The 66,554-nt window shown below is 42.0% G+C and overlaps 1 protein-coding gene across 1 annotated transcript; it reads right to left on the reverse strand.

The window, feature by feature from the left end:
• Nucleotides 1-551: 551 nt before the first annotated feature.
• Nucleotides 552-57,407, reverse strand: WASHC1 (WASH complex subunit 1). The gene is made up of 11 exons (XM_026719608.2): nucleotides 57,002-57,407; nucleotides 41,374-41,528; nucleotides 19,540-19,651; nucleotides 17,987-18,133; nucleotides 13,477-13,613; nucleotides 11,050-11,185; nucleotides 9,253-9,457; nucleotides 6,477-6,632; nucleotides 4,974-5,132; nucleotides 3,136-3,204; nucleotides 552-1,311 (listed from the first exon to the last, which is right to left on the reverse strand). Exons 2-11 carry the CDS (start codon nucleotides 41,520-41,522, stop codon nucleotides 1,160-1,162), a joined length of 1,422 nt encoding a protein of 473 aa, XP_026575393.2. The 5' UTR covers nucleotides 41,523-41,528; nucleotides 57,002-57,407; the 3' UTR covers nucleotides 552-1,159.
• Nucleotides 57,408-66,554: the final 9,147 nt, after the last annotated feature.

Raw genomic sequence — 66,554 nt, forward strand, 5'->3', positions numbered from 1 at the left:
CCTCTGAAACATTTCCACCGACGGGCAAAGATAGCCCAGAACAACTGAACTGCTTAGTCCAAGTAGTCCTTGACTTACAACAGTTCATTTAGTGACTGTTTGGTTACAACGGCACTGCAAAAAGAGACTTGGGACCGTTTTTCACACTTTCGCACCATTGCAACTTCCCCAAGATCACGTGATCAAAATTAAGACGCTTGGCAACTGACTCATATTTAGGACGGTTGCAGTTTTCCCGGGGTCACGTGACCTTCTTTGCGGCCTTCTGACAAGCAAAATCATCGGGGAAGGCAGATTCGTTTTACAACCGTGTTACTAACTTAACAACTGCAGGGATTCACTTAACGGTGGCCAGAAAGGTCATAACGTGGAGCAAAATTCACTTAGGAAATGTTACACTTAGCAACATCAATTTTAGGCTCAATTGTGGTCGTTAATTAAGCTGAGGACGACTTGTATTGTCTTAACACACTGAGTTTCCATCCTGATGCTGCAAACAAATACCGCCTCCCACAACAAGAATTTGAAAGTAAGACAACTGGACAAGGAAGGTAAAGCAAAGTGCGCCTTTTTGTGAAAGAGGTTAATATATTTTCCTATATGCAAGCTAATAATGCACCACCCTCCATTCCAGTTTTGTCCCTTGAAAAGGGTTCTTATTGCACACGGATGTGAAAATGGGCTTCTTTCAGGTTTCCGTTTAGGGCATTCAAAGCAAATAGTAGAGTAAAATGCTACTTTGTATATAATAATTGCACCAAACAGCCAAATGCCCTTCTTTACAGAGCTGAAAGGGGGTATGAGTGTTGAAAGAAAACAGAAGCCGTTCTCAGCAGTGGCTGGGTACCCTCTGAAACCTTCCAGTTCCCAGCAACTGAGTCTTGCTACAGATGCCAAATGGCCAAACGTTTTCACGTTCCACCACGGAGGCTCTTTCTAAGATGGAAATTCGCTCTCATCCTTGAAGACAAATGGCCCGGTGCAGATTCTTCTGTGTGCGTAATTATATTCTTGTTGCTGTTCTGGATTGAATGGCAAGATGGCACCATCCACTGTAGTAAGTACTCCAAAAAAAAAAAAAAAAAAAGATGGACATGTCAAATAACAAGATGCGCCTCTGTCAAAGCCTCCATATATTGCCTTCCTTCTGAAGTGCCATCTAGGAAGCCCAGTCGTCTTCATCCTCTTCCCCAGGTGGCTGTTGTGGGGGTGGCAGGGGTGGAATGGTGTCTGAGATGCGGCCAAAGGCACCAGCTGGAACATTGGGCGCATTGCTGTCTCCACCAGCGGCTGGCCCTTTGCCTGAAATGCCTGCGGGAGAGGGAAGAAAAAGTAGAATGTGGCACCAAGAGATCCGGCACTTCCTCAAATGTCCAGCCCGGCCATCTAAGTGACAAAGATGGGGAAGTGCTGGCCCGGCAAGGAGAACCGAGACAAAGAGAAGCAAGTTTCTTAATTTACTCAGAATTTTTCGCAAAGAATTGCAAAGAAAACTCAAAGTAAGATGTAAAAGCTGCTAAGGAGGAGACTCCTACCTAGAGCACACATGGAAGCTTAAGTGCAGTGCTTTAAATCTAAAACTCACAAAGTCAGTTCCAGAGTCGGTTTGAGTATACACACCACATCTATCAATGCTTCCTTAAAGAAACTGCATTTCTCCCCCTTGGGTTACTATGATAGGTATATGGAAAATTAGTTGGAATTTAAAAAGTGCCAACAATGTACCATACCCACTACAAAGTACCTTGTAGTTTGTCACTGCCTGCTTAACTAATGTCTACTTTCCTGGGATTGTGGGGCACAGAAGGAGGGCATTAGCACAGTGGTCCCCAACCTTTTTTGTGCCACGGTCCGGTACCAGCATCACAAAATGATCCGCGGCCCAGTATCGGCATCAGCATGCATGACAAGGCAAGGTGAGCCGAGCGACTGGCCAGCCAGGCGTCCCCCGCTTCTCCCCGCCACCTTCAACTCCTCCTTTGTACCTTTGTCGATGGGCTTCGCTTTGGGACAGCTTCCGGACGGTCACTTGGCTCGCCTTGCCTTGGGTGCTGAAAGAATCCTAGTGCCTTAGTTTCGTTCGAAGCCCCCCAACCCCCTCGATGAAACTAAGGCGCGAGGATTCCTTCAGGACCCAAACAGCGCTTTCCAACCGGAAAAGCTCACCCGGAAGCACTTTCTTGTCAAACAAGATGGCGGTGCCCAACAAACCGGCGGCCCGGTAGGAAATGTTCCACGGCCCGGTACTGGTCCGCGGCCCGGTGGTTGGGGACCCCTGCATTAGCAGGTACAGGCCTGTGTTTATTCTGAAATACCTTTCTGACTTTGGATTCAAAGTGGTGGATGTTCCTAGAAAAATCACAAGCCTATTGCAAATCCTGTGAAATAACAGTTCACCAAATCTGGATAGCCACGGGGGGCTCTGCATTAGATTATCTCATACTTAGGCTAAAACCTGGATCAGATTTGCTTCGCCTGATGGCTTCATCTTAGCCAAAATGAAAGTGATGGGCTTGATGCTCTCTGCCAGGGGTGCCAAACTGGTGGCCTGTGGGATGGATGCGTGATGCACAGGCCGCACAGCACCCCAGCATGGCGAGTTTGACACCCGTGCTCTATGCAAACCAAACCTTTCAGCCTTCCCTGCGCAGAATTGATCTGTCGCTGCTATTTCTTCTTGATAGCATTGTTCCCCTAACTAGGAGAAGCAGATCAAGTAAATAGCTAGATACACAACCACACAATATGATAAACTTTTAAAATGTTAGTGGTTTGATTTGTGTTTGGTTATATATGTTACAGTTTGTTAATTCAGCCCACTTATTTAATTAAGGACTTAAATGGCAAACCTAGAAAATGGGTTGATTCAGTAAGAAGTATGTTCCCTGAATGGGATTTATTAACCTTTTTTTCTGAGTGGAGCTCAGAATGGTTTTGATTGTTCTATCTTGTTCCTATTCTTGCCTCTCTGTCTCAAACACTGGTGGTTTTTAATTTTAGAAACAATCATAAGAAATTCATAACTTAGCTTTTAATCCTAGTTACAGTGAAAAGAAAACTTTTGTTTTCTGCTGATAGGAAATCTTAGCTTTGTTCGCTGCACCACTGGGGAGAAACCGCAACAAGCTTCTTTACCTTTGCGCCGGAGGACCAGTTTGTTAAAAAGATCTGACATCAGATCTCCGCCTTGCCCAGTAGCTCCCACTGGAGGAAACACAAAAGGAGAAATCAAACACTGAAGATAGCAAACAGGAGAAAATCAGGAATATGCTGGCAAATAGGATGGATGAATAGTTTTGGATGAAGTCTTCACATAGGATTGTTATCCCAATCTATTCAGCTACACTGGGGAAAAAATATCATAGGCATTCTCATAAAATACAGTACTTTCTTGGCGGATGCTCTCCATCATCTCTAGACCAATGATCATTACATTGATTTAATCATTTTACCCAAGGTTGCAGAAACAAACTGCAAAGGAGAATGTACGTGCTGGGATGGATGTGATGCTTTTTGCTATTGGTTTCATCATTACATTCGAGTTTTAAAAAGCTTAATACCCAATATGAGAGCCATCATTACCCTCATGCGGTGAGATTATTCTCTAGTGGTTTGGTAGAAGTGCAGAGAAAACTGGAGACTGCCATACAGAAGGGTTATCCGACTGGATCCAACCTTGGCAGCTTTAAGACTTGTGGACTTCAACTCCCAGAATTCTGGGAGTTGAGGTCCACAAGTCATAAAGTTGCCAAGGTTGGAGACCCCTGGTCCATGAATCCAGAGAAGGCATCTTACATCTTTTCAGTGGATGCAGGGCACCTGGCTGCAAATAGTGCTGCAAACAGTGGTGTGCTACCTATCACAATAGAGACCCAGGGTACAAAGGGTACCAATTGGGCATACATTTCACAATTATACTAACTAGACTTGAACCTTTGGCATAATAGTTTCTCCCTGTCTGATTTGGTCTTGAAGGATGAGCATGCCAGAGTCCCATTGACTTAAGTCTACGGACTAACTGCCTTTTCTGCCACAGGGCCTGCCTTAGGAACAATCTCCCTCTGGAGAGTAGGATTGCCCCGATCCTGCTGACTTTTTAGTAAGGCTCTAAAAACCCGAGCCTAAGGCTCCTGAGTATGTGAAGGGACCAGTCTTCTTTCTCAGTTTGTTGACGTGTTATTTCCTATGCATTTCAAATGTGCATTTATGGTTGTAATTGTTTTTATTTTTATTGAGAAGGTTTGTTACCCAGAGTCATTTGTCACTTACTGAAATGGGTGGCTAAACAAATGTGTTAAACATTTTATTAAATAAATAAAATTCATTAAGTGGATAAAAATAAATAAAAAAGTAAACAGATGTTCAGGTGGAGCCAAGGAAATCGAAGACTATGCTATTAAAAAACGAAAAAGCCAACTTGCATTTTCAAGAAGCAGCTCTTTTCATACAGCTTTCCTGCTTCTCGATATTACCACATTTGCTAAATTTATTTTTCCTAAGAAAAGTGGGTTTGGGACAGAAACTAGTAAATATCACTATTTAGATAGGAGTCTTATGCAAATAAATAACTAAAATCCCCTTGAACTTGGCATTTGGACATCCATCTTTATTTTATGTTAGTTTGGTCTAGATTGACCGAAAATATTTGTTGTTGTCTCTCAGAATGAACCATGTTTGGTGTAGCGATCAAGGGGTGTAGAAGCATGGCGCTCAAGGTATTGTCCAGACTCTGGCATCCATCATCTCTGATTGAGGAAGGAACTGAAGGGAATTAAGGGTCCAATAACCCCCTTGAAGGCAACACATTTCTCTGCCATATAGTAATGTATTCTAATAGTCAAAAATACATAATGCATAATATTAACTACCATTCAGATATCTGATAGATGCTTCAAAGTTTGATTCACCCTGATGGCGTAAAGCATGCAGTCAGATTGAAGTACAGGAAGGTGCCTAGGGTAGAAGGAGTGTACCTTGCTCCTTCTCTTTCTGCTTTTTCTTTTCTAGTTTCCTCTCTTTGACACTACGGAGCTTGGCCTTCCCAATGCCACCAGCTTGGCGGATGGATTCCAGAAGAGTGGCCCGGCCACTTGATGGATTCACAACTTCTTTTGGTGCTCCTTGAACAGCAGCTGCAGAAAAGTAAATTCATTGCAATGCTGTTAGGCTACTGACAGAAGATGCCTCCCCTCCCCCCAAAAATCTGCTGTTTTGCATTAAGAACTTTATAGTTTGATTCTGTGAGACTCAGCTTTTATCAAACCATTGTCTATTTTCTCAAGATTGTTTTTTCTTGAGTATTTTAGTTGGTTTCTAATGTATGCTCTGGGAAAATGGGATTTTCCACACAAAATATAACATTCACTAATACTAATGTCGGAAGCTCTTCCAAAGTGAAAGGATTTGCTGGTGACATCACGGCTGCCCGGGGGACACCTGGTTGAGGGCTCCTGTCATGTCCACATGAGATTGCCCACTGACGTGATACCCATTTCTCTACTTGAGTTGCCCTTTCAAACTGCTGGGTTGGCAGGAGCTGGAAACATGTGATGAGAACTCACCCTGTCCTGCAGCAGCAATAGGTCTCGAACACGAGCTGCTGATTGTCAGCCCAGCGTTCTAACCTTGTGAGCCACCCCACCCCACCATAATGTTCACTTCTGAGACAGAAGAATTCTCAGGAATTCAATCCTGTATCTGCAGCGACGTTCTCCATGTTAGTATCCTCTATATCTGTGGGACCTTTAGCTTTCATAATTAACAGCCAACATAATTATTAGCAATTGTTCCTGGGGATGTCGGATCAACATTTGGAAGGCGTAAAAGTTTTGGGAAGGCTACACTAGTGCTTATTAGTTCTGATAGCAGAATGGAACCTGCATATTCTGATGCCTTAAATGTCTCTAGTCCATCAAGTATCAGATAGAAAGACAAGGAGATGCGTATACACCTTGTGATTTTTTTTTAGCTAGCCGCAGCTGTCTATACAAGAAAGAGAAGCTACTTTAGAGGGAACCTGATCTATTGCAAAAATTTCCACCTTTTTAGCGCTGTTTCCAGGAAAGGGAGGCTACCTGGCTTTCACTGCAGCTAACAAAACCTGATATAATGTGCTAATTAGGGGTTAGCCAGGAATCAAAAAGCTATTGGTTTGAATCTCAGTCTTTCACACTGCTCCAACTTTTCCACCACTCACAATATAATAGGAAATCAATATCAGTGATTTCTCTTATAGAATGATTGTAAGTTTAGTCAACTAGATCAATCCTGTATCTGCAGCATTTTGAACATTTGCAAGGTAGTAACTGTTCTACAGTTACTGATCAAAACTATTGAACAAAATCACACAGCCAGTTCTTCTATTTTCCAGGGCATGTAGGCTTCACTGAGATAAATATGCTGCATATGATAGCTGGCTGCTATCTCAATAATAGCATTAAGTGAGTGGCTTCCCAACTTTAATCCTCCAGTCTTACCAGATGGCATGGCATTGCTTCTGTCTTCCCTCGTTTGAGATTCAGAAGGAGGTGGCGCTTGTGGAAGAGGAGGGGGAGGTGGGATATGAACAGGAATTTCAGGGGGAGGGGGTGGAGGGGGAGGGGGAGGAGGGGGAGGTCCCCCCTCTTGAAGATCTAAAACAATAGAAGAAGGGACACAAATTAGTATTCACGTATACCGTGGAAATGCTCTGCCGATCTCTAGCGATCTGCTCGACTGTTTTAGAGTTTCGTTCCTCGAGTTTCAAAACTGCATTATTTCCAATTTGTACCTTCATGCTTTCGAAGGGGACGTACCCTTTTGAACATCAAAAAGTGAAGAGAGTAGCCCTGGGTGGTTAATCACCACGGGGCTTATTGGCACACTCCTCTGGAAGTTTACCTGTTGCGCTAAACCACCACAAATTTGATTTACCTTAACATGAAGTGTAACTCTAGGCAACCTGGTCTGTAAATCAGTTTATTGCCTAAGTGAATTTGTAGGCCAGAAGTACTGCAGTACACCGACATCCTTGAAAGAGCAGAAAATCAACTAACTAAGAAGCGACACAACACAGCCGGGGGGGCCTTTTAGGCTGTTGAGTTCAACCCCATGCTCAGTACAGAAATCCAGATTAAAGCATTTGTACTAGTTGGCTGACCAGCTTCTGGTTCAACACGTTCAGTTAACCATCTCCCTCAATAACTTGTTCTGCTGTCAGACTTACTTCTTATGATTAGGTAGCTTTTCCAAGCATTCAGCTAAAATTGTCTTCCTGTCATTTACAGATTATTATTTTCTGTCTTGTAGGATGATAGATAGTGACTGTTTTTCTCTGCAACACTCCCTTCTGATATTCAGTTGTCTTGATTTGGAGCTAAACAATCAATCTCAATCTTTTTGGGTGCGGCTTGGTTTTCAGTGTTAAAACCTGTTGCTTTATCATCTTGGGGGGAAAAGTTTGAATCCTGAAAGACTGGAGCTCTGAACTTGAGGCAGCATTCATAGATGACCGAAGCATACCGGAATAGAACTATTACTTTCTTTGATTTGGAGAGTGAACCACTATTAATACAATACAAGAGCACACAATAGATACAAACTCAAGGTAAACCGCACCAAACTCGACTGCAGGAAATATGACTTCAGCAACAGAGTGATCAATGTCTGGAATACTCTACCTGACTCTGTGGTTTCTTCTCCAAACCCCCAAAACTTTTAACCTTAGGCTATCTACTATTGACCTCACCCCTCTCCTAAGAGGTCTGTAGGGGGCGTGCATAAGTGCACCAACGTGCCTACCGTCCCTGTCCTATTGTTTATTTTTATTTTTCTTATATGTATCCATTTCATGTATTCATAACTATGTTTTTATACTTATACCTGTTATCTTATAATTGCTTGACAAAATAAATAAATAAAATAAATAAATACAACCAAAAACTGTGTTTTCTTTTCTTTTTTGGTAGCAACATCAAACTACAGATACACTCATACAAATCAAGGAAATGACTTGGTTCTTCCATAAGCAAATAGTTTTATAGTTTCATAAACCAATAATAGTGGTTTATTGTCTGCCAGCTAGATGAATCTCACTGCTTCCTAAGCTACAATAAAAACAAGAAGGATTACTGTCTTCTCCGTGCTATTATTTGCAGATGTTCGCACGGAGCATAAAGGAAAGTAAGCGATACCTAGGGTCTTATTATTTAAGCTAGTGTCAAGAAAGCCAAGAAACATAGACTTAAAACGGATTAATAGTTTGCCAATATGCTAGATCAGGGGTGGGGAAACTATGACCCCTTTATGACTTGTAGACGTCAACTCCCAGAATTCCCGAGCCAGCTGGGAGTTGAAGTCCACAAGTCATAAGGGGGGCATAGTTCCCCACCTCTGTGCTAGATGATGAAAAGCACAAGGATTCTTAAGCCAAAAAGGGAATAAAAAGATCAAAACATCTCCCCACCAGCAATCAGTACCCAACTGAACATACAGTAACTCCAAGATAGACATCAGGCCAACAATCAAGTAAATAATACCCCAATCAAGGAACTGTCAAACAAGTCAACAGTAAATCAAAGAAGCTCTAAGACCACCTTAGGCCAAGCCACTAGAACAGAGCTCTTCAAACTTGGCAACTTTAAGACTTGTGGACTTCAACTCCCAGAATTCCCCAGCCAGCTGTGCCAAAGTTGCCAAGCCACTAGAACAGAGCTCTTCAAACTTGGCAACTTTAAGACTTGTGGACTTCAACTCCCAGAATTCCCCAGCCAGCTGTGCCAAAGTTGCCAAGCCACTAGAACAGAGCTCTTCAAACTTGGCAACTTTAAGACTTGTGGACTTCAACTCCCAGAATTCTCCAGCCAGCACAGCTGGCTGGAGAATTCTGGGAGTTGAAGTCCCAAGTCTTAAAGTTGCCAAGTTTGGGACCCATGCACTAGAATATAAACTGAGAGCAAATCTCACTCCTTATTAGCATTGATGATGTCACCTAGTTTGGATAATGAAACATCTTCAAGAAAACAAAGAGCCCCGAGGATTTCTTGATTCTTACTGATTACGTGAAGGTTGTTTTTCAGGTGCAAATGCAGGTAACAAGGGCTTGTTTCCCCAAGACTTACAGAGTCTCCTTGAGTAGAGCATCCAGATGGGATGAAGGCAGGAGTCAGGGCAGGGTGTAACATCTGGGCCACTGGGAAGAACTGCCTCATGTGACCATTTGCTTCCACCCGGCTCTGCTTTCTTTCTATTGGGCCCTTAAGGAGGAATTAGTACCTGGTCGGAAGACCTCTGTGGGTTCGGTGCTGAAGGTGGGCAGCTCGGGTATAGCAACCCCAGGAGCAGACGGTGCAATGCCAGGGCCAAGGTCAGCGCTATACATGAGGTCTGCAGCAATGCCAGGCAAGTCGGGCAGATAGGATGGCACGTCTATCTCGGGTACTTGCCCTAGGTCTGGTACATAGAAGTAATTTTCAGCCACCTGAAAAACAGGCACAAAATGAGAAACCTCCAGAAAACCCTTTCTGAACTCTTCTGCTTCCACAATTAGTGGGTTTTTATATATATATATAAAAAAACAGTATAACAAACATTATCAATGGAGACCCAGTAGAGCAAGTGGCCAGTTTTAAGTTTCCGGGTGTTACCCTAAAAGAGGACCTGACCTGGGGTGCCCACATTACAGCCCTAGTCAAAAGGGCCCAGCAGAGATTATACTACCTGAGGCTTCTCAGAAAACAACAACTGAATGAGAAACTGCTGGTGACCTACTACCGCTGCACCACAGAGAGCATTTTAACGTACTGCACCTCTGCATGGTTTGTCAATTGCACAGTGGCAAATAGGACAGCACTCCAGAGGGTAAACCTCATTGCCCAGAGGATCATGGGTTGCCCTCTCCCCTCTTTGGAAGAGCTTTATAGCTCCTTCTGCCTTAAGAAAGTTCAAAACATTCTCCAAGATCCATCTCATCCTAGGCACCCTTTTTTTGAACTATTACCATCTGGCAGACGGTACAGAATAATAAAAACAAGGACAAATAGGCTGAAAAACAGCTTCTATCCCAGGGCAGTAGCTCTTCTGAATTCTGCTGTATAGTGCAGTGTTGATACAGTGTCAGGGGTTTTCGTTCAATGTGTGGAGAGTGAAGGATGTGTGTTTGTGTTTATTTTCATGGTCGTGGTCATGATGTGCACTGAAGATGGTGTTTGATTTTGTTGTACAAGGTGCAATGACAATAAAGTAAACTAAATTAAACTCTGCAAAAATTTTAAATGTGTATGCTAGCTAGAATCCTTATTGTACAGGTAGTCCTCAATTTACCACCATTCAAAACTACAACAGCATTGAAAAAAGTGACTTACAACCAATCCTTGCACTTATGACTATTGCAGCATCCCCGTGGTCAGCTGATTAAAATTTGGGAGCTTGGTAACCAGCATGCATGTAGGATGATTGCAGCATCCTGGGTTCATGTGATCATCATTTGCAACCTTCCTAGCTAGCTTCTGGCAAGCAAAGTCAACGGGGGAAGCCAAATTTGCTTAACTTCCACGTGATTCACTTAACAACTGCAATGATTAACTTAAGCACCATAGCAAAAAGGTTGTAAAATCAGGCATGAATCACTTAAGAACCATCTTGCTTACCAATGGAAATTTTGCTCCCAGTTGTGCTAGTAAGCTGAAGACTACCGTGCCTATAAATTTGTAACTCAGGGTTGATATGAAAGGTCCTTGGTGCCCTCCAAGTTTGGTTGCTTTCTTGAAGTCATTTCACTACCCTCAACACTGATGACGTTACCTAGTTTGTTTAATGAAACGTCTGCAAGAAAACAACCAAGCTCTGAAAGCACCAAGGACGCTTCACTACTGTACCTGTATTCCCAGTGTGCTCAGAGGATCCTCCTACTTCGAAATCAAAAGTAGGCTTATTGCAAATCATGTGGGCTATTGAAAAAAAAAAAAATGCGAGTGTTTTGCCAAGGTATGTTCGCCATCAATCGCTGTGGATTTTAGCAAGTGAGAAGCACGGGAATTTTTCTTCTCCTCCCATCCTGATTAAGTAGCTCACCAGCTGATCAATTTGCCCCCTCTTGGTGATAGACAGAGGGGCGTCAAAAAGCTTTTCTTCCCCCTCTGACTCCAGAGCCACATGGGTCTTGGTTACTGCGCCAGCCAAAGGATCGAGAAAGACGTATTTCTTATACCTGGGGAAGAACAGAGGAAGAAAAGGAAAAGTCAGTCTCGTCTGTTTATTACAAAGAGAACAAAGCAAAGACGCTCAGGCAGGGAAAATGTATTTTCCTACATTATCAGGGTCTTTTTTGTACAGTCACTCCAGTGAAATACAGTGCTGGAATAACTTTCTGCCCACGGAGATTTCCAGGCACCAAACAGAGGTCGATCCCAGCCCAAGTCTGCCCTGATAGATCATGGGTTGTTGTTTTTTTAACCATAAAAACATGGGAGGAATCCAAAGGATTTTAAAAATCCTGCAGAAGCAGACTTCTCAGTGCTCGGTGCTTGTTCTGCAAAGCTTTTTTTTTTTTTTTTAACATTTACTTTGCTCGTGTGTTTTGAGACTGTCATACGCATTTTAATAAAGAAAAACTGAAGTTGACAGTTTATCCAAGGGACCAAGGCAGAGGCACAAGCCTAAAATCTAGTTCACATTTAATTAGTTATATCACCGGGGTTTGTAGAGAAGGGGGCAAAAGCAATATTTTGAGAACGCTACAAAATTAAAGAGGGATTTGCAAGAGTGGGGATAAACTTATCAACCTGTCAGTTTCTCCTCCACTTAATGTAATCAGTCCTGCATCAGCTCTGACTTGCCTCCTTTTCTGCCACCTAAGATTGGATGGCTTCCTCGTGTGCATCTATTATTTCATAAACATGATTTTGTTTAATACTAGCCAAAATAGTCACAGGAAAGTGCAATAAAAAAAAGGAGAAATGGGGCTGGAGAAAAAAGAGGGACAAAGCAGAGAGGCATCAACAGGATTTAAGGCTTATGCTGAGAAATAAGGATGAGGACTGGAAACTTGACTGGAAACTTGGCTTCAAACTGTTAAAGCCGAGGAAGACTGGGAAATGCTTTAAATTAACATGGGTGTCATACTCCCGTCGTCATGGCGGTGTCACATGACATATTGGGACTTTTTTCCCTTTGCTAAACCGGGCATGGGCGCGGCCAGCGCGTGACGCATCCAGCATGCAGGCTGGGTGTTTGACAGCCCTGCTTTAAAACAATATCACACCACCTATTTGGTCACTCAGGGCTAACGCAGAAATAAGCATCGGCATCAAAAATGGGTTGAGGACCACAGTCCTGGGACCGTCTTACCCTTTTATCAGTTGAGGGGTGTTCTTGAGGCTATTTCTTATTTTAGGCCCGCTAATCTTATCTGAAGGCTTAAGGCACTTTACAGGTAGTCCTCATCTTACGACCACAGTTGAGCCGAACATTTCTGTTGCTAAGGGAGACTGTTGTTAAGTGGGATTTGCCCCATTTTACGACCTTCCTTGCCACAGTTGTTAAGTGGATTTCTGCGGTTGTTAATTTAGTAACCCAGGTTGTTAAGTGAACCTGGCTTTGTTCTTCAGAAGGTCGCAAAAGGGGATCACAGGACCCCGGAATACTGCAACGGTCATCAATAGGAACCAGATGCCAAGGGTCCAAAGGTTGATTCATGTGTGTCAACTGTGCCTCCATTCAGAGTCCAAGAAAGAAAACCTTAGACTCCATTAAAATAGAGAAAAGTACTTTTGCTGGATTTGAAGTGAGAGCAACGAAAGGACAGCAAGACCTGAGGCAAATAGGTGCGGAAAATACATATTGAAAGTTATCCCAAGTCCTCTCCCATAGCAGTTCAAACTGGACATCCAATCTGAGGTGTGTATAACGTCCTGCGGGCTACATATTCAGGCGTCTCGTACATCTGGTAGGCCAAGGCGGTTGACCTTGGCCTAGAAAAGATAAGTGGCTGTAGTAGCGCAGAAAGCAGGAAAGCGTCCCATCTTTTACAGTTCACACAACTTCGACCTCCAGCATCCTTCCCCCACAAAGCACAATTATTCTTCACCCCCCATTTCCATGACAGCCGGCAAGAGTCAAGCAGTCAAAGATGTGAGGAAGAATTCTTGGAGGCTGACCATGTGACCCTGGGGATGCTACAACGGTCGCAAGTGTGAAAAGGGATCCTAAGTCACTTTTTCAGTGGTGTTTTAACTTCAAACCGTCACTAAATGAACTGTTAAATCGAGGACTGCTTATATTTGCTTAATTTACTGCCAGAAACCATTGCTGACTTTTGGGAGGTACAAGCCAGGGAACCTTGAGGAACACAAAAGGATGTGGAAGCCACATTCAACCAATGGATTTCTCACCCCTATAAGAATCTTTCCCCTTTTGAGAGAAGAGAGGAAGGCCAGTGGCAGTTTTGGGGTCACCAGAAAGGAAACGTGGCCCAGAGTAGCAACTACAGGGAAGACTTACAGGTTCTCGGTGGTGTTGAAGAGCAATAGGGAGCTGAGGGAGCTAATGTTTCTGGGAAGACTGCCCAGGCCTTCTTCTGCATCATCTTCATGGTGGACTCTGGTGGTAACTGAAACCGGGAAGTACTTCAACTTCTCCTACAAAATTCAAACATCAACAGCTCTTAACATCCCAGCAGCCCTTTACTTTGATGGTTTAGATTAGGCATTTAGAAAAACCTAAATCTACTGTTGAAAGTTAAAACTCACCCCTCTCCTAGAAAAATGAAATATCCTAGGAAATATTAAAAAGCCAGAATATCTCCCCTAAAAAGATTAGAAACTCGAAGAGCAGAAATACCTCAGAAGCAGAAGCTCACCCCCGCCTTTGTTAATGGGTGGACCATGAAGGCCTGGGCCAGAATACTTTACATAACAAAGATCTCCAGGTAAAGATATAGCAATTGCCCAAGAGCCCATTCAGTGCATCATCATCCATCAAGGCTCAACCAAGCCTGGAACTCAGGACACCCTACAGAGTTGCCCCTGCATGGCCCCATGAGAGTCTGACAACCAATTCAAATCCCAACAAAGGTTATTTAAAACCCAGGCACCCTCAGCATATCTGCCCTTCTTGATCTCCTTTCACCTTGGAGCACGTGAGCATTCTTCTCACTTTGGAGCTCCAGGCCGTGTGGTTCTGTCCATCATTAAGCCATCTTTCCTAAAAGCCTCCATGTTTCCAAGTGTCTTTTTCCCCACTTGGAACTGAACCCAGAAGGATATTTCTTCCAACGTTACCAATGCCCCTCAGACTCACAGCTCCTGCCTTTCTTTCCTGCTGTTGGTTCTCACCTGTAGTATGAGAAAAGGTCAGTGTAATGACGTCTCACGGCTTTGTTGTAATCTCAAACTGATTCAGTGGGAGGGACTGGGGTACAAAAAGCAGCATGTTACAGCAGGCAAACCTCTTAATCAGTCCAACTTGCAACGTAGGCTAGAATTCAGGCAACTAACTCCTGCCGTTGTGGTTCTGGTTCCCATTAGTTACTGGAAATCAGTTCGCTGCAATCCCATTTTGCTCCTTACTACTGTTGGAAGAAATATTCTTCTGGGTCCAGTTCCAAGTGGGGAAAAAAAAGACACTGGAATCATGGAAGTTGCTAGAAAAGAAGGTTTAATTATGGACATGGCTTGGAGATCCTGGGTGAAAAGGGCGTTCACGTGCTTCAAGATGTTGGGTGAAGAAAGAAAAGAGCCGAGATGCTGAGAGTGCCTGAGTTTTATACCCTCTATTGAGCCCCACCTTAGTGTTTCCTGTTTCTGTGTAAGAAATGGATCTCATTGGCTGTCAGACTCCCAGGGGTCGGGGGTCTTAGCTAACTTTGTAGGCTTTGTCTGTGTCCCAGGCTTGTTTTGAGTGCTGGCTGATGTAATCTTCCGAGGTGCCACGTGGTGAGATGAGTAGAGAGCGTACATAAGCGCACCAATGTGCCTACCGTCCCTGTCCTATTGTTTCTTTTATTTTTCTTAAATGTACCCATTTCATGTATTCATAACTATGTATATACTTATACCTATTATCTTGTAAGCGATTGACAAATCAAAATTAAAAATAAATATCTTTGTTATGTAGAATAGACTGGCTCAGGCCCTAATGGCCCATTGACAAAGGTTGTGGGGGGAGGGGAGGCTGAGTTTCTGCTTCTCTTTTAGGGGAAATATTCTGCCCCTTTAGTATATCCTAAAATATTTCATTTTTCTAGGAGAGGAGTGATTTATAACTTCCAACACTACAAACGATCTAATCGTCTATTCCCTTTTCCAAACTCACTGCTCTGGCCTTATCTCGCACCCCATACATCAGGGGTGTCAAACTCAAGGCCAGGGGGCCAGATGAGGCCTGCGGGGTGTTTAGATCTGGCTTGCAGGGCTGCCCTGGAAAGAGCAAATTTGACGATTGCAGGCGGCCATCGCAGCTGAAAATGGAGCTCAGGAGCCCATTTTCGCTGGCAGAGCGCTCGGCTGCCACAGGCGCCCCTGACACAAGTGACGTTGAGCTGCCCTCACCCCCCCCGGCCACACTCACCTCGCTCCCCCCAGAGGTCAAACACAACCCTGAGGTGGCCCTCAATGAAATCGAGTTTGACACCCCTGAACATACATTCTCTGTCTAGCCTGAACTGGGTATTTTAGAAAGCCTGAAGTCCTAGAGAGTCACTATCAAATGTAAACAATATTGAGATGAGTAGATTAATATCAAAATAAAATAAATCTTAGTGTTATTTGCAAGAGGTTAAGTATTTTCTTGAAAATGTTTTGTGGCCTGGGGAAATAAACCTCTTGTTATGTTAATAGGAGTGATCCCTACAGATGGATATTTTCTGATGGGTTAAAAAAAAAATCACAAAAAATATAGTTAACTGCACGTAACACCTTGTAGCATACAGAGAATGCTTTTACTTATTTTCTCCTAATATGCAAAAAAAAAAAACCATGCCAAAAGTAAAAAAAACCCTGCAAATTACGCAGCATTAATTCTTTGAGTTATATTTTTCTGATGCGGGCCTTAAAAATGCACTTTTTTTTCTGATGTAAGCTCTCCTTTTAGACATAATTAACTGCTGCACTGTACAGCGTACAACTTTCAGGAGCCAACTTTATTTCCATATGTGTAGTTTCAGCAGATTTTTCAAGGAAGGAAAATTCATCTTAGCTGATTTTTCTCCACTGCAAAGTCAGACGCGGGGAAAGAAAATGCCCAAATCTGCTTTTTAGGGAACAGTTTCTAACTTTAGCAGTTTTAAGATGGGTGGACTTCGACTTTCAGAATTACGCAGCAAGCATGTTGGGAATTCTGGGACTTGAAGTCCACATGCCTTGAAGTTGTCAAGGTTGAGAAATCCCTTATCGTAGACAAAAGGACAGTATGTTTGATCAATGGGTGGGTCAAGTTTCAAGTAGAAAAGGAAGAAGAAGCTATTTTGGGTGGATTCCAAAACTCTCTGCATATCCTGTACATTGGTGCACTGAGTTCTGAGGCTAGGCTGAAATATTCATGCTACTTTTACCGTGACTGATTTTGCTTCCATTAAACTACAGAAAAATGCAAAGCGCTGAATTATTCAACCGCAGCTTATTTTAGGGGGTTTTGAGAAAGAAAACAAGAGTTTAAGCCTGAAGCAGCTTCACTGGCCCTTGTCTGGTAGGATAGCTTTTTCCTTCTGCATGAGGATCCAGATGTATATATCAGTGGTATCCCAAGAAATTAACATCATAAAATAAATTCTCTGGGGGATGATGGAACATGTCCTTGGCTAAGAGAGTTGTTGAAAAGAAAAGAAAAGTCTCTACAGTATTAGTTGCTCTTCCTTTGTTGTTGACTGTCCTATGCAGTCACTGGAGACTCCTAAATATTGGGAAAACTGCCAGCTTAATTTTAACTCATCTGCTCAGAAGAATGTACTCAGGGCTTATGCACACAGAGTCCAAACCAGGAACTACAATATTCTTTGTGGAAGTTCAGTGACTGGAACAAAGACTGTACAAAAAGGAAGCACTAATTCAAAGCTGCCGATAACTAGAGATGCACAAAACCGAACCACAACAACTTCCTGCTGTGGAAGATTTATTTCTAGAAAACTGCTTGATCACCCCAAGAGTGACTAGATCAGCAAGGTCAGGAGGAAAAACAGAATGTTCCAAAATTTCCCAAAACATTTTACACACTCATTAATAAATATCGAAGGAATCTTAAGTTTTCCAAAAAAATACACCCTGAAAAGACCCTAGACTACAGGCAGGAAAGAGCAGGCAATAGCTAAGGGAAATGCGAACTTCCTCATCGCTCCTTTCTCTACTCATGTAGACATTGATTAGAGATCAGATAACGTAATTCAGGGATGCAATTTATCCCGCACCTCCCAACGACACAATCCTTGAACCCAGAGATTGTGTGTGTAATATACAAACAAAAGATTAACTTATAAGGTCCTGGTGGCACAGTGGTCAGAATGCAGTATTGCAGGCTGACTCTGCCCACAGTCTGGAGTTCAATCCTGATCAGCACAAAGTTAACTCAACCTCCCATCCTTCCAAGGTTGGTAAAATGAGGACCCAGATTGTTGAGGCGCAATAGGATGACCCTAAACAGTGTAGAATGTGCTGTAAAGCACTATGAAGCAGTATATAAGTCTAAATGCTCTTGCTGTTATTTATTTACTTATTTATGCATGTGACTGAATACTGTACAAGCATAAAAATGCAAGCTCATTGCTAGGGGGTCATTTTTAAAATAGTTTTATAGATTCCTTTGGGGGCTACAGAATAATCCAAGCAGATTCTTATGTAAAGAAGTTTTTTTTTCTTCTTCCAATCCATGCAATACTTTTGCTGCCTGGACCTCCTCAGGCAATTCCTGTCCTGATTCAGAACTATGCTGCCTGACGCACTCAAAAACCCAAAGCAAAGGGAAGCCTCTTGAGTAAGAAATGTAATTGTGTGTCCTCTGACTCCCATCTGGCCATCCTCACCTGTAAGGACTTCTCATCCAAGGGTCTGTGCTTGCTCTGAATTTTGTGCCTTGGTTGTTTCTGTGCCTCTGGATCCTGAGCGCCAGCGAAGATGGAAGCATATTCTTGCAGCCGTTCTGGGGCAGGGAATTTGGAGCTGGAAAACACCTAGGAGAGGAAAAAAAATGTAAGGAGAGAGAATTGAAGCATGGAAAGTAGGTTGCCAGCACATAATCAAGATAGCCGGGTGGTTTTTAACAGAAAAAAGAAACATACATCTTTCATGTGCTAATACAGAAGTAGGAACTATGAACGAACTACCTTGGAATTTAATTCCTCACCTACAAAATAATCTACAAGACTCTGATTACAGGTAATCCTTGACTTAAGACTACAATGGAGCTCAAAATTTCCACTGCCACATAAGACAGTTTTTAACTGAGTTTTTGCCCCATTGCATGACCTTTTTGCCACAGTTAAGTGAATCACTGCAGTTAAGTGAATCATGCAGTCATTAAGCGAATCTGGCTTCCCCCATTGACTTTGCTTGTCAGTGTCATGCCCCTGGTGGAGACTGACTCTGAGGGAGAGGAGGAACAGCTGACAGTGAGTGGAAGTGTGGCTCCGGAGGTTGTGGAGGAGGCTGGGGAAGGGCCGAGGCTGGCTGGGCAGTCAAAGGAGGACCCAGGTCCACCCCTTATCCATCCTAGGGCACGTAGGGAGGAGAGGATAAGGGAGAGATGTGGTCTACTTGGGAGGAGGGGACCTTCGTCCTCTTCATGGGCTGCAGGTGTGACAACTGAATAAGAGGAGGGGCCTGCGTATGGGCGAATGCTGGAAACAAAGCGTGGAAATATCTCTAGTTCATGGTTCCTCTCTGAGTTTGGTGTCCTTCCCAGTGTGTGTTTTCTGTGGACGTCCTCCAGCCCTTATCTTGCCTGGTTTGTGTTGCTTTTTCCCTGCTTCTTGTAACTGTTTTTGTGGGAGTTTTTTGGCTTCCATCAAGAATATTCGGAGCTTGGAAGCAAAGTGAAGGAATAAAAGGGGCTTCACCTGTTTTCTGTGACTGTGTTTGTTTTGTATCCCACCCTGGGTCATCACAGTCAGGAACTGGCTGGGAAGGTTACAAATGGTGATCTCATGACCACCAGGACAGCTGGCATAAGTGCATGCCCATCGCCAAATGCCTGAATTTTGATCATGTGACCATGGGGTCACCAGCTTCTGGCTTAACATTCCAGAAATTTGCATTCTGGATGCTTCTAAGAATGCTTAAAAAATACTGCTGAAAGACAAAGAGGCTCTGGAATATAATAAAACAGTGAAAATAAACAGGCTTTACTACCCGATCCTCAAACTAGATCGTGGCTGTTACAGAAGGCAACAGATTAGAGCACCCTCTTTCCTTAATATACTGATTATTACTGCAACCACTTTGTATTCTGCATTAAAAAAAAAGCACGCATTCATGCAATTGTGAACTGTGTGACTGCTCTTGCAGGCAGCTTGGCCTTTAATCACAGGTTAATGGAAGCAACGTCATTCAAAAGAACCATTGCAATCAGTATTCAAACCTTAATAGCCTTCTTGCTGCCTTTTATCTTCTCAATTTTGGCTTGGGCAAGGGTGACCCGCTCATTGATTGCTCGTAGTTGTGCCCGGCTGGCTTCCACTTGTTGGGAGATCCTAAGAATCAATCAGTCAATCAATCAGTTTGCAGCAGCATTTAACTAATGGGCAAAGAGAAAGAGTTCTCTGGTTGGTATATAGATTAAGTAAAACAATGTCTTTCCAATAAAATAGCTATCATTTAAACACCATCAATTGCCTTCCTATTCCCCTAATAAAACCAACCAAGACAAAGGTTGTCATAATTTTGCTAACAAGACCATCAAATAGCAGTAGCATTTAAGGTTATATACCACCCCATAGCACTTTTACAACACTCTTTGGGCTGTAATGTAGAAGCATTATTTGTATATTGTCCCCAACAATCTGGGTGCTCATTTTACAAACTTAGAAAAGATGGAAGTCAACGTTGAGCCCCATCAGGATTGAACTCCAGGCAGTGAGCAGAGTTAGCCTGCAACACTGCAGTTTAATCACTGTGCCACCAGGCTGAGAAACAACAGTAATGATAATACAGTAATAACAAAAGAAATCCATGTAGCTCTACACATCTTGACAATACCATATTAGGATAAGATATATTACATTATTATTCTATATCTGTTTGCCACATAGGGTCAATTTGGATCTTAATCACTCTCAACCTGTTTGGATCCCCACATTATTTCATGTTTGGGTTAGAAAGTCAACACGAGGCAAAAACAAAAACAAAAAACACCTTCAGGAATGACCCAAAGGTGCTTTTTTTCAAGAGGCAACTGGACTTTCTGGTTTTTCTTTGAAGACGTTTCGCTTCTCATCCAAGAAGCTTCTTCAGTTCTGAAAAGCAAAGATGTTCTGAAGAGCTGAAGAAGTTTCTTGGATGAGAAGCGAAACGTCTTCAAAAGAAAACCAGAAAGTCCAGTTGCCTCTTGAAAAAAGCACCTTTGGGACAACCATGGCCAGGATGACTGAGAATCTCCATAGACCTTAAGGAATGAATGTTCAAGTTTGAGAGAAACGAGAAAAGGTTTCTGAGCCTACTCGTAATAATGGTTCAGAAGCCACAGTAAATGTAGCAACCTGGCTCCAAGCAGGGAAGAGTTGGTTGAGTAACATTATGCCAGTGTTTAGGTTGCTGCCAAAAAGCTTTGGGTCCAATTTAAGGTGTTGGTTTTAATCACTGTACCAACATTGAAATCTTGAGGCAGTTTCCTTGTTGATCTAATCTCTTGTGTATTTTATGTTACTAAATTTTAATTAGTTTTAGTTTTAATTTTTCAAAACTTTAATAGAATAGAATTCTTTATTGGCTTTAATAGAATAGAATTCTTTATTTACTGGTACAAATACTCTCAGTATACATAAAGGGAAAGATACATTCGTCAAGAGTTGAGAATCATAAGTACAACACTTAATGATAGTCATAGGGTACAATAAGCAATCAAATCATACTAGGAAACAGTCAATATAAATCGTAAGTATACAAGCAACAAGGTTACAGTAATACAGTCATAAGTGGGAGGGGATGGGTGATAAGGAGCGATGAGAAGATTAACAGTAATAATAGTGCAGTCTTTGTAATAGTTGAACAATGTTGAGGGAATTATTTATTTAGCAGGGTGATGGCTTTCAGGAAAAAAACTGTCCTTATGTCTAGTTGTGCTGATGTGCAATGCTCTATAGCGTCGTTTTGAGGGAAGGAGTTGAAACAGTTTATGTCTGGGATGTGAGGGATCTGTAAATATTTTCACAGCCCTCTTTTTGACTCGTGCAGTATACAGGTCCTCGATGGAAGGCAGGTTGGTAGTAATTGTTTTTTTCTGCAGTCCTAATTATCCTCTGAAGTCTGTGTCTGTCCTGTTGGGTTGCAGAACCAAACCAGACAGTTATAGAAGTGCAGATGATAAACTCAATAATTCCTCTGTAGAACTGTATCAGCAGCTCCTTGGGCAATTTGAGCTTTCTGAGTTAGATATTTCTCCTAGGTAAGATAAGGAAAGCTCTAACTCAGTCTTCCCTATGTGTTCATCTCAAGAGGAATATTAGCAGGTTTCCATTCCTTATGAAGCAGGGGTGTCAGTGCTACACAGTAGAAAGCCTTGTCCATTATTTTCCTTTTACTACATGGTTAAAACCACTATGTTCTAGTGAGTCTTTAGTGTAAAGCTGGATCTGGGTATCACTAAAACTTTTTTGGTACTATTGGATGATTATTGTTTGTTTGCTCCAACACAGGAAGTTTTTAAGAAGAGATTGGACAACTATTTGTCTGAAATGGCATAGAGTTTCCTACCCAGTTAGAGAGTTGGACTAGAAGACCTCCAAGGTCCCTTCTAACTCTGTTATTCTATTGTAAAATACTTCACATCTTAAAAGTATGGCAGTATATAAACACCCTATATAAAACAATAGATAAATAAAATATGAGATTATATACTAGGTATGATTGTCAAGTGACTAATACAGACGTGACTGGCCAAAGAAAGTCTTTCAAAAAGTAAATAATTATTATATCCAGAATAGAGAGCCAGTTTGGTGTAGGGGTTAAGGCACTGGCCACAAAACAGAAGACTGTGTTTTACTTCCATTTTAGGCACAAAGCCAGCTGGGTGACCTTGGGCCAGTCATTCGCTCCCAGCTCTAGGAAGGAGGTAATGGCAAACCACTTCCAAAATCTTGCCAAGAAATCTGCAGGGATAAATCCAGGCAGTTATCAGGAGTCAACATTGACTCAAAGGCACAATCAGTCAATCAATAACCCAGAATAGTCATCACACACATGAAATGTCTCCAAAAAGAGTGCTCATTTACATGTCTGAGCACGTTTATATTTAATAATCAACAAATACCTGTAAATAATTTAACATCCTCTTTTTAACAAGAGAAAATTTCCTTGTTAAGCCAGCTAGAACATATGAAACCGTCTTCTCTCCAAATAAAATCCAGCCTAAAGTACTAGCTGCACGAATGAAACCACGTCAAGTTTTCCCTAAGTCATTAAAGCTGAAGTTGGAAACAAAGAACCGTTATAATCCTTCACACTAAGCCAGTGAAAGAGTGATTGATATTTGCAGTAGACAGATTAATGTCCTCCCCTTCCCCAATTTTGCAAAATAAATATATTGATATTAAAGGACAGAAACAGTGTGCCAATGAAGGAGAACACCAATCATAGTCACTGACACAGCCAGCCCTCTGTTGCAGAAAACCAGCATTTAAATCAGGCAGTCCTGATTCATTATTTTTCCAACTTCAAGGATTCTATGTAGGCTGAATGTGCGGGTGGGGGGAACAAACTGCTGTTACAACCTGGAGAATAATTTACAGGATTGTCAGTATTTTATTTATTTATTAATCCAATTTACATGGTTATCCATCAATCACGCTGAACTAAATAAAAACAAGGGATTCCTAAAAAATTCAAATACAACTATATCAAGCCTCAGCAAAACCAGATATACCTAAGTCATGCCAGAGCCGCATACTAACATCCTGACCCAGTCCTTGGGGGAAGAGCCAGAGCTTCACAGCCTTTGAAAAGGTCAACAAAATGGGGACTGCATATATTTTTGGGGAGAGACTGATACATAGGGTAGGTGCCATGACGGAGAAGACTCACTTCCTAGGTCCTACCAAGTGACATTGCTTTAATGACAGAATCATAGAACTACGCTGCCTACGGTTGGACTTAAGCGTAGTACACAAAATTATCTGCTACAATGTCCTACCAGTCAATGACTACTTTAGCTTCAACCGCAACAATACAAGAGCACACAACAGATACAAACTCAATGTAAACCGCTCCAAACTTGATTGCAGAAAATACAACTTCAGCAACAGAGTGATCAATGCCTGGAATGTACTACCTGACACTGTAGTTACATCCTCAAACCCCCACTCCTTTAATCTTAAACTATCCACTATTGACTTTACTCCATTCCTAAGAGGTCTGTAAGGGGAGTGTATACTGAGAGCATTTGCACCAAGACAAATTCCTTGTGTGTCCAATCACACTTGGCCAATAAAGAATTCCATTCCATTCCATTCCCTATATTCATACTCATATTTATTCTTATATCTCTTATCTTGTAAGCGATTGACAAATCATTTTTTTTTTAAAAAAAGTCCTCTCTGCCACATCTCGTAGGATGGGTGGAAGCCACGGGGAAAGATGGTCCCTCAAGTAACCTGATGTCCTGTACTGTGGTCTTTAAAGTGACAAAGGGCACCCTGAATTCTGGGTGACAGTGTAACTCATGTAGTTGTGTTATGGATGTACTACGTGATACCTCATACTGCACACAGCACTACATTCTGGACCAGCTGGAGCTTTTGAAAGCTCTTCAAGGTTAGTTCCAGTATTTTGAATGAATTTTTATCTCCTTTTTATTTTTGATCAACTCAAAGTAATACAGTAATATACGTAATGTATGCATACCACCTATTTTTCTCACAACAACCTTATGAAGTAGGTTGTGCTAGCCCAATCACCCAGCTGGCTTTAATGACTGTGGATAGACTGGAGCTCATGGTCTCTCAGTTAATAGTCCAGCATTTAGCCATTATACCATACTGGCTCCCAATACAAAGAAGATTTTTATCCACATGATTGTCCCCAAGTGTTTAGGATCATAACGTACATCACACTTAAAATTTCAGAACCCTGGAGAGAACTGATGCATATTAACGACCGTGAAGAATATCTCAGATGAAGGCGACAGAATGAGACAACTTGCCATGGCCAACTCTCTGCGGTCATCTTGCCACTGCTGACTCACCATGGGACAAATCGTTGCGGCCAATTTGCCATAGGACAATTCCACGTGTGACTGTTCTGACCCAAACCTTGTTCCAAGTAAACAAACACCAAACAGAGATAAAAGCAAAACCTTTTAATGCTTCTTTGCGAATTCCGTTAATTCACGATTAAAAAGCTATCAAAACTAATTGTCTCTGATAAGTACGAGCCTTGCTAAGGTTGTACAAGGCTGCCAAAAGCAGTAGATTAAGTTGCCAAGAAATATTCCAAACAAAAAATCATCGAACACAAACTAAGATAGTCCGAACTTCCACAAGGCTTGAAGTGCAAGAACTTCTTTGCTTCCTGCTTTGCTTCTTTGCTTCTCTCAGGCTAGCTTTTATCTCTTAAGGAAGGAGCCATTACCTTGCAGCCTTACTCCCAAGTCGCCCGTGCTGCTGCAGCTGCTCTTTCCTACAAGCAGCCCTGCGTGCATGCGCACTAGGCTCAGGCTCCTCGGGAACCTCTTCATCGCTGCTGATAGCCTCCACAATCTCCGAAGGCAGCACTCCACTTCCTGATGGTCTTGGCCCCATCCCTACATCACACACAGGCCCCTCATCTGAGTCCTCACTCTCCGAGACCTCAGCCGTCCATACCTGCTGCTGGCGAACCACAACAGGGACAAACTCAATGTGGTAAATGTTATCTGCCACTGTTTCTTCAGAGTTTTCTCCATTTTTGTGGAAATGGACAAAAATGAAAATAATGTTGAAGAGACAGTGATGGATAACATTTGAGTTGCCCTGCGGGTGAGTTGGCCATGGCGAGATAGCCGTGATAAGTTGGCCTCAGTAAGTTGGCCTAGATCCCCAGGGAGGGGGCCAGGAATATCACTCTCCTTTCCCCTCAAAGATAAAGCAATCCTATAAACCACAGGCCCAAAGATAGAGCAATACACAAGCCTAAACTTTTATTAACTCATAAAAAAATAGATATTTTTAATTTATAGCTGCTGAGGGAAGCAGTTAAAAGTCAATCCCACCTTCATCTCAAAAGTTTTAGCAGCAGGAAACTGCAGTGTGTACTTTTGCCGCACAGACAAATAAGTTGAAACAATCTGTCAGAAGGGGTAGAACATCTACCTCCCACTGTTGGCCTTCTTACTCTCTTCATTTTCAGATTTAAAAACAGCTTCTTCACTTCCTCTTTGAAATCTGAGTAAGTGCAATCAAAAAGTTGATGGTTAAAAATCCCGTGAGAAAACATAATCAAGGTTCCTTCTTTCCTTCCATTAAGCAATTGGTTATTATACTAATTAATGTTTATCACATTTTGATTACTCCTTGAGCCTGATTTCCAGGTGCTGAATTGCTAGTAGACAGTCCCACTTTGGGAGGTGCGAAATTGCCTTGCAGGAGAAGTAAAGATCAAAGCTATCAGGTTCTACGTGGGGTACGCCTATGCACAGAACAGAATCTCTTATGCACAGACCTCACGGAGCATGTGCCACATGTTCCTGCCCTGTAAAATTTCTTTATAAGGAGGAGCTGCTTTGAGAGCAGCACCTTGTACCTTGAAGCTAACCACGAAAGTAGTCAGAGAATGGTGCACTTCAACCGAATGCAATATCCATTCTGTAGGACAGTGTCCCTCAGGCTTGTCTATTAGAAGATGCATGGACTTCAACTCATGCTGGCTGGGGAATTATGGGAATTGAAGCCTGTGCATCAAGTTGCCAAGGCTGAGAAACCCTGTGCCACGGAATGGAAGTTTCATTCAATGCTAAGGGCACCTTTCTCTGACTACTTTCCTAGTCAGCTTCGAGATACACGTGCTGCTTGAAAAACAGCTCCTTCTTATAAAGAAATATCAAAAGCCCAAAGCTATTTAAAACGAACCTATTATATGGTCTGCCCAGGAGTGGGATTCTACCAGTTCGGACCAGTTCGGGCAAACCAGATGTTAAATTTGCACCCGGTTCGTTGAACTAGTATTTGAACGGACTGACTGCCCCCCCATCCCGGCTCTCCCAGGAGTCTCCACGTGGCCCATTTTCAATGAAGGTGAGTGTGGGGTCCGTGTGGAGCTCTGAGAGCGGGAAAATGGGCCTTCCAGAAGTCTGGAAACAGGCCTGTTTCTGGCTTCTGGAAGGCTTCCAGAGCCCAGGGGAGGCTGTTTTTACCTCTCAGAGACCCCAGGGAAGCCTCTGGACCCTTGGAAAGGCAAAAAACAGCCCTACCAGAAGAACCGGAAGTTGCAAAATGGGCCTGTTTTCAGCTTCCAGGGGGCCTCCAGAGCCCTGGGGGGAGGCCGTTTGGGCCCTCCCAGAAGCCCGAAGGAAGCCTCTGGACCCTGGGAAGGCAAAAAATGGCCCTTCCGGAAGTTCTGGTAGGCCACACTCACCCAGCATCTGGGCAGTGAACCGATTGCTGGGATTTTTGAATCCCACCCCTGGGTCTGCCCCACAAAAATCCTGTTTCAGTTTCTGAAGACAGCATAGAGAGAATCTGTAACACTGGCTGTCCTTGAATATGTTTAAGGCTTCCAGGACTTGCCTGAAAGAAGCAAGGCCACAGCTTTTTTTAGTAGGTGGTTTTTCTTTTTCCCTGAACTCATTTGCTTAACAGACATAGTAATGAGCAAGTTCAGCTAAGCTTTACCAGAACAGTCAAACAGTTTTAGTTCCCCAGCTAATGTTTTGCCTTCTTTGGTGAATAATTCTCCCCCTCTCGTTCCAAAATGTGGGCGACAACCGTTTCTTTTCTAAGGCACCCTAACATTTAGCTGAAAGCTATTCCAAACATGAATCACTTATTAGAATATGCATTTAAGATATGTGGGTATCAAGTGTGCCTGCACCCGTCAATGTTGCTAAATAGTAGAGCTATTTCTATCTGAATTAAGGCAGGAGAACTTAGGAGCAATTTTCCATCTCTCTCAATTGCTATGCTGGCAGTTGGCCTGGATCCCATGGGTGACCTTCTGATCTTATCTACCTTTTTTTTTTTCCTGGCATCTAACGTGCCATCTGCTTTGGTTACTGATTTGGTCTTAAAAGTGCTTTTCCTCTTCACAGTGTTTTTTCCCAACTTCCCCCACATTTAGGATCAAATGAACCCCCAGAAGTACCAAAAACTGCCTAATCCATTTTGAAATCATCAGCCACTCTTTCTCAATTAGCAGGCCCCTTTTCAACAACCAATACACTTTCCAAGTCTTCATTAGCCAATGTAGCTGATTTGCCGCCACCATCTTCATTTTCAAACTTCTAGTCTCCAGGCTTGTCCCATAGGTTCTTTTTGCAAAAGGGCTTTCTTGGTTTTTCCTTTGAAAACGTTTCACTTCCCATCCATTATAATCCCGGGTGGGGTTTCCAAACCCCACCAGGCAGTGAGAACTGAAGAAGCTTTTTGGAAGAAGAACCTTTGGGACAACAATGACTTGGATGATTGAGCAACTCCACAGAGATCTCTCCAGTCTTGTATTTCCTAGAATCCTCTCTGTTTTGATTCCATCTGTCAGAGTATATTCATGAACTGGAATAGAGCGTGGTAGCAAGCTCAGCCAATGAATACGCATAGCAACTAAGTCTCAACTAATGGGAACTGTGTGGAAACTGAAACTAGAAGTAGCTGAGGCATGGCTAAGCTCTGCAGCTCTGAAGCGATGTTGAATTCTGAGTCTGTCTATTGAAATGAAACTGCTTCTCTCCTCTGCTTGCTTGCTGAACTAAAGTGAAACTGTTTCTGAGCTACTGAAGTGACTTGTAACTGCTTCTGTTTGCGTTTGCTCCGTGTTGGAGAGATCTACCACTGGTTTGTAAAATTACTTATTATGTTTATAAAGACATTAAATGAAGCGTCGGCCATGTGTTTATTTTTCTGGCGCAGAATTAACGCTGCAAAACTCTGAATACCATCTCTAAATCCCAGCACACTTGCAGCTCCTCCCACCCCTTTTCCTACAAAAGCTTTCCTAAATTAACCAAGCTGATCCCTATTCTCAGCTCTTTACCTGGAAGAGAATACAAGCTGAATTGGGAGTCTATGCGGAATACAAAGAAGAGCCCTTCAGATTCTACAGTGGAGGGCACACACACCACAGAGTCTTTCCATATGACTCAGGGCTTAATTCTGACATTTCCAAGTAAGGCAGAAGAGAGTTGACAGGCTAGTTATCATTTGGAGCCACAGATGCTACAATGAAAGCCCATTAATACTTCCAAGCTCCTTTAAAAGCTGTCTGTCAATCATGTTTCAATTCTGAGAAATACAGAATACATATTAAAATTGGCTTGCAAGTGACTGGAAGGACTTCAGAGAAATATGACTGATGGGGATGATTAAGTTGAGACAACTTATAGCACCAGGAAGACAGCCATCAGCAGACTATGACCGGATTAATGATTTTCTGAGTTCAGCAGCTGGTATTAAAAAAAAAGAATACTAAACATAAGAGCTGATATAAACTACCCAGTTGAATGATCCAATGTTGTCCAATGAGCCAATTAACTGAAAACTAATATATTCCAAGAATGTCATTGAGTAGGTGTTTGCAGTTTTCTTAACATGGCACCCAGAAACAGCTAGCCTCAGTCGTGGGCAAGTCTAGTAACACAGTTAAGTTAGAAAATGTTATGCCATCTGAGGCTGCCCATGTACATCTCTGAGCCAAAAATAATATTTCTAAGAAGTAGCTAAGATCATGATAAGAGCCCGAGTTGATCTGGGAGAGAAACTGAAGATGTTCTCAAATGCTGTTAGCAATTCAGCTCATAACCTTGAGTGTCACTTCTGTATTGATGCAACCAGTACGGCAAAACAAGGAAAGATCCCATCTGACTGTTTGACGAATTAAAGCCCATAAAATTGACTTGGAAATATCGAGCAGGTAGTTATATAAATGAACAAAATCTATCATTCGGGGGTGGGGTGGGGGGGGAGAGATCTCATGCTGCTATAGATCTATCACAAAAGGTCCACACCCAGTATCTCAATATAGCATTTCACGAACAATATGATTTAAGAAGCTGCACAAACATTTACTCATCTTTTATTATAACCGCATTGAGTAGTGTGTGATTCTAACACTATGATTGAAAATTAATGGAACTTTCACTTTTCCCGTATTCTGCACTGGTATGGAAAAAGTTAACAGAACATTTAGATTGTCATTACAAATCCAAGCGAGCTTCTGGTGTGCAGTCCCCAAATGCTTTGAGTGCTTTGCAATTTGCAATTTTTGAAGTGACAGAAAGGGAAAAAGTGTTAAATACATGACTGGAAAGTAATTATATTCAATTTTAATTAAAAGTATATGAAGTTAATTTTAACTGTTAACTAGATCCTACCCACTGTTTTTTCGAATGCAGTCCTTCCATAAAGGTAAAAAGTTCCCCTTGCACATACATGCTAGTCATTTCCGGCTCTAGGGGTGATGCTCATCTCTGTTACAAAGTCAAAGAGCCAGCGCTGTCTGAAGACGTCTCCGTGGTCATGCGCCGGCATGACTAAACACCAAAGGTGCACAGAACACCATTACCTTCCACCAAAGTGGTCCCTATCTTTCTACTTGCATTTTTACATCCTTTTGAACTGCTATGTTGGCAGAAGCTGGGTTAAGTAACAGGAGCTCGCTCCGTTACGCGGTGCTAGGGATTCGAACTGCTGCCCTTTCTGATTGACAAGCTCAGTATCTTAGCCACTGAGCCACTACATCCCCATAGACGTCCTGCCATAGATGTATACAAATGTTGAAATTCTGCAATTATAACTGCTGCTTGAATCCTCTTTGTTTATCTTTCCCCAAGCTTGCCTTGTCCTCATTTGCCAATTTTTGCAACCAGTCTTTTCCTTCACAAAGTTGACAACATATCTAGATTACAGGTAGTCCTCAACTTACAACACTTCCTTTAGTGACCGTTCAATGTTACAATGGCACTGAAAAAAGTGACTTATAATCTTTTTTTTTCACGCTTACTACTGTTGCAGCATTCCCATGGTCACATGATCAAAATTCAGAAGCTTGGCAACTGACTTGTATTTGCGATGGTTGCATTGTCCAAGGGCAAGGTGTCAAACTCGATTTCATTGAGGGCCGCATCAGAGTTGTGTTTGACCTCGGGGGGAGAGCATGGCCAGGGGTGTGACCAGCGACATCACTCATGTCGGGCACACCTCTAGTGGCCTGAGCGCTTTGCCAGCACAGGGCCCTTCCAAGCTCCATTTTTGCTGGCAGAGGGTTCCATTTTCGCCGTCGGGAGCCGATTTTCGCTGGCCAGAGGCACTGCAGGCCAGTCCTGCAGTTGCTGTTTTCAGGGCAGCCCTGCAGGCTAGATCTAAGCACCGCCCAGGCCGGATCCAGCCCGCGGGCTTTGAGTTTGACACCCCTGTCCTAGGGTGACATGATCACCTTTTGCGACCTTCTGACAAGCAAAGTCAATGGGGAAGCCAGATTCATTTAACAACTGTGTTACCAACTTTAACAACTGCAGTGATTCACTTAACAACTGTGGCAAGAAAGGCCGTAAAATGGGGCAAAGCTTGCTTAACAACTGTCTCGCTTAGCAATGAAAATTTAGGGCTCAAGTTGTGGCTGGGCGCTGAGGACTAAGTGTACTGCAATGTTCTTTTTTCTTGATTCATCTCCCTCTAATCCTCCAGGTTCTTATTTTGCCGTTTGACATCCTTCTTGCCTACATGTTTTGCTTTCTGCATTTTAACTAGCTTCCTTATTCCTTTTGCTTTCCCACTTTTTTTTTTTAATTCATTCTAAAACTTAAAAGGACATAATACTTGTCCACATGGCACTTTATAATTTAACATTAAAAAAAGCCTGAATGCAGGCAAGGGAACTTTTTGTTTTGGAGGTTTTGTTATCTGAAACCAACCACTGGAGTTTGCAAATTGTGTTTTATGGCTTAAAATATTGGGGAAACCCAGATAACAATAGTTTATTAGGAACACATAAACCATAGTTTAGCCTAATATTTTGTGTTTCGTTGACATATTCTTAAAACCGAGCTGTCTTTATATTTTATAAATCAGCTAGGAGAGCCAATCCATTTCTCTTCAGACACACGACAGATTTTATTTACCCCAAAGTACTGAGCTTTTGCTTTTTTTAATTAATTAGCCAACAAAAGACTTTTCACCACTACCATCTCTCCGAAGACTTTCTAATTTCAAGCAAAGCTAATTAACTAAAGTAAATTTAGTCCAAGAAAGAGAAGACTGCAGAGAGAAGTAATCTACCAGCCAAGTGTGAAGAGCAGATCTTTCGCTCTTCCACTTTATTGCTAGCAGTTCTCAGCAATAGATATTTCAAGCCATGGAGTGTGATATCTCAAGACAGTTCACACACCACTAAATCTCTGACTGAAATCATGCTTCTAAAGTGAAGTGACTTCTCTGAATCTCTTCCTTCAGGGCTGAATGAATGGCAAAATAATAAATACTAAGCCATACCAACAGAGCATAAGATTAAGCATGGTGGGGAAGCCCAGTTACTGTAGCAAAATAAATAGGCAAACAGTCTATTGTTATTATTATTATTATGATGACAGTATACACAGCAAACGAGATAGCCATGCTGGGTTTCGTATCACAAATCACTAGTCAAACACTTCCCAAGTGTTTAGGACTGAGTGATGTATCGGCGGATTATGCGAGCAGATCCCAGTAAGGTGGCCTTCTGCAGCTGACCAATGGTGATCTTGTCAGCGCCAATTGTTTTTAAGTGCTTGCCTAGGTCTTTAGGCACAGCACCCAGTGTGCCGAGTACCACTGGAACCACCTGCACTGGTTTATGCCAGAGTCCCTGCAGTTCGATTTTCAAGTCCTGATATCTGGTGACTTTTTCAAGTTGTTTTTTTACCGATTCTGCTGTCACCAGGTATGGCAATGTCAACAATCCACATTTTTTTCTTTTCCACAATCGTGATATCCGGGGTATTGTGTTCCAAAACTTTTGTCAGTCTGTATTCGGAAGTCCCACAGTAGTTTTGCATGCTCATTTTCAATCACTTTTTCAGGCTTATGATCCCACCAGTTCTTTGCTACAGGCAGATGGTAGTTGTGACACAAGTTCCAGTGGACATCTGAGCGACTGTATTGTGACGTTGTTTGTGGTCAGTCCGAGCAACTGTCTTGCAACAGCTCAGTATGTGATCATTGATGATGATGATGATTACTATTACTATTATTACTATTACTATTATTATTGTTATTATTTGCCATAGTAGCCTGCAAGTAGAACTTTTTTGAAAGACTGACAAAAGTACCAAGAGGCTGGTAGTCTGCCATACAATGAAAGATTGACTTCTGGTGAAATTTATCATCTCTTGTAATTTTCTTCCCTTTATTTTTTTTCCTCCTTCCTAACAGAAGTTTCAATCCAACCAGAATAGAACTGGAAGGGGCCTTGGAGGTCTTCTAGTCCAACCCCCCACTGAAGCAGGAGATTCTAAATCATTTCAGACAGTTTCTTTTTATAAACTTCCAGTGATGAAGCACCCACAGCATCTGAAGGCAAGCAAGCTGTTTTACTGTTTAATTGTCCTCACTGTTAGGAAGTGTCTCCTTAATCCCAGGTTGCTTCTCTCCTTGATTAGTTTCCATCCATTGGTTCTTGTCTTGCCTTTTGGTGCTTTGATAAATAAGTTGACTCCCTCCTCTTTGTGATAGCCTCTCAAATATTGGAATACTGCTATCATGTCCCCGCCCCCAGTTCTTCTTTTCTCTAGACTAGCCAGACCCATATCGTGAAACTGTTCTTCATATGTTTTAGTCTCCAGGCCTTTAATCATCTTTGTTGCTCTTCTTTGCACTTTTTCCAAAGTCTCAACATCTTATTTGTAATGTGGTGACCAAAAATGCATGCAGTATTCCAGATGTGCCCTTGGTAAGGCCACACCGTACATACTTACAATCTATGTATGCATTTTATTACTTCCTTGCCTCTGAAGAAATGAACTATGATCCACAAATATTTAGGTGGTAATACTAAATTAGTTAATTTTTAAAATGTTAGAGACTTTTTGCCTGTTTTCATAGGCACGGAAGATTCCACAATATCACAGATTACATCAAATGAAACTAATGACAATAGAATGATGACAGACTAAAGAAGTGTTGTCTGTTATTTCATTTTAAGTCAATGAAAATCAAATAAACTATATATAGCAAACAGGATCACTTACCATATATTTAGTCATTTTCTACAAGAAAAGTTGCAACTGGGCAAGTCTGGAGGCCACACGTAAGGGTTTTAGAGACAACACAAGATTCTATCGCCTCAGAAGTTCAACCTCCCATATTTTTTCCTAAGGTTCTCAATACCCTTTCTGTTGCCAAATTTACTTTACAATTAAAATGAATGCCCAACTAAAATATTGTTTTTGCTGTTGAGGTCAAAAGTACTTCATCACATCACTGGGGGTGGGTGAGGGTTTCTATCATTTCCCTGACATATTGCATCTCCTCCCCCCAGAAAGGAGGGTATATTTAATTTCTCAATGTTGAAGAGCTCTGTCCTAAACAAGATGTGGAATCAGAATGGATTAAAGGACCAAGGCAAAGGAGGCCAAAACCCAAGATAAGCAATTGCAAAGCAAGATTCTAAAAATAATTACGATTGGAAATGTATGCTGATAGTAATGTTCTAGAAATAATTGAGGTTGAGTCCTCCACATACTGGAAGGCGGGGGTAGGAATCTCAGCAGATGTAAAGGGAAGAGCCTACAGGGAACATTGTTGTCTATGAGTCACGTTGGTGCCAACAGGCACCATGTTGGAGATCTGGGACAGAGAAATTTTAAAATGAAAGCAGAAAGCCTTGGGATTCTTGCTGCTTGAACTCACTAGAACAAGCTTCTACATTAAGGAAATTTTAGAACACGGGGAAAAAAAGCCCTTTTCCATAGAGCTGTCTCGAGTGTCCAGGTTGGGAGGAGCTCCAGTCTCGGCTCTTCCAGGCTGAGCTTGAAAATTGAGGAACGCCCCCTCACCGTCACATGGTCCTCGGGCGCTCCCCAGTTTTTTGCTCAGCCTCGTGGCTAACAGGCTGTTTTTCCTTGCTCCGGTCGTTCAGCATTCTAGGCCTCTTCTCTCTCATCGCTTTCACGTGGATCACCGGCAGGCAGCGCAGGAACTCAGGTTTGAACTCCCCAGGGAGTGTTTTTAATATCCGAGCCGTTTCTTTAAGGGGAGAAAACGAGCGCTTCGAGCGCTCCCCCGCTTCGTTTGCCGCCTAATCGCTCCGCGCGAGGCCGCTCGTTTCTGCCTGCCTCTCCTCGCCTTAGCCGCCGTTCCCCCCGAACGCCTTCTAGCCCAGGGTACGCTTCCCTGGTTCTCCCAAAGGCTCTAATCTTCCCTGGGAGTTTACCGCCGCTGGGGCTGCCTCCGTTACTTGCGGCCTCCATCTCGGGCCCCCTGTGGCATCCGCCATCTTGGGTGGGCCCTGGAACGGCCGCCATCTTGGGTGTGCCCTGGAACGGCCGCCATCTTGGGAGTGGCCGCATGGCGTCCGCCATTACTAGAGGCCCTTTTACAGGCCGCAGCCTTAACTGACTATTAGGCAGCCTGGGATTCCCTCGTCTCAGCCTGTCTTTTATTCTACCAACAGGCCTCCTGCAGAAATAGGGTCTGTTGGCCCTGCAGCCTTTTTCCCCAGCAGGCGAAGTAGCAGCTCTGCCCCCCACACCCCTTCCCCGGTCCGTCCGGCAGGGGTAGCTGCCTGGCGTTCACCTTTCTGGCTGATTGGTCTCTGGCTAGGCCCTGGTTGCGTACCAAACCTCTATTTTAAACAGAAAAAATTTTTTGACTAAAAGGGGGGCGTGGAACGTGCGTTGGGATTCCCGGCCTCCCGTAGGCCGCATCCAGACCTGGCTTCAGCTTACATTATTCCCTTCTGCCTGCGGCCCCAGGGTCAATGGTTTTTTTTTTTTTTTCAGAGGCCTACCAGTAGGCCGCATTGTTTCCCTGACTCCTGGGCAGATCCTGGGACTGCTCAAATACCTTGCAATCCTGCCTAAGTCTCCACCCAACTAAGGAGTTAGTTGCTTGCCATGTCTCTTCCCCGGTTCGCCCGGCAGGGACAGCTTGGCGTTTATTCTGGCTGATTGGCCCCCGGGCTAGGCCCTACTTCCCAACACGTTACAGAACAATTCTGTGGCCTTGACAAAAAAGGGGGTGCAACACGAGCACTGGGAGTTCCAGCCTCTGCTTAGGCTGTACCCAGACCCGTTAACCGCCTCGCATTAACCAGAAATTTTTTTTCCTTTTTTCTCTCCTCTCCAGATGGCAGACGACAATACCTCTCGTGGCACTTCTCTGAAGGCCAAGGCCAAATCCCACCACCTGCGCAAACAGGCACAGGAACCATCCAAAGCTTCCCAAAGGGATGCCCTCAGGCGACACAGGGCCCTCGAAAGGGAAATTGACAGACGCTCTCAGGAGTCAAGCTCTGTGTCCCGGGACCCTTCCGTTCCATCAACCTCCACCCATCCTCCTCTCCCCTCCCTCCTGCTTCTGCTTCTCCCCACAGCCTGGACAGGCCCTGAGGTCACCGTGCCCACCACTGCTGTAGAACTGCGCCCGGAGGAGTCTCTCCCCATGGCGGAAATACCCGAAAACCTAATGCAGGCTATGGAGCTGGCCATCCGGCAAAGGGTAGCGCAACAGATGCAGCAGCTGGCCGGTCTGGCTCCTCGGCCCGCGCCCCGAGGCCCTAGGATCAGCGGCCTCGCATGGTCAGGCAACTCCCCAAGAGGACTTAACCTTACCTTTGGAGTTGGAGGGAATGGAGTCCCAAGAACCCGGGACCCTTCCCTCTTTGGGGACGAGCAGGACCTTGACACGAGGTCCCTCATAGGCAGTGAACTCCTTTCGGGAACAGGTCCCCTAGAAGGGGACATGTCGGAGGACGAGGGCCTCCCTCCAGGTCAGCCCGCGTTTCTAGGGCTCTTTAAACCGCACCTATTTAGGTCCCTCCTGTTCAAAGCCAGGACCACCTCGGGTCTGAACCCCCTCCCCACCCAACCCAGCGGCGGCAGGGGTTCCTCCCGACTCTCTCTTCTCTCAGCCCGTGGCGGAAACTGAGGTGATCCCTGTCCCGCCCATATTCTCAGACATGGTTTCTAGGCAGCTGGCCTCCTCGGGCCCCCCCCCCCAACGCCCAGGACAAGCGGTTTTTTAACCTGGAACCGCAGTTCTCCACCTTGCTCGACCCCTCCCCGTGGACGAGCCCGTGGTGGGCCTGGTTTCCGCTCTACTCCCAGCGACTCACTCGATGCTCTCCAGCCCGAGGACAAGCGAGCTGAACTGGCCCTGTGCCGGGCTCACCTCTCTGACGCTTGGGCAGTCAGGGCTTCCACTGCCGCGCATTGTTTTCACCAGGTCTTCCATCAAGTGGCTCCAGCAGCTCAAGCAGCATGTCCCCACAGCCAATCTCAGGGCGCACCAGGACATTGCCAAGATCCTGGCGCGGCCGAAGTTTTGCAGACGCCACCTTCCAGGCGGCAAAGTTCTCCACCAGGGCCATTTCGTCCCAGGTTACCGCCCGCCGCCTACTCTGGCTCCGCCACTGGCAAGCGGACGTTAAAAACAAGACTAAGCTAGCAACAGCCCCTATCTCTGGGGGAAGTTATTTGGACCGGTTCTCGACCCATTCCTGGCCGAGACCCGGAACAAGCGCAGTACCTCCCTTCCCTCTCTAGGAGGTCCGACTTCAGAGGCTCCCCCCTCTCCTCGCCAGGGTTCTTCTCACTCCTCCTCCTTTGCCAGATACTACCGATCCTCTCCCTATAGATCTCCCTACCGAGCGGAGCCGGATGGGTCCGGAGGTAATTCTTCCAGGAAGCCCTCCCGGGATCCGGGAGAGGTTCGCTCCGTGCGTTCTCGATAATGCAGTCGCCCTCAGGCGCTTGTCCCTTTAAAAAAAAAAAAAAAAGAGGAAGGAGTGCGAGAAGGCCTTCTCTACTCCGACCTTTAACCCTGCTTGCAACAGGCTCCTACCCCAGGAGCACTCTTGTCCTCCTCACCCTGCCCTGGGCAACTGGTCGGCAACACATCTACCCCATTCAATGCTAGCGGGTCCCTTCTTGCGCTCCCGGGCCTCACACAGATCCCTGCGCCCTCCTTCTCTCTGTCCCAGAGTTCTCCCAGGGAATTCCCAACACGGGTCGATCTTCCCAGTTTCTTGAATCCCGGTCCCAGTGCACACCTGTTGGCCTCTTTGGCGGGACTTCCTCCCGGATAGCTCCGCCTCCTCTTTAGGCCCCTTCTTGAGACATTCCAATATCCAGGGTTTTCTCCTGTTGGGCATGCCTTCCAGCGGGTCATCAGGGTTCCAGGAGAGATTCTATACCAGACGGGCCCCACCCAGGACTAGCCAAGCTTTGGTATGTCCCAACCTGGACACTCGAGACAGCTCTATGGAAAAGGGCGTTGGTTCTTACCTGATACGCTTCTTTTGTAGAGCTGTTGAGAGTGTCCAGCCCCACCCGTAGGCCGTCTGGTGGGAAACCTGGCTGTTCGACCGAGCAATCTAATATATTTTTTTCCTGAGTGTGATGAGAACAGGACTTTCCTTCTCGTCTGTGCAAAAACCTGGGAGTGCCCGAGGACCATGTGACGGTGAGGGGCGTTCCTCAATTTTCAAGCTCAGCCTGGAAGAGCCGAGACTGGAGCTCCTCCCAACCTGGACACTCTCAACAGCTCTACGAAAAGAAGCGTATCAGGTAAGAACCAACGCCCCTTCTCACTGCACATTTGTTCCAAAGAGCTGTTGTGTCAGTTTGATATTAGGCCCAAGTTCTTTTGGCATATTCAGTGCATATGTTTCACCACAGGCACTCCCGATCCATGACCTCAGGTAACAAATTCTCACTCTAATAATTCAAACTGAATGTTTTTCTCTGATAAGCTGAAGCTTGTTTTTTACAAAAAAAAGAAGAAAGAAGTGAGATCTAGACACCTTATCTCAAGAAAACAGGAAGAAAAGGTCATTCTCTACTAAATAGCAAGTCTCTCACCTTGAACGTTTCCCCCTATGATTGGCACGGAAGACCCAAAGTTGCGAAACTTTTAAAACAGAGGCCTGCATAATTACCAAATCATTATTAATTATATCACAGAGCTCCAAGGCAAGGCAAAAGGAACAAAAAGACTGATGGAGTCTCTTCTGTTGTTGGAAAGAATTAATAATTACAGTCATAAGCATATTCAAGAGTGAGAACAGAACCGAGCTGGTGTTCCAAGACTTGATTGTGACAGGCATATTAAGAGAAGTATAAGAATGCAAGATTACTAAGATGCCAAGAAATTAAAACACTCCAACCTGGTTGGAAAAACCGACCATTGCTAACATCTATGGCTATCGATAAAAGAGTTCTGCAACCTTCTTAGAGATTTCTGAAGAATGGTGACCCAAGAGAAGGGTGACGTCCTCTGTATTACAACAACAGTTAGAATTATTAACATTTGGGAGGATATTATTTAATAAAACTTTAAATTATTTTTATTGTACAGAATAGAACAGGATTTACGATTTGTGGTTACATTTACCTCTGGGCCACAGAATTAAGTGCTATTTGCCCCTAGGAGGCATTGACCAGAACGGTGATCTTATCTGTATATTGGAATATCATAGTCATTGTTTTCTATGGTAGTTAACAGTTTTCATTTTGGTGTTTTATAAGTCAACTTGCCCAAGCTAGGAGAACATTCTAAAAGTCCATTCGCTCTTTCCTAAATGTTACAGAAACATATCTATGTGGTTTATTTACATATGACATTAAGCCCATTGAGTGTTTTTAAGGAGGAAAAAAAAGGACAATATTTTTTAAAATGTAAAGGCCACCTAGAAAACTAAGTTTTATAATTATGTGTGGCTAAAGATCACATGCCATTGCAACTGTATGTGAGCTGGAGTGTAAATGGGCTTCTACTATAGTAAGAGGATTAAAAGTAGTGGATGTTAACAAAATAACCTAATCTAACCAAATACCACTGCAAGGGACAACAAAACCAAGTATCGAAACAACAGAACCAATGCAGGAAGGGTCCATGCTCATGCCGGTAACCCAAGGCCCTTTGAGATAGGTAGGTGTTAATGGCTTTCCGAAACCTTAGCAGAACTGTGCTACAGAAAAGGGGGCAATGAAAGAGAAGGCCCACTCCATTGGTCCTTGATAATAACACTCCCCAAAGGTGCCCTCCTACCTGGATCTTTTTCAGATGATGATACCGGGCATAGGCAATTCCATAGAAACCTAGGTCATGAAGGACTTTAAAGGTGACAACCTACCTTTTGAAGTCACTTAGTAACTCTAGTCCAGCCTCTGAAACAACACTGTTTTGCTGATGAAATGAGGTCTTTAATAAGTAAGCCCACTATAATCTGGAATAGATATAGCTTCTAAAGGGTTTTCAAGGGAAGCCCCATGTATTGTGTATCGTAATAGTCCATCTAAGATGTGGCTATGGCATGACAGACTTGAAGAAAGCGCCTCTTGATACAAAATATGACACAGTCAAAGGACAAGATGGAGCTGTGCAAAGGTTCTCACTGCCATAGTTGCCAGCTGCTCCTTGAACAGTAGCTATAAATCCATGGGACTACAAACCAGGTTAGCATGAATATCCAAGATGGAATATTACCAGTCTTGTATCACTTCTGAACCTACTCCCTTTTCATCATGCTATGATTGAACCTAAATCTGTTGCAGACCCTAACAGTACCTTGACTTTGTTCAACCTGAAGTCAAGCTGAGGACTGACATACTAATGACACGCGACACCATACTCCCCCAATTGTGATGGAACGTAGTAAGGAGCTGGATTTCCAAAAGAAGGGGGTACATTCCAGAAGAGGCAACTCAGTCCTGATATTATGTTTGAAAGAAAGAGAGTGAAGATGGTCCTTCCCTAACAGTTCAGAGCATGTTGTAGATTCAGACCGGGAACTGCTTGGTCTGGCAGGATTTTGTCTGTAGCTATGAAAACAATACAAAACTCAGCTTGAAGGAATCACCGTGTGTTGTTCTTGGTTTGGGGCCTGACACCAATGGTTTCATGTGGATATTAAGTAGGCAAGAGAATCAAGACCTGTGGCACGGCAGAGGATCCTTCAGAACAATCTGATAGGAAGTTCTGGTCATTAACATTAGATGAAACAGGAATTTGAAGCTTCCTTTTTCTAATGTATACTGATCCATAAAGAAACTGAAGTATAATTTGGTCCACCACATGGACCAACAGGAAAAATTCTTGGTCTTAGATTAGAAACAAGTTACCTTTTGGTAACTGAGGTATGCCCTTTTGAAAAATAATTACAGTTGTGATGCTGCAGAATTTGGAAAGATGAAATAACTTCTCATGAGTAAATTGGGGGTTATTCATTTTTATTTATATAAATCCCATTGAAAGATTGGTTCCTGATGTTCCCCTCCTTTAATTTCAAAAGACAATGTTCAGCAACAGCGAGGAGGAAGAAACAGTTGTTCGTTGTTTCAAACCCACACGTATTTTTAACTCTGCTTATTCAACCCTGGTTCTAAGTTCAAAAGCCCTGAATACTGTACTGGAATCTTTCCTTGGGTTCCTAATCATGCTGGCTGTCCCTTTCTGAATATTTTCAGCCTCTCTGTAGCTCCAAGGTTACAATTGTGGTTTGCATGCAGCTGTAGAGACAATATGACAATAAACCACCCAGTAGCTGCTGGTGCAACAGTAATATATCATACCCCCAATTTAATGGTTAAACCTGTCCCCAATACTAACAAAGCATATATCAAATCTAAATTACATCGCTCTTTCCAAAGTCAGCTATATTTGGAAAATTGCACTCTTACCAACAACACCCATGAGAATTCCTTGAAGATTCTCGTACTTAGACAAATGAGAACTACTTTCGAAACACCGATCCATACTGGAGACAGAATAAAACTAGATCAACTGACTATGCAGTTTTCTTCATGTCCTGAGCCATTATTATTTAAAACACATGCGTATGTCAGTTTTGTCCTTCTCGGGTTCTAATATAAAGCGACCCTTACCTGTTGAAGATGTCACCTGAGATTTTTTGCAAATATTGAAGTGTGTCCGCTATCTGATGAATAGCTTCCTCCCTGCGGAGGTCAGGCTGGATGAGGGGAACAGAGTAGGCCTGACCTTCCGGGAAATATTTCTGGGTCATAGTGGACATTTTCACCTGCAAAGAAACCAACAGTCCATTTGATTCCAGGAAAACACATTTCTTTCATTTTTAAATTAGAAGGGACCTCAGTTTGCTCTACTAGGTATTTGCTGCAAGAAAACTTTTAAAACGGATAATTCTAGAAGAGGGACAAAATGTGCTTCTCCAGATGATGGGTCCCCTGGTACTCTATGAGCTGGGTTATTTTCTTGCAGATGTTTCATTACCCAAACTAGGTAACATCATCAGTGGTAGAGACTAGCACTGGAAATGTTATCTAGGTTGGGTAATGAAACATCTGCAAGAAAACAACCCAGCTCAAAGAAGGCCAAGAACCCCTCATTTCAACGATTCAATATTCTCCTTTATTGGCTTCTCCAGATGTTGAACAACCCCATTAATCTCATATAATTCAATGTGAACACCGCACACTGGATGTCCACAAACAATTTCTCCTATTATTGGTAATGACCACTCACGTAAACATCAAAGACTAGAAGACCTATTTCTGTTGTGTTGCACAAATCTGATTTGTCCATGTAATTTTCTTTATTCTTCTTTGCATCAAATAAAATATAACATTGTTGGTACCACGTCAGAATCACACAATTCTTATTCTGTTAGTTGGAATTAGAGCTCCTTTCCTGAAGAACCAGGATTTGGGCGAAAGGTGTAACCACAGAAGATTTGAGGAGAGCCATTTCTAACCTCTAACACCCAATTTTGTTTGTCTAGAAATACCTGCTTAAAAATCAAACGGAAACATCTGAGTTTTTGCCTTTGTTACCAAACCTTTTCTCCAGCCTTCTGCCTCCAGACAAGTTTCATAATTTCAAGCTACCATGGGACTTAGGCATTTACAAGGAATTATGTGAGCACCAGATTATTTTCTGCTAATTTATCTTTGCACTTTGGACCTTAATGGAGTTATAGGATTCAGAAGTCCCATCATCAAAATATTATTGGGAAGTTGAAAAGGCTGAATAGTGGATCAATTCAAACTGACACAACAAAATTGCTCAAGAAGAGAGTATAGGTAGTCCTTGACTTACAACCATTCGTTTAGTGACCGTTCAAAGTTACAACACCACTGAAAAAAAGTGACATAACCATTTTTCACACTTGTGACCACTGCAGCATCTCCATGGCCATGTGATCAAAATTCAGACGCTTGGCAACTGACTCATATTTATGACGGTTGCAGTGTTCCGAGGTCAGGTGATCACCTTTTGCGACCTTCTGACAGGCAAAGTCAATGGGGAAGTCTGATTCACTTAACAACCAGGTTACTAATTTAATAACAGCCGTGATTCACTTAAAATTTTTGGAAAGGAAGGTCGTAAAATGGAAAAAAAACCCTCACTTTACAAACATCTCACTTGGGCAACAGAAATTTTGGGCTCAATTGTGGTCATAAGTTGGGGACTATCTATATTGTATCTCAACTCAATCAAAACGTTTTCAAGGAAAAAGAACCCAAGAAAGTCCAGTTGCCTTCTGGAAAACACCTTTGAGACAACCATGTCCTGGATGATTGAGAGTCTCCATAGAGAGATCCTTCATATATATTACTTATGTCCACTGAGAACAGCATTATGTATTGGGCTTTGGAACAGAAATCAGACTATCTTACAATATAGAATAAGCTTTGATTTAGCAGATCTCCATGGTAAAGATGTGCCAGTCTCCAAGGCAGGTAGGCAGGCAGGCAGGCAGGCAGGTAGGCAAACAAATTGTATTTATTTTGTGTAAGTGAGGCAGCAGCAGATACTCAGGTATGTCAGATGAAGAAGAGAGAGATAAAACTTATTTTTATCCTCCTTTAATTAAACTATGTTCAGTGGTGTTATTAAGCAGTAATCAAAAATGCAGATGATATTGATTTGATTGGCACAAGGTGTGCTGCACTGAATAGTAAAAACCAGTGCCCCTATAAATAGGGCTAATCATCATCTTGATGGGAGAAAAGGAAGTGAGGGGGGCAAAGCAGCATAACTCGAGGTGTAATTAGACCCTCCAGCAACCTGCACTTCATGGCTGTTCTCATTACTTGGCACTTGTCTAAACGCTGCTCTTCAATGCTGATGAGTTGAGGCCGGAGAAAAATCTTAAGCACCACCAGTCGAGTAAATCCAAAGAGCCTTTGGGCACATTTCACAGTCAAAAGGCATTGCTTAGGGACAAGGGAGGCCAGGTGGGGTTCAGTCTCCAGAGATAAGAAATGAGAAAATGCCCGAAACGGAGCTTCTAACGCAATGGTTAGAGTGCAGTACTGCAGGCTACTTCTGCTGCCTGCCGGCTACCTGCAGTTTGGCAATTCGAATCTTACCAGGCTCAAGGTTGGCTCAGCCTTCCATCTTTCCGAGATGGGTAAAATGAGGACCCAGATTATTGGGGGAAATATGCTGACTCTGTAAACCACTTAGAGAGCACTGTAAAGCACTTTGAAACATTATATAAGTCTAAGCGCTATTGCTACCTCCAGCTGGGTATTCTTTGGCTAATCTTAAAGTGAGATAATTAAACTGGGCAGCCAGTGTTCTTGTACAAAACCATTTGTAGAGTGTTGTGGGTCAGTTTTGCAAGATACTATTTACCTTTAAAAGGATTTGTCCTGCTCCAACTTATTTCTGATGCATCAATGAACAAGCAGAACGATGGATTTTCTGAACCAATGCATACAATCTCCACTAACAAGTGAAATAGTAGTATCAAAACCTGTGAACCAATTAGCTCTCATCTAGCTTGATTTTTTTTCTCCAGATGCACATGTTCACATGATGGCAGCACACATAATTAAAGTAAATGAAGAACGCTGCATGCTGATCATGTGGTATAGGGCAGCCTAAGCACATAGATCTCAAAAACAAACCATTGACTTCTATCTTCACGCTAAAGTCCCACCTTCTGTCTTGGGGCTTTGCCTCCAATACCCCTCAACTTCAATGACAGATTCAGGTAAGTATTTCCTGTTCCACACACTAAAAACAGTGAACTACGAACTTTGGGTCACATGCAACTCTTAAACCTCTATATTGTGTACCCTCTCAGATAATACTATCAAAAGTCAGAAATAAATGATTAAATCACAAAGGTAGCATGGTATGTAAGCTTTCTGATAAGATTTATATGACCAAGATTAAAAAAACAAAATAGATTCTTCCCAAAATTTTGAGCACTGTATCTATTTGATAAAGCAATGTCATCCCCCAAGACATTAAGCAAATCCAGCATATTCTGTAGATATTTTTTGCTTTTTCTGTTGGAAAATGGCAAAAAAAAATGTCCCAAATTGAAGTCACATGACCATGACAGTCATAAATGACAGTCATAAATGCAAACCAGTTGCCAAGAGCCCAAAATGCTATCATGTGACCACAGATATATGCAGCAGGTACTTCAAGGCTAGGTTGTAAGTTTTTTTAAAAAAAGTCCAGTTCATTAAGCAAGGACTATCTGTAAGACTGGGCAATGCATCTCATTTGATTTCCAAAAGGTACTTTGGGGTACAATAAGACTATTTTTAACTCTTTAAACATGTCGTTAATTGATTTCAGGTTTGCAGAGAACACTATTTAATCACAGAGAATTCAACTATCCAGGAATTTTAAAAAAATTGAATAAACCCTTTCCTACTTTTACTAGGGATTGAGGTGAAAAATTATTCAGTCCACACAGCACCGATAAGCACAAAAAGACATGTCCACACATGTATGACAAGATATTCAAATTGCCTTTGGATTTCTAGTGTGATAGCTTAGATTGGCATTTTGTATTTTAGGCAGAGAAGGGAGCTAGATAATGATGATTCCCTGTTAATTTGCGAAAAATAAACAAGGCTCTTCAATTCTGAACAGGTTTCTTTTAGTTGCAAACTAGAATCAATGTCCCAATGTTGAATTATGCATGCAGATCATGGCTGGACTGTCGGGGATAACTAGTGGCCCCTTGGAATACTTCATTGTGCTTCACTTCTGTTGCTGATCTCAATATTTTAAGAAATTAAAAAACGTGAAATAAATGCTAACTCCTACTAGCTTAGGAGCACCTCCTACTAGCTACAGCACCTGCTTGTAGTCTTAGACATATATTGCATTAAGCCAGGATATGGTTTGTTTGCTTGTGGGTTAGCATAATAAATGAAGCCAGCACATTTGGTAAGCCATGATTTATGTTTTGTGCAATGTAAGGAGCAGTATAAATTCTACAGAGGCAACCCAAAACTACTGCATTAAGCATTTGGCAGCAGAAAGAGTAATTGTGACCCTTAAAAATAACAGATGTTCCAGGAGTTACCGTAATGCACAAATACATCCACAAAAGCAGCAAAAAAAGTAACATTCAAAAGCACCCTGTGATCAAAAGAAGGAACTGGTGAGAAAGAAGTGTCCTATTTCTTTAGGCCCAGTAAGAAATCAATAAGCTGGAAATAATAGCAAACCGGGTTGCACTTGGCCATAAATTATTCCGTGAAGGGTCAGCATAGAGGTTATTAAGAGACAAGATTGCTTTTCTGCAATAAAGAGAGCTTGCTCCAAAGTCTCAGTCTCTAGCCACAGAACACAACTTTGCTCTACAGACTTAACAACTTCTTTCGGGAGCAGTTATTAAGACTTACTCAACATATTTAATCAACTGGAAGGGTGTGCTTTCTGGTTTAACAAATCCCAACAGAAAATAATCAACTCAAACTTACAAAACTTTTCTTTTTTTCAAGGAACATTTCTTCAAATATGCCCTCTTTTATCATTTCTGTCAAGGATTCCTACCAAAAGGCAAAACCAAACTGTAAATCTCTATCCCAGGTACACAAACCCAGGGGAAAGATTTGGGAATCCCTTATATCAGGGGTCTCCAATCTTGGCAACTTTAAGACCTGTGGACGTCAAATCCCAGAATTCCTCAAATAGCTTTGCTGGCTGAGAAATGCTGGGAGTTGAAGTCCACAGGTCTTAAAGTTGCCAAGGTTGGAGACACCCCTGCCTTATATGTACAGTAACCTTCCTCTTTTTCCAAATGTATGAATGGAAATAAATTAGACTGGTATACCTACAATATTATCCATGCCTGTGCAACTTAGTGGAAAAAGCTAAGTTCCATTTTATCACTTTTTGAGAATACTCTAAGGAGAATTAGAAAGCCTCCAGATCCAATTATCCTTCAGTTATGATCTGACAATTATTATTTAGATACGCTATTATCTCTATCATGGGGACAATTCCACCACCTTATCTCTATTCTGCTGGTTATGGATTACAGAGGTTCAAATATGGTATATAATAAATCCAGCCTCTGTGGTTTATAAATCATGAATTATCTATGGTATGTTGTGGTGTCCCAGTCAAGTAGGTTTTATTCAGTAAGCTAAAGCATGGTTAAGCAAACTTAGCCTTAGGATTAGCTATGATCAAGTGCCTAGCATATTTGGAGAACAACTTGAGAAACACTACTATGCTGATCCCTAATAGAACAGAGAGTTGGAAGGGACCTTAGAGGTCTTCTAATCAAACCCTTTGCTTGAGCAGGAGACTCTATACCAAGGGTGTAAAAACTCGATTTCCCTGAAGGCCGCATCAGGAGTGTTTGACCTTGGGTGGGTGGGGGTGGAGGGGTGACACTGGGGTGGGCGTGGCCAGCTTGACGTCACTCATGTTGGGTGCACCTATGGTGGCCCGAGTGCTCTTCCAGAGAAAACGGGCTCCCAAACTCCATTTTCAGCTGCGATGGCCTCCTACAACTCTCTGCCAGAGAAAACAGAGCTTGGGAGGGCCACATGTGATCCACTGGTGGGATTCAAATATTTTTTCCACCGGTTCAGTGGGCCTGGCTTGGTGGGTGCGCTTTGCACATGTGCACACACTTTGCTTGCACGTGTGTACCAAACATGCATTTTGCGCAGGCGCAGAGGCATTCTAACTTGCCTACTGCAAGCCTGCATGGTCCCGGTCACTTCAGCAGCAGCCGCATGGCACTATTCTGTGCTGCGCAAAGCAGCTGCACTTCAAATTCAGCGGATAAAGGTGAATATGGGAGCCTGGGTGGGCTGGTGGGCCCAACAGAAGAGCGGCTGAGAGAACCAGTTCAGTCTCCGTTGCTCATTGCTGCTACCGGCTCGCCAGAACCAGGCCAAACTGGTAGAATACCACCACTGATGTAACCCTCCCGAGCTCTGTTTTCATTGGAAAAGGCACCATGGGTCAGTCCTTCACTGTTTCCAGGGCGGCTCTGCAGGCCAGATCTAAGCAACCCATGGGCCGGATCTGGCTCCCAGGCCTTGAGTTTGACACCCCTGCTCTGTACCATTTCAGATAAATGATGTCCAATCTCTTCTTAGAAACCCCCAGTAATGTAGCACCCACAACCTTCAAAGGCAAGCCATCCTCACTGTTGGGAAACTTCTTTTTAATTCTAGATTGGCTTTCTCTTTAATGATTTTCCACCTGTTCTGTCCTCAGGTACTTTGGAGAGTAAGTTGACTGTCTCCCCCTTGTGATTGCCCCTCAAGTACAAGAAGACAGCTATCATGTCAACACTAGTTCTTTTATTTGATAGGCTAGACATATCTAGTTTCCTTCATTGTTCATCATATGATTTAGCCTCCAGACCACTTATCTTTGTTGCTCTTCTCTGCATCCCCAAATGGTTAAACATTATCTTACAATGCAATTCGTGTTTAGCCCTTCCTATTCAATCAGGCAGATGTTTCTGAAAACAAAATTTCAAACTACAATAGAACTTAGAGAAAGTAATGTACCCAACAATATTGTATAAAAATATACACTAATAGTGAACCAAATCTTTAAAAAGGGGTGGGTGGGGGAGGAGATCCATATGAATGAACTGAAAGGTGAGCAAACCTGCAATCCAGTTCCTAATTTTATTACAGTAATTTCAAAATATTTTTATAGTCATTTGAACAAATCCTTGTGTACCCATTCTATTCTAAAAGGCATTCATGGAATATGTCTTATCTAGAGCTTAGTTGCCCTCATGAAATTATTGAACAACATTTGAACTATACCATTCAGTTTTGTCCATAACAGCTTAAAAAATAGGTTTTAATCCCTTGACAATTATCAATTAATACAACCTGACTAAAGATTTGCATAAGTGCCTTCCATACTAATGATTTATAGTACCTTTTAATGCTTGTTTTTCAAACTTGGCAACTTTTTCAATTACCAGAATTCCCCAGCCAGAGGAAATGGGTGTTGAAATCTAACATTTTGAAGTTACCGAATTTCAGAAACATTAATTTAAAATAATCCAACTTTTGGGTTGACACGAGTGAGAACCCAACAATGACTGATGTAGGAATTGAGGTATGAGAAAAACCCTGTGATTATGGGGAAATTATCAGCATCTGTACTGGATTATAAATGCTCTCAATTTTAGAAGGATTATAGCTTGAATATAATTTTCTATCTTTACCTAGCTCTCCCCCCACCCCAAGATTCCGGAAGAAGCATCATTTATAAATCAAAAACTTACTCCATCTTGAGGTACAGTTTGTGAATATTTCAATATTGTAATATTGTAAGTATATGGAAGGCTGAACCATACTCAAGTGATGATTCTGAAGGTCCAGTTCCATCTGCCAAGCAAATTCAACTGAGGAGGAGAGAGTTAAGTTTCAACAAATATACCTGCCAAGTGTTAAATATTTTGCTGCAGCTGAATAGTTTTTTAAAAATCATGTTGATGCATGAAATGAAGTGTCAAAGCTTTTGAAGTTTTTATTAATTCCTCTAATTTAGGAAATGTAAATGCAGCAGTGACAGGCAATTAACTAGACGGCGGCAGTTGTCTAGCAGAAGTATCCTCTCAGCAAGGTTCTCTGACAGGTCTTCTCTCCTTCAGAAATATTGTATCTGAGGAGAAAGCCTTGATGTCAAATAGTTCCCTCTATGCTTATTCTGTTCATTTTGAACAGAGGTTCATGGTATCAGCAAGGTAAGACCAAACAGCCCTTTGGATGCTACTGAGCTCCAAATTCCATAGGATCTAATCAGACTGGCCAATTGGTGAGGGAAAATGGGAACTCTGGGTCATCAACATCTGGAGGACTAGTGGTTACTCATTCCTGATAGAATTAAATGTGAATTTCCCTCAGTCAGCAAAAAATTTTGTTTGCTCATTCATGTTGTACTATAGTGAAAAGAAAGAAACCACTATTATCTACTGTAGCCGCTCAGGAAAGAAAGAAAGAAAGAAAATAAGATGGATACATCAAACAAAAACTTAGTGCCATCAAAGAACACTTTTGATTTACCTACATTTTGCTCCCAGGTAAAATAAAAGATTACTTAAAGACAATTTAATTTTTTAAACACTTTAGATAGACAACCTGTGGAACTTCAAATGTAGCCAAACTACAATTCCCAACATTACTATTACCCATGGTTCATGGGGTTGCTATGAATTGTAATCCCCCAAAAAAGTTTTATAGGCCCAACCAAAGTTGTAGGGTATTAGCTTTTTGTCCCAGTGAAGCTCATTTTCAATGTTTCTGTGGTTCAATTCTCCAGACTTAACATCCTGTAACTCACCATCCCGTTACTTACAACATTATTAAGCAACTTATGATTTCAAGGCAATTATGTCCTTCAGACTAATTTCATGCAGTCTTTGGTCTAAATTCAAAACTCCTCTGCAGGTGATGAATTCAGACATCTGTTAAGTTCTGCCAGTATCTAATCTCTGATGGCTTCCTATCGAGGATAGATTAAAAACCACAAAGATATTTACTTTTATTTATTTATTCTTCTCTTGCTTCAGCACCCTCTCCATTGCTATATAGAGCCCCCAGTGAATTAACCAAGGGAGAGATGGCCCTTCCTTAACAAAGTTTATTTTGTCCGATACTTAGCCTACGGTCACTGATTTATTTAATATGAAGATTCAGGGATGCATCTATTGATCTTTGACTCAGTATTTGTAGGCCAAAACTGAAGAGAATGGTTACCATTATGCAGCAGACTATACTTCTTTCTTGCACTTTTTGCTGATAGCTAATTTTGCAAGAACCAGATGCTCCCTGCAGGCAGTGATTTGTTCATCACATGGAGAGTTGCAAAATCTGCTGTGGTGGTTAGAGAAAATGTAAATTCGGGGCCAAACTGTAATGGAGTCCTTGTCTTTCTGACATAGCTATCTCTCCCTTGTAGTGCTTCACAGGACTTGGAAAATAATTGAGATAATTTACACAGGATATTTCCATAAACCAATAGAAGAAAAAATGAACAAATATGGTAACTTATTAAAATCATAAAATGGAGAAAAATTAAAGCAAAGAGAAATGGGATGATTGGGGGTGGGTGGGCACAGTATGCTCTGATTCTCCTAGGTTGAGTTTTCCAAGATTATCTTCTATGACCTTCTTGCAAGCAAAGTCAATGGGGAAGCCAGATTCACATAACAACCATGTTACTATCTTAACAAGTACAATAATTCACTTAACAATTGTGGCAAGAAAGGTCATAAAATAGGGCAACATTCATTTAACAAATGTCTCACTTAGCAACAGAAATTTTGGGCTCAATTGCAGTCGTAAATCGAGGACCACCTATAGTTACATATCACAATTCTTCAGACAATACAATTATCCCACAGAATATGACTCACGTGCTTACTGCAATTATAATTAAATAATGAGTGGTTTTTTTGCACATGTAATAGCAAAGGAAGAATGCAAGCAGTAGCAATAAGAGAAATTAAGATCCACAAATTGAGAGAGAAAAGCCCCCTTTTATACCTAGTGATGACATACCAGTCCACCCACACACAAAAATTATACATGGCAGCAAGAGAACCAGTTAGGATTGCCAGCTTGCCAAAGGCTACGCAACAGCAGTAAAGCAAAACAGATTTGACGTAACCTAGGAAATTGGCTGACAAGTATAAAGTCACCCCAAGGAGCCAAAGTAATCAGAATAAGTACAGCACAAGAAACAAATATGAAGAGACAAACAGAGCTTGGGAGCAGGAGTTTACACTCAGGGACACCAAGAAATAGAAACAAGCAAAGAGGATAAAAAGGCCAAAGGAAGTGTTGGTGTCAAATTTTATTGCAATCAACCCTAGGAACTGTGTTTTTCAACTCTGGCAATTTTTAAGATGTGTGGACTTCAACTCCCAGAATTCCCTAGACAGCAAAACCAAATTCTGGGAGTCCACATGTCTTAAAGTTGTGAAGTTGAAAAACACTGCTATAGAACTCAATGTCAGAAGATTCCTTAGTCTTCAGACTTCACCGCAGGGGTGAGGATACTAGCTAATACCAGAAGGCAAGCAATTTGGAGAAGAGGTCCTTTCTCTGTCTTCATAACTGCTGGAGTGATTTCCCAGTTCCTTGATAATGGGGTAGCCCAGAGGGTAATTAAGGGGCTAAGTAGAGGTGAGTATAGGAGACAGGAGCGTTTTAGGTGGGTGTGTTTATACCTTTAAATAGCATTGGAAGGCAGAAGCTTCTAGTGCTAACCTAGACCGGATTGTATACCATTTCTTGCCGGATGGGAAATTTGTTGTTTGACATTAAACACCTTGAAACCTGCTTTCTGCTGTTGTATGGTGGTTTATGTGCAAATCTGCGAGCTTTCAAAAGACCGGCTGAGAGAACATAGCAGAAGCGGTTATTTTGGCACAGAAACTACAATGAAGATACATGTCCCAGGATAGTGTTGCAGGGTCCAGCCTGGGTTGGTCACCAGGACCAGAGGTTTTGCTTTCGGACTTGTGCTGGGGCCCGTCCTCAGGGAACTTCTCTCTAGCCTGGGAAGATGAAGATGGGCTCCAGCATGAGTCCGAAAGATCAGAAGACAAAACCTCTGGTCCCAGTGGGCAACCCTGCAACTACAAGGCCATTGTGGAAATCTTCCCATATTTCAAAAATATAGTTTATAATATAAAGTTACTCATGCAAATGGAAATGGCTCATTTTTAGAAGGCGTAAAGGAGCAGAGAAACAGATCTGATGGGTCCTTTTAAAAAACACTTACCACTAATAGCATCTACTCATCTCAAGTATACATTTATACGGTAATATTAAATTGGCCTCTTTGGGGCATTGGTCAGCAGCTCAGCCTTTCCCATATATTATAAAAATCTCATCAACGCAGGTATTTGGGTCAGCATGAAAACATGAACTGAACCCACTTTTGCTGATGTGGACACTGTCTAATAATACTTTCCTTCCACAGAACCTCTTCCTTCTAGCAATCCCCCTTCTGAGCACTGCACTAAATTTTAACATTGCTGCAAATGTTACTAACAGTTTGCAGACTTTTTGTGTGTGTGTGAATTTTTGAGCAGCCGAGAATTTCTATCACAACAAAGCCATTCGTTGCAATAGCTGTTTATGCTTTAGGAAAATTGGGAAAAATTGGAAACAGAATTTGACATATAGTAGAAGATTGTCAATTCTAGTTGGAAAACAAACAAATCTTGGGCTATAATTTCAATTGATTACAGGTAGCTCTCCACTTAAAACAGCAATTGATCCCATAATTTTGATTGTAAGTTATGATGATTGTTAAGAGGGTCCACATGACCTTGCCCAATTTTATGACTTTTTTGTGGCAGTCATAAAGCAAGCCCATTGTTCACTATGGCGTGCTGTTTGTGGAAACTGGAAATCATAAAAAATGTCATAAATTGCAGTCATGTGACCATAGGACGCTGCAAATGGCCACAAATGGGAGCCAAGCTGATTGTTGAGTACCCAAAATGTGATGGGGAGGGTGTACTTCAGGGGTGTGATTCAACCGGCGTAACAACCGGTTCCGTGAGAGTTTGCTACTGACCTTCTCCTGCAATCCTGCATTCTCCCTGTGTGTTAAACAGCTGATGCGCGGCAATCTACTGTGCTGTGTGAACCAGTTGAGCTTGAAAACCAGGAAATAAAGGTCAGAATAGAGCTGGGGTGGATGGGTGGGACCAACAGCTGATCGTCGGAGCAAATCCGTTCGCTCACAGATGATTCTCGGAACTACTGGTTGGGCTGAACCGGTAGAATCCCACCACTGTTGTACCTGTAATTTCAACTCTGAGTCGGAAATAGCTTTTTCAGAGTCTGTCATAACTTTGAATGGTTGCTAACTAACTGATTGTAAGTCGAGGACCATCTATAAAAGCAAAGCATTTGAATTAAGATCCAGGAACAGATATTACTTGAAGAGATAGTAACTGGTGCACAGTACAGTTTGAGGACACCTGGTAATTCAGATATTGAACTCAATTCTGGTTCTGATGACTCAATAAGAGTTCTCCTCCTAGAAAGCCATGCATAATACTGTGAACTTTGTTTAACAGAATAAAAGTCAAATATAAACACACCAACTTTATACCCTTTTTGAAAGCTGAGCAGAATTAAGGAAAGTGGGAGCAGAAGATAAGAGTAAATCAAAGACTTCTGACCAGATCCAGAAAAACTTATTCAAATCCAGGCTTACTGGCTGGCCTTCAGCCAGCTACTCTCAAGGTACAATATCCTGAGACTATTTTATTTATTGCTCTTGAAAGAATTATCTCAGTAATGTAATACACTGGAGCATTTTGAGAACTCAATTGTAATTCAATATCCAAAAATGAGAATAGGATTTGATGTCCAGTACTGGGAAACGAAGATGCAAAAAAAGCAAGCTTCAATTCCCATTTCAGCCAATGACTCATTGGCTATGTTTGTATAACATGAAGGACTCGATTATTAGGGCTATACAAAGTATTCAAAATAAATATTTTGCACATTTGGAACGCTTTGCAATTTGCAAACAAAGCATGCCTCATCAAATTTTTAATAATGCAACCATGTCTTTTGCAAGACTCATCTATTCCAAAGCTTTTCCTGGCTGCCTCCACATACACACTCACTTTGCAAAGTCTTATCCATTGCCAATTACATTAAAAGAGTGTGTGTGCCACAACTGTGGCTTGGTCACATGGTAGCCATGTTCAATTCCTCCCAGTCCTTGGGGGGGTGCTAATGAGAAAACAGAGCAGCATTGAGAAAGAAGGATCAATTCCCAGGCAAGTAATTTACAACAGAGTTGGGGAAATCAGCTGATTAGAGGGAGTTAATTAAGCCTCCATGTTACAGGTCGACTTACAGCAGTTCATTTAGTGATGGTTGAAAGTTACAACAGCACTGAAAAAAAGTGACTTATGCCTGTTTTCACACTTATGACTGTTGCAGCATTCTCATGGTCACATGATCAAAATTCAGATGCTTGGCAACTGATTCATATTTATGATGGTTGCAGTGTCCCGGAATCATGCGATCACCTTCAATGCGGAAGCCAGATTCACTTGACAACCTTGTTACTAACTTAATAATTGCAGCGATTCACTTAACTGTGACAAGAAAGGTTGTAAAAGGGAGCAAAATTCACTTAGCAGAAATTTTAAGCTCAGTTGTGGACCATCTATATTTGTAGGATTATGTATTCATGAAGGTTGGCAAATTAGTTTTGCTCCAGGTCCCTATGGCAAAACAGTGTCACCTGATAAGGCCTAAAGAGGCATACCTTTTCTACTATAGTGCCTTCCTTATAAAACAGCCTCCCTCAAAAGATATGGCTGATCCTGACCTTATTAGCTTTTGGGAAGGAGGTAAAGACTGGCTTTTCCCCAGGCAATGAGGCCAGGATATATTGATTTGATAATTCAGATCCAGTTTTTCCGCTCTCTTCTTAAACCACACAGTCAGGGCAGGGCTGTCTTCAATTTCTTTCTCAAACTTTCTTGTTCTTCTGGAATAAATTCATGCCTGACTAATGGTCATTACATATTTGCTTCAAGGCTCTTCTACAGTTGTCTTGTAATCTAAGAATTAATGCTCTTCTACATTGGTCAAGAAAAAAGTTTGGGATTGAGTGATGGAGACAGTATCAATGGAGTTGAAGAGGTTAAATACATTTACCTAGGGTTTCCACTTTAAAAGTGTTGAGAAACATTGTCTTAAACTCTAACAACATTATGCCTTCATAAGCTTCTCTAGGTTTGAGCTCTTTTCCCTGAATGCATGATGGTGACTTTAGTGCTTAAAGGATTTCCAAGAAAAGATTGTTAAGGCTAACACAAGGGATCTACCCTACAAACTGAAATTAAATGTTAAAAGAGTAACAGTTGAAAACCATTCCAATTCTGATTAGACAAATTGGTAAAATAAGCCAGAATGGGTATAAGATGTCTGTAGAGCATGAGAACTGCAATCCAACACATTCAGATGCATTAAGCTAGTAAAAATAAGACAGAATAACATTAAATTTTAAAAAGGAGTATCTGTTTTCTTTACAATGCATTTCATTATCAGAAGCAAGCTCTTCTGAACTAAATGGAATTAAATCTATGCCAGGTATAGTTTTTTTTTAAAAAAATATACTTTATTAGATAAACTTTTCTTCAAAAAGCTGAAGGCAGTTTCCATAGAGACCCTCCTTTATTTTTATCCCAACAACAGCCTTGTGAAGTAGGCTGGGCCGAGAGAAAGTGTGTGGCCTATAGTCACTCTGTAAGATGCCATGGATAAGAGCAATTGAATATTAGTCTCTCTAGCCCTTGTGTCACTACATCATAGCATCCCTATTTTCAGCTACCTTGAATTTAAATCAGGAAACACACACACACTTGTCCTACTCCAACTTTTTAAACACATATTTTCTCAATATAAAAAAAGAGAACTGGGTTGCCAACTTCCAGAAGCACACTCTTCCAACATATTTCCAAAATTCCTTTGGGCTCATATCTTAGAAAATAAAAATGGCAGGTGATACCAGGCCAAAACATTGTTTGGAAGTCCATTCCATGGTTCATAAACAATTGGCAGTGAAAACCAGTACAAAAGAAACCCAGCTAATCAGCTTGGTTTGATGATAACCACAGCACAAACAAGCCCAAGGTGACAGTTTATTTATTTTTATTTATTTGATTTGTCAATCACTTACAAGATATAAGTATAAACATGAGTAAGAATACAGGAAATAGGTACAAATAAATGGGGACAATAGGACAGGGACGGTAGGCATGATGGTGCACTTATGCACACCCCAACAAAATTCCACAACAAAATTCTAAGTTTCCCTACCCCTTACTTTAAGAAACTCAAGACTTACACCCTGGAGAACAGCTGGTAGTTCAATAGATCACTGATAAGACTAGCCCTCTGGGACTAAGGCATTGCAAAAATAAATAAAAGGTAGAAGCTTAACCACAAATAAAATGAGGTCCCCCTTTCCCACAGCATTCAATTCTTCCCCAGATATATCAAGCTTTTCCCCCAGGTGATACCCTCCAGCATTGTGGGGACTACAATTCCCAGGATTCCTACAGCCAAAAAATAAATAAGGCTTCTATCCTAGCAATTCTCTCCCCCGTATTGGCCCTGACACCCCACCGTGGGAAACACAATACTGTAAGCAACCCGCTCCCGCCTACGTCTTTGCAAGACAGAAAAAGAAAAAGACCACGCAACCTTTGCCCTTCCTCTTCCTCACCTGTTCAGTACTGAGCAGCTGGAGCCAGGCCCCCTCCTAGCAACCGAGAAGGGAGGAGAAACGAAAGCCCTTTGAACACCTTTATATCCGCCCGCAGCTTTACGCACTTCCGCCAGCGTCAGAGAGCTTTCCCGGTTCGAAAGATTCCTACTTCCGCCCTTAGATGAAATCACAACGGATTCTTGGCAATTTGAAAAAAGTGGTTTTAAAAAAAAACCACACATACAACCACCGTAGTTCTGGGCGTTATTGGGAGTCTGCCTTCTTCGGAAATTCTAGGAAAAGTGGGAAGGAAGAGAAGGCTTACTTTCTTCATAGACAAAATAGAGAATCAGGCGGTACCATTGAAAGCTAACAGGCTTATTAGGCAATCCTGTGCTCTGTCCATTTCGAAATAAGCCCGTCTGAATTCAACCGTATTTACTCTCAAGTAAATGAGTTACTGTAACAGTGTGGGAATTTTGCAACAGCAGGAGGTTTCCTGAGTCTATTCTTGATGTAGTTTTTGATACAAATGTGGCAAGAAAGGCCACAAAATGGAGATTCTCAGTCACCCAGGTCATGGTTGTCCCCAAAGTGCTTTTTCAAGAGGCAAGTGGTTTTTGTTTTTTTTTGGTTTTTCTTTGAAGACGTTTCACTTTTCTCATCCAAGAAACTTCTTCACCTCTGGCCAGATGGTGGGGAATGGAAAGTTTTATACTCCTTGCAGACAGCTGGTCATTTGCATTCTTTTAGCAGGTTGTCTTCAAAGAAAACCCAGAAAGTCCAGTTGCCTCTTGAAAAAGCACCTTTGGGTCATAAAACAGAGGAAAATTCACTTAAATGTGTCACTTAGCAACAGAAATTTTAGGCTCAATTGTGGTCTTAAGATGAGGATGACCAGTACTATCCATGACTTTTAAAAATAAATTACTTAGAAAGGCAAACATGGGTGTGTGGGTGTAAATATATTAAGTACATTTAATACACTGGAGTACAATCTCAAATACCGATATATAAAATGTCATTTTATTTCAATGTTATTTTGAAGCTCTTCAGATTTCCAAGCCTAATGCCAAAGAATCAAGGGTATTTGGTACTAATCCTAATGGCTGTTGACAAGCAGGCAACGAGAAGAGACATTTGAAGAAGATAAGTTTTGAATGAATGGCTGGTGAAAACGTGGGACTAAAATTAAATATAAAGAATACCAAAGTAACAATAGCTACAGCAACCAACCTTAAAGCAGTTAACAAAGAATACATTGAAACAGTGGATAGCTTTATATCTACTACTGTAGGCAAGAATTTCCTTAGAGGAAATGGAGTAGCCTTCATAGTCAATAAAAGAATGGAGAAAGCAGTACAGGTAGTCCCCGACTTACAGCAGTTCATTTAGCGATCGTTCAAAGTTAAAACAGCACTGAAAAAAGTGACTTATGGCCATTTTTCACACTTGTGACCATTGTAGCATTCCCCCATGGTCATTTGTTCAAAATTCAGATGCTTGACAACTGACTCATATTTATGACGGTTGCAGTATTCCTGAGTCATGTGATTATCATTTGTAACCTGACAAGCAAAGGTAACCAGATTCACTTAACAACCATGTCACTAACTTAACAACTGCAGTGATTCACTTAATGATTATGGCAAGAAAGGTCGTAAAATGGGGCAAAACTCACTTAGCAAATGTTTCAGTTCACAACAGAATTTTTTTGCCTCAAATGTGGTCATAAGTCAAGGACCACTTGTGCCGGGATACAGTCTCAAAAAGGACAGAACGATCTCAGTTCAAATACAAGGCAAACCATTCAGCACCACAGTAATCCAAGTCTATGCCCCAACCACTGATGCCGAAGAGGCTAAAACTAATCGGTTCTACTCTCTGCAGAGTAGTATTTGGTGCGGTGGAAGGGTGCCACAGAGTGAGGAGTTGAGCAAGTGCTACAGGTGGGCACTACAGTATGCGGATGCTGGAGACTTTGAAGCATTTTGAAGCCTGAGTTGGTGGGTGAAAAAATGGCAGGAGAACTTCTCCATTGACTTTGCTTGTGGAAAGCGGGAAGGGAAACGTACAAATCGTAATCGTGGCCATTGAAAGCTATAACCATTGTAATTGCAGGTTGATTGCTAGGTGATCGCATGATTGTGACAATGCTGCGATGATCACAGTTTTGCAGACTGGTTGTAAGTCCCCATCATCAGCACCATTGTAACTTTGACGGAGCAAATGGTCATAATCCCAGGACGACATATATCCAAAGTCATACAGCAGTTCATTTAGTTTTTGGCTTTGTGTATTATGCAAACTCTGACCATATTAAAGAAAACCATAGTTTAATCCAGGCTTGTCCAACCCGCGGCCTGCGGGCCGCATGCGGCCCAGGTCGCCTCGTAATGTGGCCCAGTGCCCACCCCAACCCTCGTGCCAGAGCCAGCGAGGAGGAGGAGGAGAGGCAGGCGCGAGGTGGGGCGAGGCGAGCGCCAGGCCAAGCAGCAACAGAAAAGGCGGACGCTGTCAGAGCGCCATCTCCTGCTGTTGCCGCCGCTGCCCCTGCCGCCACTTCTGCCCCCGCCACCGCTGCTGCTTCTGCCCCCGCTGCCACTTCTGCCCCCACCGTCTCTGCCACTTCTTCCCCCGCCACCGCTGCTGCTTCTGCCCCCGCCGCCACTGCCTCCACCGCCACTTCTGCCCCCGCCGCCGCTTCTTCCCCTGCCACCGCTGCTGCCGCCGCTTCTGCCCCCGCCACTGCTGCTGCTTCTGCCGCCGCTGCCGCTTCTGCCCCCGCCACCACTGCTGCTTCTGCCCCCTCTGCTGCTTCTGCCCCCTCTGCTGCTTCTGCCCTCTCTGCCTCCGCCGCTTCTTCCCCTGCCACCGCTGCTGCTTCTGCCCCCCCCACCGCTGCTGCTTCTGCCTTCCAGTCCTGCCTCATCCAGCTGGGCCATTTGCAGGAGGAGAGCTAGGCGCTAGGCGGGCGAGCTTTCTCTCCCCCGCAAAATTTGGCCGGAAAATAAACCATGATAAAAAAAAACGTGATAAAAAACTGTGATAAAAAATAAATAATTTTTAATAAATAATTAATAATAAATAATAAAAACATCTCACTAACTTCATTTCCAAATAAATTTAATATGTTAACTACGTTTTCTATGGTTTTTTTGGATGATCAGATATCGTTACTGTTATTTTATTTTATGTGCGGCCCAAACCAAATTTTCATCTTCTAATGTGGCCCAGGGAAGGTGAAAGGTTGGACACCCCTGGTTTAATCTGATATCTGAACGCTGAGTAAAGTATTCTGTAGAGATTATAAGTTATACCAACAGGATACTAATTTGTTTTTGATCTAATTGACATCTCATTCCATAAAGTTATTTTTCTGCCTGTATACTTCATCCCTAACTCACTGTCACCATTTTTCTCTGCAGTGTTTTTTGAAAGATTTCCACAGAGCTCATAATAAGATGGAGATAGGCTCAATGGGGCTGTTTCATTGTTAATTCATTCTGTTCAAAAAATATTTCAAGGGAAATGGGAGATGTATCACTTTATAAATTAGATAAATGTGAAGCACATGTGGCAGAATGGATTTGTTTTCTGTCATATATCTTTTTAACTTATTTGTCTACATGTATATTTAAAAATTCTATTGAAGGCAACCAGTTTAGAGACAAATTATGTGTTTTATTAGGGGTGGTGGTATATGTATGTATGTATGTATGTATGTATGTATGTATGTATGTATGTATATAGACTCTCCCTGATACCTCCAGCTCAAACACAGAATTATCAGAGAAGTCACAGAGATTGAAAAAAGACCTGAAAGCATGAATAGAAGAGATGATTCCACCAGACTGTCAATTATTTGGAAGCCTGCACTCACAAACAAAAAAATATCCACACCACTAGCCAGACAAACACCTGGGCACAAACAGATCCCCCCTGATACCTCCAGCTGAAACACACCCCAACCAGGCACCCAGATGAAACCTAGCTTCCTAACAAATGATAGCCGTCCATTTACTCGAAGCCAAGCTGCACTAAAAGCCTCCAATACAGGAACGCAATGTTGCCAGCCAATTAAGACAAAAAAATCTACAAAATAGACAGAAGATATTAGAAACACCAATCAAGCAGAACACAGCAAACTCCAAGACCAATAAACACAGACCAAGACTCCCAACCAATCAGGATGAAGAAAAAACCATTCTGGCACAGCAGTAGGCTAGCACCAAATTTAAAACAGAAACGGCTGTGAAAGTCTGACTCACAGACGAACACTGTACAGAAGCCTGATGATGGCAGATGAGATTTTGCCGAAGCGTTGCTACAATTTTAAAAGCACAACTACAATGACGTGGGAAAATACCTGAACAAAGCTGAATGCCATACAAAATTTTTTAACAACCGGTTCTGTGGGTGTGGCTTAGTTGGTAAGCATGGCTTGGTGGTCATGTGACTGGCTGGGCATGGTCAACTCAACATCATTCACATCAAGGCATGTATCTCCTCGCCTGGCCTCTCATGACTGTGGGGATGCTGCAACAGTCGTAAGTGTGAAAAATGGTCATAAGTCACTTTTTTCAGTGCCATTGTAACTTTGAATGGTCACTCCACACAAGCAAATTACCAGCAAAGGAGGAAAAAAAATACTCCAGAGATGTTCCAGAGACAGGAAGTCTAGTTCTGCCAAGAATGTAATAAGTGTTAATGGAGAGGCAGTTTCTGTAAAGCAATACCAGAATGTTTCCTTCCTGCCTTCCTTACAGGATTAGGCCAGTAATTTCTTCTAACTGGTTCTCTGAACTGCTTAGAATGTTAACAACCGGTTCTAGTGAATAGGTGCGAACCTGTAGAATCCCACCCCTCTGTTTGTGTGTGTGTGTGTGTCTGTGTGTATACAGAGAGAGAGAGGGAGGGAGGGAGGGAGAGAGAGACAGAGAGAGAGAGAGTTGTAGGTGTATGCTTTAATTCCTCAGTTATAGCTCTTCCTTATTTCTCCCATACAGTTGAGAAGTCTGTCGTACAAATCACTACAATTTTCTTGAAAGAGTGAATCCCACCGTATGATATGTGCAGAGCTCAAAGGCCAACTGACTCAAAATGTAGGATTACGTTTAACTCAGATCAGAATAAATCCAGGTTTCTGGATGTGACACCTTGTTCATTATGTTGGGCTCTAGGGATTAGTTGGGACTGTTGCTGTTTTGTGCCAGCTTTCCTGCTTCACAACTTCCCTGCCTGAATTCCTTAATCTCATTCCTGGGTTGACAATAGAGTCCCCCAGATTTATGGTTCTGGGGGACTTCAGCCTGCCTTCCCTAGGAATAGGATCTGAGATGGTTCCAGAGTTCATGGCCATCATGATAGACATAGGTTTATTCCAGGCCATCCAGAGCCCAAATCACATTCCAGATCAAGTAATCCTGCTGGAGCAATGGTTATGTGATCTAAATTTCGGGGAACTTTTGCTGTCTCCCTTGCACTGGTCAGATCATGCAATCAGCTTTGGGGCTCCCAAGGAACTGGAGGCTTGCTTAGATAGCTCCACTATTGAGGTGAATGTACCCGCCCCTCTGCTTGGGATCTGAATATATTTTTGGGTTTAAACATCTCCATTTTAATGCTGATTTTTTTCTATTTGTAAACATCTGTTTTTAAGAGCCATGGTGGTGCACTGGTTAGAGTGCAGTACTGCAGGCTACTTCTGCTGATCACTGACTGCCAGCAGTTTGGCAGTTTGGGTTTCACCAGGCTCAAGGTTAACTCATCCTTCCATCCTTCCAAGGTTGGTAAAATGAGGACCCAGATTGTTGGGGGCAATATGCTGACTCTGTAAACTGCTTAGAGAGGGCTGTAAAGCCCTGTAAAGTTGTATATAAGTCTAAGTGCTATTGCTATTGTATACTGGTATGTATTCCTTTTTACTCGCTATTGTATGCTGCCTAGAACACTTCTGGTGAAATGGGCAGCTATATAAATTTGGTTAATAAATAATAGTTTTTCTTTCTTGTTTTGGCTTACTTTCTGTATGAACCAGTTTGGTTTATAAACCATGGGTTTTAACCAAGTATATGCTAACACAGCAAACTGTAGTAATGCAGCTGTGATCTCTAGTATATCTCTTTGAATGGGGAAATGCTATTCTGACTTAGAATCTGGATGGGACAGTACTGGCAGTTATCTTTTCTTTTCCCTCATATCAGGCTAGTTTGCTAGTCTCTACAAAAGCCTGGTTCATACCTTATATTAAACCATGTCATAATTTGCTGAATTTTTGTTATAGAATTTTATGGGCATTCACTGTTATCTAAGTTCAAAAAATTGTTTACCCTAATGTTTATTTATTTGATTTATCTATCGCTTACAAGATAACAGGTATAAGTATAAACATAGTTTTGAATACATGAGATGGATATGTATAAGAAAAATAAAAAGAAACAATAAGACAGGGTTGGTAGGCACGATTGGTACATTTATGCATGTCCCCTACAATGTGTAAACCAGGCTATTATAATTTCAACAGACCTTGGTTAAATAAAAATGATTTAATGTGGTATATTAACATAGCCATTGAGAATACTAGCTCTTCTTAAAAAGACTGACCTTGAATTGGTTGGGCTGTGCTTTTATTTGTCAAATTATTAATGAGCCAGTTGGAAAAAAAAAAGGATCCAAGAGATAACATTAAACCTTTTAATTATAACCAACTATAAATTGAGATCTTGACCTTAGAAAAAATCTTACCAAAGTTAAAAGAAAATTGTTTTCCTTCTGATTCTGCTGAGTGCTCTCTCATGTGTTACAAATTAAGATTGTGAGTTCTCTTTTGATGCTAATGACTATATATAAAATGAATAATGCACTTAAGAATTTCATGACGTTCCTACCAAACCAAGCTTGCACTGAAGTATCAGAAATGACTGATGTCATCTCTATTTATAAAACATGCTTGGAATAATGATGCTTCTTTTAGACCTGTCTGCAAGACCATTATGAAATGTTTTGACATTACCTGTTAAGAGAAACAATTGCCTCATTTCAGAGACTGAAGCTGACAATACAACAACTGTGATGAAGTGTTTAGCAGAAAAATAACAAAATGCAAGGTCCTATAAACATAGGAAAGCTTTTTGTTAGAGGCAGGGATCAAGAAACTAAGAAGAAAAAACTAACAAGTTCAATCAAATAAGCCAAAGATGTACAGGTAAAAAAGGATATTGAATAGTTATGTACACAGATTCTACCAATATAGGTATCATTCAAAGCAAGATATTCCACAAAGAGGAATAAGATATTAGGAGCTCTAATCTCTATAGTTGTAAGGCTATTGCTCTATATGCTAAGACCTGAGACTTCTCCTGTATTATACAGCTGTTGGCAATTTATAAAACAGCAGGAGATTATCTGGTCATGTAAAGTCTTTGCACTGCATTTCAAAGCTTGTACTTTTAACAGTCAGTCAGTATGTGCTTCATTGATTACACAAAAGCCTTTGATTATGTCAATCACATCAAGCTGTGGATTGTGCTCATTAAAATGGGAATCCCAGAACATCTCATTGTCCTGGTGAGAAAAGTATATACAGATCAGGAAGCCAGAGTGTAGCTAGAACATGGAGAAAAAGATGACTCCAGGTTGGCAAATGAATGCAGTGAGGCTATATATTCTCCTCTCATTTAATTCAACCAATCTATATGCTGAATATCTGTTTAAGCAGCTGGACTGGAAGATGAGCATGGTTTTAAAACTGGAGGAAGAACCATCAATAACTTGTGCTATGCTGACGACACTACAGTGATAGCCAAAAATGCAAAAGATCTGTAAGTTCTATTAATGAAAGTCAAAGATCCCAGTGGAAAAATGGGTCTAAAATGAAATGTAAAGAAGATCAAACTAATCTAATTGATAGAACAGCCTGCCTTGGAACTGAGGATGAAGATATCAAAATGATTGATAGGTTCTGCCTTTTAGGATCAAACATCAACAGCAAAGGAACTAGCAGTTAAGAAATAATACAACAGACCAAAACTTAATAGAACAGCCACAAAGGCTTGGAAAATTGGTTCAAATGCTGTCATGTGTCTATATGTCCAAAGATCAGGATCATGAAAGCTATTGAATTCTTTGTAGCACTCTCTGGAAGTGAAAGATGGACTTTGAAGAAGTGGAATTGGAAGAGTATTGATGCTTTTGAACTTCGATGTTGCAGAAGACTCCTGAGAAGAACATAAACAACCAATAAAACAAATGAATCACCAATTAAATCAACACCGAGTTCTCCCTTGAAGCACAAATGACCTGGCTCAAGTTATCCTACTCTGGACACATTGAGCAAAGACCAGGTTCTCTGGAAAAGGCTCTAATGTGAGGATGACCACAGCAATGTGAATGGATTCAGTTATAGCAGCAATGAATGCATCTTCAGAAGACTTGAAAGAACAAGTTAGAGAGAGATCATCAAGGAAAAAATCTATTTCCATAAGCAAAACAGTCAACAACAACTTGATGGTACATAATAACTTTAGCAGATGTTTTTATGGTATTAGAATTCAAGGCAACAAGTAGAAATCTAAGTTTACCAGATTTACCAGCCTGGAGATTAAAACACATAAAGAATGGTTGCTGGAATTGGGTATGTCTAGTTTAATGAAAAGAAGGACGAGGGGTGCCATGAAAGCAATATTTAAGGGACTGCCACAGATAAGAGAGGTTAACCCATTCTCCAAAACATCTGAAGGCCGGACAAGAAGCAATGAATGGAAATGAATCAAGGAAAGAAAGAAGCAACCTAGAACTTTAGAAGAAATCTTCCTGTCAGTTAGAAACAATTAATCAGTGGAACAACTTGGTTCCAGAAGTTATGGGTGCTCCAAAACATGAAGTTTTTAAGAAGAGATTGGACAATCATTTGTTTGAAATGGTATAGGATTTCCTGCTTCAGTATGGGATTGAACTAGAATACCTCCAGGTCCTTTCCAACTCTGCTATTCTGTTAAACAGATTTGGGCTGCAAAAATTCAGATGACCACTAGATGGCCCTGAAGAAATAGTCATTTCTAATTCTTCTCTGCCACCTAGTGATTTTCCAGATATAGGCAGCCCCAAACTATCTCTCACTTTTCTGTTTCTCTTTCACTATCAAAGGAAAAAAATGATGATAGAATTGTAATAACATATGAATTGGAGCTTCAGTGCTGAAAGTATATAAATTGTGAGTTCAAGTCCCACCTTAGTCATGAAAGCCAGTGGGGTGTCTTTGGGCCAATCATACTCTCTCAGCCCTGCCCTCACATGGTTATTACAGTAGAGAAAATAGGAGGAAGAAGAGGTGTTAGGCACATATATTTGCCACCTTGAGTTATTTATAACAATAATAAAAAGAGGATATAAAAAAATAAACATACAACATGGGATTAACCTTAGAATAAAAATAAAGGTTTCATTCATTCATAATGCAGGATCACAGTATGAAAATACAAAGGAAACCATATGTTTTTAAAAGACAAAAAAACTACACACTTCTCTAGAAATAGCAAGAAACGAAGTCATGGTTGTTTTCATGCGAGTA

This window comes from Pseudonaja textilis, chromosome 5 (assembly GCF_049901715.1).
Source record: "Pseudonaja textilis isolate UNSWEBS1 chromosome 5, rPseTex1.2, whole genome shotgun sequence".
NCBI lineage: Eukaryota > Metazoa > Chordata > Lepidosauria > Squamata > Elapidae > Pseudonaja > Pseudonaja textilis.

What these genes read in the sequence shown, in the direction of transcription:
- WASHC1 (XM_026719608.2), bottom strand. Translation starts at nt 41,522, where the DNA reads ATGTCCACTATGACCCAGAAATATTTCCCGGAAGGTCAGGCCTACTCT. An exon ending in GCAGCAAGAAGGCTATTAAG is followed by an intron (nt 18,134 to 19,539) that starts GTTTGAATACTG and finishes TTCCTCTCCTAG; the next exon opens with GTGTTTTCCAGCTCCAAATT. An exon ending in GCAGAAAGAGAAGGAGCAAG is followed by an intron (nt 3,205 to 4,973) that starts GTACACTCCTTC and finishes TGTTTCCTCCAG; the next exon opens with TGGGAGCTACTGGGCAAGGC.